The sequence below is a fragment of the Urocampus carinirostris genome, chromosome 4 (genome assembly GCF_059441175.1).
Source record: "Urocampus carinirostris isolate Australia breed hairy pipefish chromosome 4, RoL_Ucar_1.0, whole genome shotgun sequence".
Lineage (NCBI taxonomy): Eukaryota > Metazoa > Chordata > Actinopteri > Syngnathiformes > Syngnathidae > Urocampus > Urocampus carinirostris.
In genome coordinates this window covers 1,339,060-1,395,194 of record NC_142352.1, presented here as the reverse complement: position 1 = coordinate 1,395,194, position 56,135 = coordinate 1,339,060, and the positions used below count along the sequence as shown (strand labels likewise).

At 40.0% G+C, this 56,135-nt stretch overlaps 6 protein-coding genes across 6 annotated transcripts; 2 read left to right on the top strand and 4 right to left on the bottom strand.

Annotated features, from left to right (window-relative positions):
- Positions 1-2,424: 2,424 nt before the first annotated feature.
- LOC148366649 (uncharacterized) lies at positions 2,425-9,453 on the bottom strand. The gene is made up of 2 exons (XM_088333442.1): positions 9,228-9,453; positions 2,425-6,117 (listed from the first exon to the last, which is right to left on the bottom strand). Exons 1-2 carry the CDS (start codon positions 9,355-9,357, stop codon positions 4,940-4,942), a joined length of 1,308 nt encoding a protein of 435 aa, XP_088189568.1. The 5' UTR covers positions 9,358-9,453; the 3' UTR covers positions 2,425-4,939.
- A 7,041-nt stretch (positions 9,454-16,494) lies between these two features.
- Positions 16,495-19,356, top strand: LOC148366648 (uncharacterized; the record flags this gene model as incomplete). Its single annotated transcript, XM_088333452.1, has 1 exon — positions 16,495-19,356. A coding segment is annotated over one exon (1,062 nt), but the record flags the coding sequence as incomplete, so codon positions are not given.
- A 4,688-nt stretch (positions 19,357-24,044) lies between these two features.
- On the top strand, positions 24,045-26,655 carry LOC148366647 (uncharacterized). The gene is made up of 2 exons (XM_088333443.1): positions 24,045-24,273; positions 25,260-26,655. Exons 1-2 carry the CDS (start codon positions 24,150-24,152, stop codon positions 26,426-26,428), a joined length of 1,293 nt encoding a protein of 430 aa, XP_088189569.1. The 5' UTR covers positions 24,045-24,149; the 3' UTR covers positions 26,429-26,655.
- Positions 26,656-30,591: 3,936 nt separating this feature from the next.
- On the bottom strand, positions 30,592-35,090 carry LOC148366646 (uncharacterized). The gene is made up of 2 exons (XM_088333415.1): positions 34,874-35,090; positions 30,592-33,181 (listed from the first exon to the last, which is right to left on the bottom strand). The coding sequence occupies exons 1-2, from the start codon at positions 35,001-35,003 to the stop codon at positions 31,602-31,604; spliced, it is 1,710 nt and encodes a 569-aa protein (XP_088189541.1). The 5' UTR covers positions 35,004-35,090; the 3' UTR covers positions 30,592-31,601.
- Positions 35,091-37,088: 1,998 nt separating this feature from the next.
- LOC148366645 (uncharacterized) lies at positions 37,089-43,826 on the bottom strand. The gene is made up of 2 exons (XM_088333417.1): positions 43,601-43,826; positions 37,089-40,801 (listed from the first exon to the last, which is right to left on the bottom strand). Exons 1-2 carry the CDS (start codon positions 43,728-43,730, stop codon positions 39,309-39,311), a joined length of 1,623 nt encoding a protein of 540 aa, XP_088189543.1. The 5' UTR covers positions 43,731-43,826; the 3' UTR covers positions 37,089-39,308.
- Positions 43,827-46,244: 2,418 nt separating this feature from the next.
- LOC148366644 (uncharacterized) lies at positions 46,245-54,936 on the bottom strand. Its single transcript, XM_088333414.1, has 2 exons — positions 54,710-54,936; positions 46,245-49,285 (listed from the first exon to the last, which is right to left on the bottom strand). The coding sequence occupies exons 1-2, from the start codon at positions 54,837-54,839 to the stop codon at positions 47,706-47,708; spliced, it is 1,710 nt and encodes a 569-aa protein (XP_088189540.1). The 5' UTR covers positions 54,840-54,936; the 3' UTR covers positions 46,245-47,705.
- Positions 54,937-56,135: the final 1,199 nt, after the last annotated feature.

Genomic DNA, 56,135 nt, shown 5'->3' with positions numbered 1-56,135 from the left:
GCAGTCTACAGAGCGAGCTGCCAACGAGATCAAAGCCAGCAGAGAAGCTTACCACGTGTTGTGACTCATTCATTTGCAGCAACTGTAATAAAAACCTCATCATCCAGTCCAGCGTGAATGTGGATCTTTGGTGGGACAGGTACACCGCGGTTACACTCGGAAGAAACGTAAAAAAACAGCTGGCTGATACTTGCACAACTTTCTACCATTTATTCTCTGCATGCTTGTTCGCGTAGGCGTTGGAGGACTTCCAGACATTCAGGATTGGTTGTCAGCCTTTGGCAGGACACAGGGACAATCTGCATTCTCACCATTTGGACGAGTCTCCACTTTTAAAACATGGAAATCACCTTGGCAGCTTTTAAAAAAACAGCAAGTTCTACAGTGGTAAATGAAAAATGACCGATACGCGCTAGAGGGGTGGAAAATCATTAAGCTCGCATCAGCAGTTCATCTCTCATCTCATCTCATTAGCTGCACCGCTTATCCTCAGTAGGGTTGTGGGGGTGCTGGAGCCCATCCCAGCAATCATCGGGCAGTGGGCAGGGGACACTCTGAGCTGGTTGCCAGCCAATCGCAGGGCACACGGGGACAGACAACTCACTCGCTCATTCGCACCTAGGGACCATTTGGACCGGCCAATTGACCTGAAATGCATGTTTTTGGAATGTGGGAAGAAACCGGAGTGCCCGGAGGAAACCCACGCAAGCACGGGGAGAACATACAAACTCCGCACAGGAAGTCTGGAGCTGGATTTGAACCCACGCAGGAGGTTCCCAAGACATGAACTGTGCCGCACATGCGCTAACCACTGCGCCGCCGTGCTGCCCTGCATCAGCAGTTCAAACTGCAAAATTTTGAAAATACGAGAATTCAGAATTCAAATGAAAAAATTGCAGTGTAACATAACACAAACACAATACGGTGAAGGATTTTATACGATTGAATACAAGTTACATTTATTGAGTGCAATGAAGATTTTCAGAGTAGGCTATAGTTAAATGACAGGTCGCGCCATTCCGAATGCAGAATATTTTGTCTAGTTCTGTTGAAAACAGGACTCTGACGGAGGACAGCAGGCCCTAAAGACGTAGAAACGCTCGATGTTGTTTTGGTTAATTCCAGACATCGCGGCACTCTTATCCGAGGTGGTGGAGCTCGGGGGGCTTCATTGGCACGCCCAAGGGAGGAGTTGGCACACCATTTTGCGGAAAGGCGTGGGCCGAGAGAAAAAAAAATGGAAGATTTCAGAGAAGGCTTGCCAGAGACTCCGACAACACCAATTCAACTAATTCGGCCATTTTCGATGGAGTACACTTACCGTATTTTCCGCACTATAGGGCGCACCTAAAAGCCTTTATTTTTTTCAAAAGCTGACCATGCGCCTTATAATACAGTGCGCCTTATTTATGGATCAATATTAAGTCGCAAAGTCTTGCAACTAAAGCAAGCAGCCGCCGACTAGATTTTCCCCCGAAGGCGAAGTAGTCCGCGGTGTATGCTGGGATTGATATACCGGCGTTTCATTGGCTAACCAAAGATGTGTCAATCATCATTTGAATCAGTCACTATCGGCTAAAGTTATTCGGAGGTAAAGGGGGCGGATCCTTTTTATCATTTACAGGCTCGCATAGGCTAAAGGGGCAAAACAAAGTCTGCGATTGGCTGAAAAAGATGAATGTGAATCACATTTTGGGTTGCACTACGCCATAGAGAATACATTTTTTACTATTCTGTATTTGTAAATATTTTACTCTCCTAGATTTACAACACTCACGGTTGTAAGAAGACCATGGTTACGTATCATTAATGAACGTGAAGGCTGCAAGAGAACTTAGTTGAGCTATGCGGATTTATATTTTCCCGGTATCTTGCTTTGGAACAATCTTGATGTTTCTGTGATGAGTCTATTTTTAAACTCAATTCAATTCAAAGTGTTTATTGTCATATGCACAGTAAAGAACCCCGTTTCCCTGCACAATCAAATTCTTACTTTGCTGTCCACACAGTCGCCAGCAAAAAATCAAATGGAAACTAAGAAATGTTTGTTTGGTGACATCGTACGGACACCGACACGTATTTGCTTCTTTGCAAGCTTTGGGAATGTTAAGGGGGTAATAAGTCGGACTGAACTATCTGACTGTTTTGTCGACGTTCCCATTTTAGCGCCTTATAATGCGGTGCGCCTTATGTATGGAAAATATCGGACAAAAACAATTTTTTGGGGGTGCACCCTATAACCCGGTGCGCCTTATAGTGCGGAAAATACGGTAGTTAAAATATTAATGAAATTAAATCTGCCCCCTTGTGAAAATGTCGGCTATTCTTGTCCATCTTTTCCATCAAGAAATGAGCGCACATTGTTGGGTGAATGTAGGTTGTGTTAGCTTAATGGAGTCAGATAACTCATTTGAACAATTTGGTAAACGGTACTTTTTAATATTTAATTCCCAACAATGGTCACAAAAGCAACTATTTATTTGTATAAATCATTTGTTTTGATTTGCTGATGGGACAAAAACACAACGACACAAGTCTCTTGGAGTCCTCCTACGACAATCACACAATAGAGCTCATGCACGTTATTTACAAATTGCCGAGAAAATCGAAAAGAAAAATCAAAATTTCATGACATAAAGTTTCATAAAAGGACAAAGAGCTTTCATTTCAGGAATAAAGTTGTAGAGTCAAATCCACGAGATCATTGAAATGGGGAACCAAAAACAACTTAATCTTGTGTCCCCTTAACAACTTGGGCACTTTACACAAATCCTCAATTTTAAAAAGGAAATCGCTCACATAAACAAACTTAGGACATTTTGATTCTTACTCAAATCGAAATGTGTGAAATTGTTAACTCACATTGCATCAAATTTAAAAAAAAAAAATCAATCCTCAAAGAATTTTCAGTCACAAATTCAAAGACACAAGACAACGAAATCCACATAAAAGCTCATGCTTTGATTACAGGTACAAAAATACAGGGTTGGGTAGGGTTACTTTAACTTGATTACTTTCAATGACTTTTGGATTACTCCAATAGCAAATATGCTAATCAAAGACAAAAGAAACTAAATGTGAATAAAATGATGACTCACAACACGTGGTAAGCTTTCTCTCCTGGCTTTGATCTCTTTGATCCCGGCAAAAGTAACATCAAATGCGACAGAAACAAAATGAAAATAAAATCCAAACAGCTTGCCAACATCATTTTTGCCGTTCCATGTATTCCGTTACTCCTCAAGCCTGCACAAAATGGAGTCATTTGATTCATATTTAGTTTATTTTGTCTTTTATTAGCATATTTGGTATTGGAGTCATCCAAAAGTAATTATATAGTGTAGATTCGTAAAATCAAAATGCACGAATCGAGATAAGGGATTAAGTCGTGATATATTTATTATCTTGGTTGAATTTAGCCTCAAGTGGGTTGCATGAAAGCAAGTGAGTTAGCCTTGTTCAGTTACTATGGTGATTCATTCTCAACAGCTATCAGCCGGTGCGTGTTGTGGATTAAACGCAGGTCGGCTTGCTGAGAGAACCGAGTTTGAGAAAAAGAATTGTCGTCATCGAAAAATAACACTCGGCTTGATTGAAAACAGCTGGACGATTGCAAAATGGACAGAAAGTTGGCTGGGCCAAGATAAGTTCGGGAAAAGCACAACGTCATCGAAAAAAGGACACTGCCGGTTAGAGAAGAAAAAAACAACACGTGATGTTGTAAAAAAACTGATGTCTCTGAGACGGACTTGAGAACGCTGTTAACTCTGATGAATGTTAATAAACGTCTTCTCCCTCTCTGCCATATATATCTCTGCGTATATTTTGGGGCGACGCCCAACGACGTCCTCTCCAAAATGCACGAAAGACCTGCCGTTATACTTTTCCTAATAAAAGTGCTTGTGTGACCTATTTTTCCTTCAATTCCTTTGAAAGTTCATGAACCATTATCAGGAGCTGATATTCAGTAAAAGATCATGGGGACCCTTTCCCATTTTCCGATCCATGAGTCTGAGAAGGATCCGGGGGGTTTATTTGAGGAATCCGTGAAGGCACATATATTCCAAATATCTACAGCTGGCTTGACATAGCCGCGCCTTTTCATTCCTCCTTGGCAAACGTGCAACCCATTAAGCCAGACTAGATCAAGCTGAGCTTAATCAGTAAGCCTGGATTTCTTTATTCCAATTTCGTGCAAAATGCTAAGATGCCATCTTGATAAAGTCAAATGTAAAGGTTAAAACATTTATTTACATGTGTTGTTTGAAAAGTACTGTACTTAAAGGGACTAAATAAGACCTTTTTTTAAATTAGGCACATAATGCATAGTGTTCCATCTCACAATCATGCAGGGCGGCATTAGCTCAGGAGCGCTCGTCTTGGGATCAAGAGGTCGCAGGTTCGATTCCCGGCTCCTCGGTGTTATATGTGGAAGTGTCCTTGGGCAAGACACTGAATCCCTAATACCCCCAATGAGCAGGTCGGAGCCTTGCATGGCTGACCACATATTGGTGTGTGAGTGTGTGTGTGAATGGGTGAGTGTGAAGTACATTGTAAAGCGCTTTGGGAGGTCTTCATTGACTTGAAAATGAGACATTTACCAAAATAATAGAAGCGCTTAGGGACTCGAGAAATGTAGTCTAAAGGTTGACCTCATATCCCATAATGACGTCAAAACAAAGACTCAAACCAATGGCGGGTCCCCAAAAACATAGACTATTTTCTCAAATTTCTTGTTTTAGAATTTGGGGATTCTTTAAGAAAGGTCATCAGTGGAACATACTGAGGAGGTATCATAGTAATTATGGTTATTCATCATTTAGTTTCATATAATCAGTCAAAAAAAGGATGCACACAAAAACACTCGTGCATTTAAAAACAATATTTTCAAAACTGGAATAAAAATGAAAATAGTTATATATATAGTACACAAATGGCTTCATTCAGTTTGGGTCATTTTTTTACATGTAAATACAAAATGACTGCTATTCTCACCAGCACACTTGTGATCCTGAACATTGACTTGACTCGAGAATCTTTGACCACAACCTGAACAAGAAAAGAGTTTTTCACCAGTGTGAGTTCTTGTGTGGATTTCTAAGTCATCTTTCAGTCTGAATTTGTGATCGCAAAATGAGCAGGCGAAAGGTTTTGCACCACTGTGGGTTCTTGTGTGTACTCTTAAATTCGATTTCTTGTTGAATTTTTGACCACAAACTGAGCAGGCGAAAGGTTTTTCACCGGTGTGAGTTCTTGTGTGGTTTGTTAAACTTAGTTTACGGCTGAAATGTATGCCACAAACTGAGCATGAATAGGGTTTTTCACCAGTGTGAATTCTTGTATGGGTTTTTAAGCTTCCTTTCTGGGTGAATTTTTGACTGCAAACTGAGCAGGAAAACGGTTTTTGACCAGTGTGGACTCTTATGTGTCTTTTTAAGTTGCCCCTCTCTGTGAATTTTTGACCGCAGATTGAACAAGTAAAAGGTTTTTCACCAGTGTGGGTTCTTGTGTGGATTTTTAGTTTCCCACTTACTGTGAATTTTAAACCACACACTGAGCAGGCAAATGGTTTCTCACCGGTGTGTGTTCTTGTGTGAATTTTTAATGTACCTCTCTGACTGAATTTTTCACCGCAAACAGAGCAGGGAAAGGGTTTTTCACCGGTGTGGACAGTGATATGGCGTTGCAAATTGCGCTTGTTTGGAAAGGTTTTTCCACATTGCGAACATTTGTGACATCTGTTATCTTCCAATTGTTTGTCCCCATCGTTGTTTGCAGAGTCGGACGTGTTGTCATCATCTGCTGTCCCTGAGCTTCTGCTTGGAGAAACCTTCCCCTTGTTCTCTTCATATTGATCTCGGGAGGTTAAACGGGACCCAGTCACGGGATACTCTCTCAAATCTTCCTCCTCTTTGATGTTAACAGGCTCAAAGTCCTCCTCCTCCTCCTCCTCCTTTTTAACGTCAACTGTCTCTAAATACTCGTCTTCCTCCTTTTTAATGTGAACAGGTTCCAGATCGTCCTCCTTTTTGACAAAATCAGGCTCTGAATCCTCTTTTTTGATGCAAAGCAACTTTGTCTCCTGTTGCCAAGGAAGAAGATACTCTTCACTGATGTCTGCAAGACACAAGACACACATGGTTTAGAAAAATCTCTATTCACACACCCCCTAAAAATTCCCAGCATGCGAATCACTACAAAACAAATTTCAGCATTTCTACAAAAAAATGAAACAACATTACTTTTTATTGTGTAACTTTTTTTCCTTACTTTTTCCCTAAAATATTTTAATTTAGGGGCGGCAGTAGCTCAGGAGGTAGAGCGATCGTTTTAGGATTAAGGGATCCCAGTTCGAATCCCGGCTTGTCCGTGTTACATGCCGAAGTGTCCTTGGGTAAGACACTGAACCCCCAATACCCCCAATAAGCAGGTTAGCGCCTTACATGGCTGCAAGGCCGCTATTGGGAAATGTGAAGCACATTGTAAAGCGCTTTGGGAAGTCATTGACTTGAAAAGCACTATATAAATGCAGATCATTTTCATTAATCACATGTTTATTCTGGAGTATCATGCAGAAGTGTCTTGTCATGAACACTACGTTATTATCAATGACAATAAAGACAATTCAATAAAAAAAAAAACTCTCAATGTCTATGCATACAGAAAAGGCAAACGGGCATTACTGGAATAATGAAATGAGTGAAATGATCTGCATTTATATAGCGCTTTTCAAGTCAATGACTTCCCAAAGCGAACCTCCTGTGTGGGTTCAAATCCTGTGCGGAGTTTGTATCTTCTCCCCGTGCTTGCGTGGGTTTCCTCCGGGCACTCCGGTTTCCTCCCACATTCCAAAGACATGCATTTCAGGTGAATTGGCCGGTCCAAGTTGTCCCTAGGTGTGAATGAGCGAGCGAGTTCTCTGTCCCTGTGTGCCCTGCGACTGACTGGCAACCAGTTCAGGGTGTCCCCTGCCCACTGCCCAATGATTGCTGCGATGGGTTCCAGTACCCCCGCGACCCTACTGAGGATAAGCGTTGCAGCTAATGAGATGAGAGACTTCCCAAAGCGCTTTACAATGTGCTCCACATTTCCCAATAGCGGCCTTGTATTGCAGCCATGTAAGACGCTAACCTGCTTATTGGGGGTATTAGGGGTTCAGTGTCTTACCCAAGGACACTTCGACATGTAACACGGACGAGCCGGGATTCGAACTGGGATCCCTTGATCCAAAGACGAGCGCTCTACCTCCTGAGCTACTGCCGCTCTCCTTCATGAGCATCCATGTGGTCTTTCTTCGAACTCCCCAGTTTTGCTCTCCTTCCCCGCGCACTCATCCCAAGACGACTAGTACATGAGTGTAGCTGCACAACAGATAATAATTGTAGGGTGGGTGGCAATGAGAGGGGTTACTTTTGATGCTCCTATTTAGCTCTCTTTCTTGACTGATTTAATTATGCTGTTTTTATGGTAGCATGTCTGCACTTTTAATGTTCATATTGGGTTATTTATGGCTAGTGGGTTTTATCGAAATTTATTCTGTAGATCTTTGCATTTGTTGGTGATAGGAATGAGTGGAGAGGTGTTGTGAAATGATAGTGGGATGTGTGGACGTGTTCTAAGGGATGGGCAGGGCACCTGTATGATGCGACAGGGGTAAACCAGCGAAAGCTGTCGGGCCCTGCTGTTGAACAAAAGAGTGTGTTGTGTCACCCTGACCCGAGTGACCTGGCCGCTTTCTGGTGTCCCGTTTCATCTGGAGGGACGAAAGCATGACCAACTTAGGCGCCGAGTTGCTTAACTTGTTTGGGTTTTTGGTCATGTGGGTTGGCCATGGTCCAAAAATTTTATTTTTTTGTGTGTTTTTTGCTATTTTTTCCCCCTTTTTCATTTTCTCTGTTATTGCATGTGTTTGTCTTGCTGTCGGTCACCCCTCTTGAGGGATATGACCAAGGTAGATAGATAGATTTACCGTCTACTTGATTTAGTTTTGCTGGTACATTTCATTTGGAGAATGGTTTTAAGAGCCAGAAGATGAAATGCACAAAGGACTGAAAAACAATTCATCTGGGCAAGATTAAGACGCTGCTTTGTTAAATGCAATAACTATTTTGTGAATGTGGGACATCATTTGTCAAAAAGATAGATAGATAGGAAAGCAGCTTTCCCAGCAGCTCCATGTTACTTCGCTCTTTTTGTGATTTATTGTTTGAATTGTCTGCTTCTATCTTCGGTGTTTTTCGTTCCGTTTGAAAACTCCCCTTTGGATGACTTTCTATCCTATGGTTATGGGTTTTAACGTACAAATATGCGTTTTTTCCAGGAATCAACTCCTTGCCCTGAAGAATTCTCGTGCCGGCGTGATGAGGGGGCCCTATCGTGGATGCAGAGCCGGAGCTAAGGCTAAGCGGCTAGCGGCGTTATAAGTCTTTGGTACGAAATAAGACCGACAAACCAGCTGTCCTGGTGAAAAACATCAAAGCGTACAGGGAGTGCAGTTTGCTGTGTTTAACGGAAACGTGGCTCGCGTCAAGCATCCCTGACGCTAATGTGGAGCTGCCAAGAGCTACCCGGCTTCAGTGCTGTTAGACAGAGACACAAAATCCCGCGGGGAGAGGAGGCGGACTCGCTATCTAAGTGAACACGAGGTGGTGTAACCCTGGGCACAAAGATTTCCATCTGCTGCAGGGACGTCGAACTTTTGGACTAGCGTGTGACGTCATCCCCTTCGCTGTTGATAAACTACAACACAGCACCCCCAGGCCATCCTGTTAATCTGTTAATAAACAACAAAAGGATACTGCTGGAAGTGTGAATTTCCCTATGGGGATGGATAAAGTATCTATCCATCTATCTTATGATGCTTTGACCCAGTTCGATGAAAAGCCTCATTGCGCAAGGATCCTTCAGTTTACCATCACTAATAGCTACTACTTCCACCCCAGCAACCATTTCAATTTTTTATCCACACAAAAGACATTGCATACAGGAACACCAAGGTAATGTCTGATGCCAACAAAAACACCCATCTTTTATTTTACCCGTCGATTTTATTTCAGGGCAGCACGGCGGGGCAGTGGTTAACGCATATGCGGCACAGTTCTGGGGTCACGAGATCGAACATCCTGAGTGGAGTTTGCATGTTCTCCCAGAAAAGAAAAGTAACAACATATATAGTAAATTGACTTCAAAAGTCGAAAATAAGATGTTATGAAAAGAGAGAGACCCACCTGCTCCTTCGATCACGACTTGTGGCTGCCTGCTAATGCTAACTTGGTTTAGCCGTCGATGTTCTCCTTCGGTCTTTTCTTTTAACTCCTTTTTGAAATGTCCTTTCCCTCTGGAGTAATTTTTAGCCATATTTAAGACTCACAATTAACTCATTTAAGCAGATAAACGGAGGTTTTCTACACGGCGGGAGCGAAACGCCAAGTAGCCGAAAACAACCTCGGAATGACCCGGAAGGACAAAGAAGGTGGGCGGACCTTAAATAAATGAACTCTCGGTTTTCAAAGAAAGCTTTTATTTTTGTATTATTTTAGAATATTTTATGACAGTATACTATTTTTTTGACATGGAATTGAGAAAGGACTGCAAAACATATGCTAACCACCAACGTTTAGGTAGTCCGCCACCTTGTGGAGACTTTGCATAGCTTGTCACCAACAAAAATACAGTACTACTTTGTTTGTAGCTCCGTCCACCTTCTTTGTCCTTCCGGGTCACTCCCAGCTTGTTTTCGGCTAGGTGGCGTTCCGCTGCAGCTTTTTGATAAACTTCATTTATCAAATTAAAAGTCAAGCGATTCCCATAAACGCCACTAAAATGTACTCCAAAGGGAAAGGACATTTCAAAGAGGAGCTTCAAGAAGACACCGAGCGAGAGCACCGATGGCTAAACCAAGTTAGCTTTAGCAAGCGGCTACAAGTTGTGTTGAAAGGAGAAGGTTGGTCATTTTAGTTTGGATAACGTCTTCTTTTCCATTCTAGAAGTCAATTTACTATTTTGTTGTTGCTATTTGATATCGTTGATACGGCTGTCATGTCCATTTGTTTATTGGTTGTTGTAACTTCTAGCTATAGCTAGCGGAATTGAGGTAAATAGCTTTATATGGTAAACTAGCTAAGCAAATGTGTGGTTTATCGTGTAAGATAGCTAGCTATATACAGTGGGCAGGCAGTTAAGTAGACCTGTGTCTATTGTTTGAGGTGAAAACCGAACTGCTAGCTATATTTAGATTATTGCTATGTCGCTTCGTGACTTACTATACTAATCATCACTATTGAGCAGGGTTGGGTAGGGTTACTTTAACTTGATTACTTTCAATTACTTTTGGATTACTCCAATACCATATATGCTAATAAAAGACGAAAGAAACTTAATATGAATACAATTATGACTCACAACACGTGGTAAGCTTTCTTTCCTGGCTTTGATCTTCAGCAAAACTAACATAAAGTGCGACAGAAACAAAATGAAAATAAATCCAAACAGCTTGCCAACATCATTTTTGCCGTTCCATGTGTTCTGTTACTCCCCAAGCCTGCACAAAATGTAGTTATTTTATTCATATTTAGTTTCTTTTGTCTTTTATTAGCATATTTAGTATTGGAGTAATCCAAAAGTAATTGCTTGTAATCCAGTTAAAGTAACCCTACCCAACCCTGCAATTGAGCTATGCAGCTTTACATCAGGGATCTCAAAGCTTTTCAGATTTAGATTCAGAATATTTATGGTCATTGTCAAAGAGCAACGAAACTTCGTTTGGAGCGTCCTGTCACAGTTAAAAGAATATGCAAATGTAACCGCGGTGTACCCGTCCTACCAAAGATTCACATTCACGCTGGACTGGATGATGAGGTTTTTATAACAGTTGCTGCAAATGAATGAGTCACAACACATGGTAAGCTTCTCTGCTGGCTTTGATCTCGTTGACAGTGGGTTGTTAGACTGCCCAAAACATTTCAAAGAGCTTTCTTTTCAGTTTACATAAAATACATTTTAGAATATCACAATACATTTTTACATCCATTTTAACAAGATACTTTTAACAAGAGATCGTATAGTGGCTTTTTTAACGTTTACAATGAATTCAACATATTTTTCTTTAGTCTGAATTTCAACCAACATCATCCTTTTTATATATATGAGAAAATATAAATAATAACAATAACGAGTATAAAAACGGGTACAATTTACCTGCAAATGAATGAGTCACAACACGTGATAAGCTTTTCTGTTGGCTTTTATCTCTATAAGGGGAATTAGCATTTTAGCACAACATGCAACGTCCGGCAAAACTAACATAAAAGGCGACAGAACCAAAACGAAAATAAATCCAAACAGCTTGAGAGATTTGTCAGCTGTGGTTGAGACATTTTTGTGATTAAGGGCTATATAAATACATTTGACTTGACTTGACTTGACTTGGTTTTAATGTTTAAAATTAACTTTTTGCAACTGCCAACAAACACCGCCTTCCGGTCCCAAGTCAAAAGCCAAAACTAAACCTTACCCCATACCAGCAGGTGGCACTGTTGGACTCATCATTACAGGACACTTACACAAAAACTATACAACATATTTCAGCAGGAATTTCAACAAAACAAAAGTTATTATTACACCCGTTACACAAAGATCTATCTACCTTGGTCATATCCCTCAAGATGGGTGACCGACAAACACATACAATAACAAAGAAAATAAAAATAAAATAAAAAGGGAAAAAATAGCAAAAAACACACACCAAAATATTTAGACCATGGCCAACTCAATTGCCCAAACAAGTGAAGCACCTCGGCACCCAAGTTGGTCATGCTTTTGTCCCTCCAGATGAAACGGGACACAAGAAAGCGGCCATGTCACTGGGGTCAGGGTGACACAACACACTCTTTTGTTCAACAGCAGGGCCCGACTGCTTTCACTGGTTTACCCCTGCTGCATCATACAAGTGCCCTGCCTATCCCTTAGAACGCGTCCAAGCATCCCACTATCCTTTTACAACACCTCTGCACTCATTCCTATCACCAACAAATGCAAAGATCTACAGAATAAATTTCGATAAAACCCACTAGCCATAAATAACCCAATATGAACATTAAAAGTGCAGACATGCCACCATAAAAACAGCATAATGAAATCAGTCAAGAAAGGGAGCCTGTGGCTATAGACTGTTGGCCAGTCTAGATGTTCTGGCCTGTATTGACTGGTATCTCCTCCCCGAGGACAACAGGTGGAAGAGGTGGTGAGAAAAATGTTGCTGGTCTCGTAGCATGTTGTGGACTCTTCTCAGTTCTCAGTTAGCGAGTGGTTCAGGTGGTACTCATTTTCCATAATTCTCCTGGCAGGTTTTTACCATCAGCTGGTCAGCCTTAGTGCAGCTGGACAACCACACTAAGCATTTGTACCTCAGTGCGCTGCTGATGGCATAGTTGTAGAAGTTCAGCATCAGCTCTGGAAATGTGAGTGTTCTTCAGCTTCCTCAGATAGTAGAGGCGCTGTTGTGCTTTTCCCATTGTGAAACAATTTGGGCCTCCCGGGACAGGTCTTCAGTCACTGTTACCCCCAGGAATTGAAAACTTCTCACCCTCTGCACCTCCTCTTTGCCAATAGTGAGAGGCTGGTGTTTTATGTGCTTTTCCAAAAATCCACCATGATCTCCTTGGTCTTTTGGTTGTTTAGAACCAGGTTGTTGTTTTGAGAGCTTATTAGTGCAAAGGGAGCCAAGTTTGAAATGCATTTGTATAATAACGACTTATATGTTATTACTTTGTTGGTACAGTAGAACCTCGGTTCCTGACAATAATCCCTTCCACAACCCTGTTCGAAAACTGATTTGTTCGATCACCGAAATCATTTTCCCCATTAAAAATAATGTAAATCGTTTTAATCCGTTCCAATACCCTGAATGTTTACCTTGAATGTTTAACGTAAACATAAAGCTAACCCAGGCTAATCGTACGTTCGCGTTATCGTAAACTTCCGTACGAAAGATTACGCTAACATGAACGTGTAAAAATAAAAAAAATCAGGTCGTTTACAAGTCATTTAGCACCCGGCTCTCCACAACAAGTGGTGAGCGGTTCATTGGAAAGGGGGCTGCGTTCCAACACCCTGAATATTGGGCTCCGTTCCAACACCCTGAATGTTTACCTTGAATGTTTAACGTCAACATGAAGCTAACCCAGGCTAATCGTACGTTTGCGTTATCGTAATCTTCCGTACAAAAGATTACGCTAACATGAACATGTAAAAATATAAAAAAAAGGATAAAGAAAATAATTATGAATAGGATTTCTTACCTTTGTGGTGGTCAGCAGAAGGCGCAGGTGGGCGGTGGGGAGGCGATCAGACACTCGCACACCTCCTTCATATTTTGCTATTATTTCTATCTTAAATGCATTAGTTGTACGCACTACTTTTCTTTTTTCACCTGTAGCAACTTTGCCGTTTGCACTGACTTTCTTCGGAGGCATAATAAGGGGCTAAAACAGTCAGCATGGCACCCAAGCGTACGCACTCATGGATTACCGGCGTTCGAACTCCGATTTTTTGACTGAACAGCAAAGAAGGAATTTCTCGAAATTTTTGGTCGGACTCCGATTTGTTCGAACTGAGAGGCGTTCGAAAACCGAGGTTCCACTGTCCTATGTTATTAGCAGGTTAATTATTGCTCCTGTGGTGAGGGGCCCTCTCCCCCTGAGAGGCGAGAGAATTCTCCCACCGTGGTCCGCTGCGTGTCGTAAGAGGCGACTAAAGTGGAGGGAGCGAGGGGACTGGGGATCCTCTCCTCTCTCTCTCTATCTTTACTCCCTAAGAAACAGCAAGGCAAAGGAAGGGGAGCGCAAGAGAAAAACAAGCTGCAGGTTGAAATATGTCCACTTGATGTTGCCAAAGCCAGGTGCCTCTCACAAAGACACTGTACTAGTATTTATTTCCCTCCCTTTCTCTTACTATCTCTCTCTCTCTCTCTCCCTTTTCTCCCACTCTGCCTTTTTCACTCTCTTTGTCTCTCTTTTTCTCTTCCTTTGTTGCTCATTGTGTCTTTCTCTCTCTGTGTCTTTTAACCTCTTTTGCTCTCACTTCCTTTTTTCCTATTCTCTCTTTTCTCTTTCTCTCTTCATACCCCTCGCACTTTCTTATCTCTTGTCTCACCTGTTTTTTTATTTCTCTTTGGATGTATTTCTTCCTCTCCCTTTCTTTTCCCCCTCTCTTACGACTTTTTATCTCTTTTGTTTCTCACGCTCTCTCCCTCTCTTTTTCTTACTTTGTCCCGCCTTCTCTCCTTTTCCCTCCCCCTTTCTCTTATTTCTTTATCTCTTTTTATTTCTCTTTAATCTACTAGACAGAATGTTTGTTCTATCGTGTGGCCCCCGAGTTAGAAGGAGTTTTACACCCCTGGTTTAGAGGGAATATTGATATCGGACTGTTTTTTTTCTTCTTTTTTTTTTAACAATTAAAATTACACGGAAATATGAACTAACACACCAGAGGGGAAACAGACAAGTTACATACAAATAGCAAAATATTTCCTAATATGATTACAGTAATCCCTCGGTTATCGCGGTTAATGGGGACCAAGACCACCCGCGAAAACTGAAAATCCGCGAAGTAGCGGCGCCCCTTCAAAAATGCTTAAAAAAATGTATACAGGTATACAGTATACCCCCCCGCCATTAAACCGAAGTGATCGCTGGCATGATGGCAAGAAGTTATTAGGTGACTCATCCAGAACTCTTCACACTGGAACTGAATGTACCAAATCATGACCCACAAGTGTAGCCATGTCTTACATCATCAATTTACACGGAATAGGACTGCGGCGAAACCACTACGAACCATTCAGTATGATTGTATTAACCGCCCTCCACCACATGCAGCCATCGCAGTTTATTTGGCTCGTTAACACTACCGGTTACATATTGAAAATAAAAACAGTGAAAATGTGATATTTGATGAGTGTTTGTGAAGCGTTTTGGGGAAACAACAGTTCAAAAAATGGTCTGTGTTCATTTTAATGAAAGTGAAAGAGCTACCTTCGGACAATAACAACATACTTTAGCGAGCGGCATCGAACGGGTTTTACAACAAATACACGAAACCACACACAGTTAGCCGTGTTTAGGTAGTACAAACAACCGCTCGCTTTTGGTATAATAAGTCAAACTTGAGATGAAATGTGACAGAAGAGAATATACTGTACTTACGTCATGTCGCCGAGTTCTTCCATGATAAACAGCGCCACATAAGAAAGGGGTGAGGTGGGAGGAGTTGAAGGAGGGGGAGGGTTGAGCGAAGCAGTAACTCACCATGACTAAGCATTGTGTCAGGGCCTCCCCCTCCCCTTCACAATAAGAGTGTCCACACCGTGTCCTCAGTTGACATAAGCTCGCGCTTGCTCAAGTCAATAAATGCTTTTATTGAGAAGGTAAGGTCTATTTTTTAGACCCGCGAAGCTCTGAACCCGCAAAAGTGGAACCACGAACTAGCGAGGTTCCACTGTAGTCTGAATAGCTTTCAGCTCGTGGGGAAGCTTTGTGGACAAAATTATTGTTTAACTTCACATTGAAAATCATTCAAATATTTTTTCCTGTTTTGCACTTGTGAATGTAAAATAGAGCGATGAAGATAATAAAATGGACAGTAAAGATTTCTTTTGGCACAAAATAGTTTGAAGCCATTGTCTACCTGGACTCTTTATAGGAGTAAATATGAAATAAGTGGGAAACCATTGTAATATTGTTAAACAAAAAGGGATTTATGTTGAAATGGTATGTCCCGTTTGTTCCATATATAATATTTCTTTGGAGAGAAAGGATCTTTTTAAAAAGCAAGCTAAGAAGAATTATGGAACGGAACTATGTTCCATATACAATAGGGATTTTCCAGGCCAATTGATTTGAAATCAAATGGTAAATGGTCTGCATTTTATAGCGCTTTTCAAGTGAATGAAGACCTCTCAAAGCGCTTTACATTGTGCTTCACACTTACCCATTCACACACACACTCACAAACCAATAGGGAGTCAGCCTCCAAACGTTTTGAGGATAATCAAGATGCTAAATGGTAAATGGTCTGCATTTCTATAGCGCTTTTCAAGTCATTGAAGACCTCCCAAAGCACTTTACAATGTGCTTCACACTTACCCATTCACACACACACTCATACACCAATAACGCCCATGCAGTCATGCAAGGCAACTACCTGCTTATTGGGGGCATTAGGGATTCAATGTCTTGCCCAAGGACACTTCCACATATAACACAAAGGAGCAATTGGGATAAACATGGAATACAGGCTTTGAGGGGGAGATTGCTAAATTCCTGTAAAACAAGTGTTTTTATTCAACATTTTTTAAATGTATTTAATTATTTGTATAAATGCTAAAAATATTCTCTTCGGCCTTTTCTGTTAAAAAAAACAAACTTTTTTTGTCCGTGTAGTGATTTTCCCAAACTATTTGTCTTGTGTCCTGCAGACGTCAGTGAAGAGAATCTTCTTCCTTGGCAACAGGAGACAAAGTTGCCTGGCGTCAAAAAGGAGGAAGATGAGTTTTTAGCGAAGGTTGACTTCAAAAAGGAGGAAGACGATTTGGAGCCTGACCACGTGAAAGAGGAAACTGAGGATTTGGAACCTGTTAACGTCAAAGAGAAGGAAGAGTTGCGAGAGTTTCCAGTGACTGGGGCCCTTTTAACCTCCGAAGATCAACATGGAGAGAACAAAGTGAAGGTGTCTCCAAGCAGCAGCTCTGGGACAACAGATGACGACGACGCTTCCGACTCTGCACACAATGATGGCGACAAACAGTTACAGTGTTTACAGTGCGGAAAAACGTTTCCATACATGTGTACTTTGAAACGCCATATGATTGGCCACACTGGTGAAAAACCCTTTTCCTGCTCAGTTTGTGGTCAGGGATTTACCAGGAGAGCTACCTTAAATGTCCACTCAAGAACCCACACTGGTGAAAAACCGTTTGTCTGTTTACTTTGTGGTCAGAAATTCAGCCAAAGAGGACATTTGAGAAGCCACACAAGAAGACACACTGGTGAAAAACCTTTTACTTGCTCAGTTTGTGGTCAAAAAGTCACAACAAGAAGCAGTTTAAGAAGGCACATAGGAACCCACTCCGGTGAAAAACCTTTCACCTGCTCAGATTGTGGTAAAATATTCACTCACAAATCAGACCTAAAAAGGCACGCGAGAACCCACACAGGTGAAAAACCTTTTGTCTGCTCAGTTTGTGGTAAAACATTCACCAATCAATCAAACTTAAAAGTACACACAAGAACCCACACCGGTGAAAGGCGTTTTAGCTGCTCAATTTGTGGTCAAAAATTCTTAATAAAAGGAAATTTAAAAATCCATGCTAGAATTCATACTGGTGAAAAACCTTTCGCCTGCTTAGTTTGTGGTCAAAGTTTCATCCGGAGAGAACATTTGAAAAGCCACACAAGAGTCCACACCGGTGAAAAACCTTTTGCCTGCTCAGTTTGCGGTCATCAATTCAGCCATAAAGGAAGTTTAAAAACCCACACCAGGACCCACACTGACAAATAACTTTTTGTCTGCTATGCTTGTGGTTAAAAAAAAACCCATCCAGAATTCACATTTACAAAGCCACGCAAGAACCCACACTGATGAGAAACCATTTTATTGTTCAATTTGCGGTCAAAGATTCTCTTGTCAAGTCAAAGCTCAGGGTCACGTGTGCTGGTGAGAATAGCAGTCTTCTCTCTCCTTGATATGAGCTGATAGTTTGCATTTACATTGTAATGAGAATTGCTTTAAATGATATTTATTTGGTCTGGAATCCAATTCGGTTGTTAGCATGTAGACGTCAGGTGGTGCTCAAGATTCCCCATCAGAACACGGTCTCATTTTATTCTGAATAAATTGTATTTTAGCTCAAAATGATTGATTTTGGCAGGTCATTGATATTGATCATGATTGATCAAACCAAAGGAAAAATATAGACACAACAAAATGCAACGTGGTTTGATTCTACAAACTAAAATGTATTTTACAAGGCAAGAAAATCAATAAGCAAAGAAACATCAAAGTAAAGTAACGTGTGTCTTATTAACAAAAGAAAAGGCACCGTGTGTGAAAGAAGGGGAGGTGGAGGGAGTTCTTTAGCAATTAAAAGGACTGATCTAGAAGCTTGTTTTTAAGATAATCAACTCATTTCGATGATCAGGAATGACTTCGTAGCGTCTCAGAATGAAAGTTTTTAATGGACAGCACCAAATGGTTTGTCATGAAATGTTTTTCTCGTGTTACCTTTGGTTGGACAAAACATTACATGGGGGCAGGGTCCCACATGGACCCCTTGAAGAAAAAAAACATCTCTCTCCCCCATGCAGACTCCATTGGCTGCTGCTTTCAGCCGATGGAGAGGGAGGGAAAGAGCCAGGGGCAATCCAGGCCTCACCGGGGGACTAAGGCCTCTCGGTCCCCATTGTCTAAGGGAGAAAATGCCAGCCAGGGCCCCCTTTTGAGCCACTGTCCTGGAAAAAAGAGGAAGCGTAGGATTTCACGCCTTCCCTTTTAAATGCCGATGAGGTCATCGATCACCGAAGGCGTGTCCTGTGTTAGGCAGAAATTTCCTGTTGACGCTTTTCAAAATAAAGATCTCCAAATGACTGATCGATAAGTAGGCAAGTCTTATTCGGTTTTAGTCTCTGGCATGAATTATAAAAACATACGTAGGCACATAATGAATCTTTTGATTAAAAACGAACACCCTAGGGGTTCAAAACTTTATTATACAGCTGGAGAGTCTGGTCACTTCCTGTAAATGAGGGAAGTGTCTGCCGTAGGCCTTGGTGTGCATTTCAGGGTGGTTGGAAAATACGACATTTGAAAAAAACACAGCTACCACTGAATCAACTCGTTTTCACACTCTAGACGTCAATGACATGTCTAAACTCAGCCTATTTTTATTCTAATTATGAGAATATTTATTTCATGTGCTTGAGTGTTGCAGCCTGTATCTTTATTTGATTACATGAAATTGAATGAGGAATAACAGTAATTATTATATCTCATCAGTATTTTCTACTCTTGGCTTTTTTTCTGAAGTACCTATCAAGCATTTCTTGCGTGCACATGTAAATATAGTTTTTGCCTTGACTTCATCAAGATGACCTCTTTACAGGGGTGTATTGTGCAAATTTGAAATAAAGAAATCAAGGCAAATTGAATAAACGCAGCTTGATCTAGTCTGGCTTAATGGGTTGCACGTTTGCCGAGTGAGGATGAAAAGGCTCGGCTATGTCAAACCGGCTGTAGGTGTCACGTCCAGAACATAGGGTAGACCCAATCGCGTAACGTTTCTCACAAGTTTATTGAGATGGAGAGAGGAAGGGCAGCGCCCGGGATCCGGTGCTTGCTAAACGCGGGAAGCAAGTCGCTCTCGCACTCGGATTGTGATGCGAATGCGGAAGTGGATCTTCCGTAGCGAGCGATGGCGGTGTCAGGGACGGAAATACGGGTCGGTTGCCGGGACAGGGAGAGCTAAATCGCGGTCGGAAACGAGTCGTAAGGCAGGACAGGAGAGTAGACGTAGTCGGGATCAAAAATGGGTCGCACGCCGGGACGGGGACGCAGATGTGGTCCGGTTTAAAAACAGGTTGTAGCTGGAGACAAACCGGAGCAAAAACGGGACAGGCGAGAGTCAGGGTCAAAAAAGGCTTGCCTTGTATAAACAGAGGTTCGCGGACAGACTGACAACAGGGGACACATGACTGGGTTTAAATAGTGACAGGGAGCCAATCAGAATCCGCGGCGGTTGGCGCCAAATGAGCGGGCACAGGTGAGTCACATCAGTAATCATGACCGTAGGTAGTTGGAATAACTGAGCGTTTTGCAGAATATTCAAATATACTCTTGGATTCATTTTAGAATCATGGATCGGAAAAGGGAAAAGTGTCACCCATGATCTTTTACTGGTGGAGTTTTATGAACTTTTCAAAGAAATTTGAAGAAAAAAAATAATACTCAAGCACTACTATTAAGGAAAGGACAACCGGAGAGTCTTTTGCACACTGGTTCATTGAAACTTCATGATATTTGGATTGGGATTTTACGGGATTGTTAAGGGGTGAAGTAGTAAAACTGAAAACGAAAAGGCAGTCTGTTTAAGCGTTAAGATTTATACATGGTGTCACCAGTCTTAAAATGCCCTGTAGTGTTGGTGGTTTCTCCCACACTCCCAATACTGTAGTCCCTGAGGTTTGCCAACCTCTGATCTAGGCTTTTCGTCTGAAAAGGATTTAAACAATAAGATTATGACCATATAAAAGTCAAACCCGTAAAGCTCGACATATCCCAAATGTAACAAAGTGAGTTGAATCTGCTTTTATTTTTACTTTATTGATGTTAAAAGAAAGAACACAACAACAATTGGTATTTTCAACACTTCAAACAAAACTAGGGATATTGCCGGCACTCCATCCCATCTTGGTGTTGTTGTAGAATAACAAAGTCGGAGCTTATCGACATAATGAGGATACATTTGTTTAGACAGGATATTCCAGGCTTGTTTCTCCCGAGTTCAACTTGGCTGGGTCACGGCGACTTTTGATGAGAAACATGCGGACGATTGCAAAAACATTGTCAATTCTTGGAAGCATGCGGCCAGTAAGAGAAAAACAACACGTGATTTGGCTGAGGTGATGTTTTTGCTCCGGAGGGTATAAGAAAGCTGATTGTCTCTTAGACGAATGAGAACGCTGTTTTGAACGCTGACGGATATCAGTAAACGACGTCTCCCTCTCCGTCAAATTTCTCTGTGCTTTTGTGCATATTTCTGGGGCGAGGCGGATACACAGTCTGCTCCGAAAGTGTCGGCAGACTATCTTGTTTCGTATATAGCAAAATAGTTTATCAACAAAAAGAAAACCCACGTTATAAAAATGTTATAGATTTTTGTTGTTAAATTTTTAAATACGATAAACATTCCCAATGTGCAAATGACAATTTATATACTTTAGAATCTGCCCCTTCTGTTGAGTTAAACATTGTATCATTATTTTTCTGTTTTATTTGTCTGTATATCTGCAGCACTTTCTGTTCCCTTGAGAATGGTTAACTTTGTATTGTTTGACTGTTTTATGTGTTAAAAATGATGCAATATTTAATAAAAAAACAACAATTTGAATGAATAAAGTTTTTCTTTAAAGTGTTGCATTTTCTTTTGCTAACAGAGATCCAAAATCCATTCACTTGGACTACAATTTCTATTTCTATTCAGACAATAATAAACACGGAAATATGAGTTTTCTGTAAAATGTACAACAATTCTTCAATGTAATGCTGTTTAAACATAAGACTTAATTCATTGTTATATATCTACATGCATTATCTGCACTGCTTATTCACAGTAGGGTCTCAAGGGTGTTGGAGCCCATCCCAGCTATCTTCGGGCAGTGGGAAGGGGACACCCTGAACAGTTGCAGGGCATATGGAGACAGACAATCCACTCGCTCATTCACACCTAGGGACAATTTGGACCGGCCAATTAATCTGACATGCATGTTTTTGGGGTGTGGGAGGAAACCCACGCAAGCACAGGAAGGCTGGTAGCTGGATTTGATCCCATGACCTCAAAAATGTGCCGCGGACGCTCTAACCACTTAGCCAGTATCTAAAAAAATGCTTTCCATTAACACAAAGGCAGTTTGCTTGCAAAATAAAATTTTATTGCAAGAACACTGGATTTATGCACGAACGATGCATGAACTTTGCATAAACTTCTTAGAAATAATAAAGCTTTGAAGCTTTAAAGTCTGTATTAACGTATTCGCTTTGCTCTACACCAGGGGTCGGGAACCTTTTTGACTCAAAGAGCCATAAAAGCAAAAAATATTAATTTTATTTTGGGAAAGAGCCACACCATATATTATGAGACAAATTGACTAAATTGCTAAACCCGCGCCCCAGACAAAAGCTTAGTCTTCAGCACATTTATTTTTAATGATTTGAAAAAAATGATGAAAAGAGAATAATGCCAGAGCCCCTGTCCCAAAATCAACAAACATACCACTTTAAACTTGTCTCTTTCTTGCAATGACTCAAGATCGGTTAAACTCCTTTTGACCCTTTTTTATCATACATATTGGTTTCAAAACCAGATGCAAGCATTTATTTTGTAAAAACGTCACAACATTCTGAGAATAGGGAGCCTTATGTGCTTACCTTTGGCGAGAGATGGGAAGGAGTGCTTGTACTTTTTGCATAGCTCCACCCATCCCTCCCACTCACCCAATCAAATGACTAAGTTCTCTTCCGGTGTTTTGGCGTATTTACAGTTCTGTGGATTCATCATAAAGTATCTGAACACTGAACACAGATTATATAGTGAACTTTTAAATAAAGGATTCTTTAGCGTTGTACAGCCAAAACGAGTTTTTTTCCCCCCTTTTTTTTGTGTGACACCTTGACTGTAAATTGTAGTGAAAAACGTGCCCTATATATACTGCGAAGTAATCATTAGCCAGTAAGTTTCGGTTTGGCTTTGCGTGTAACTTAATAAGATAGACAAATCAAGTATTGGACAAGATGGAGACATTTTGCATGCAATCAAATCTGTCTCTGAGCCACAGATACTCGTAGAAAGAGCCATATAGGCCATAGGTTCCCGACCCCTGCTCTACACACTACGTGTACTCCGCTGCATGACCTCAGAACACGCGCTAACCACTTCCCTGCCGTGTATATATATATATATATATTACAGTATGTAACCGCGGTGTACCTGTTCCACCAAAGATCCACATTCACGCTGGACTGGATGATGAGGTTTTTATTACAGTTGCTGCAAATGAATGAGTCACAACCCGTGGTTAGCCTTCTCTGCTGGCTTTGATCTCTTTGATCGTTGGCAGCTCGTTGTAGACTGCCAAAAAAACATCAAAGAGCTTTCTTTTCAGTTTACATTAAATACATTTTAGAATACCAACCATCACAATACATTTTTACATCCATTTTAACAAGATACTTTTAACAAGAGATCGTATAGTGGCTTTTTTAACGTTTACAATGAATTCAACATATTTTTCTTTAGTCTGAATTTTAACCAACATCATCCTTTTTATTTATATGATAAAATACAAATAATAACAATAATGAGTATAAAAACGGGTACAATTTACCTGCAAATGAATGAGTCACAACACATGGTAAGCCTTCTCTGCTGGCTTTGATCTCTTAGATCTATAAGGGGAATTACCATTTTAGCACAACATGTAACGTCCAGCAAAACTAACATAAAAGGCGACAGAAACAAAACGAAAATAAATCTAAACAGTTTGACAACATCGATCACATTACTGTGCATGTTGAGAGATTTGTCAGCTGTGGTTTTAATGTTTAAAATTAACTTTTTGCGGAGCACCAAAAGATCGTGTCTTACCGTTGGCAGCTCGTTGTAGACTGCCAAAAAACCCCACCTTCCTGTCGCAAAGTCTAAAGCCAAACCAAACCTTAACGCATAGCAGCAGGTGGCACTGTTGAACTCATCATTGCAGGACACTTATACAGAAACTATACAACATATTTCAGCAGGAATTTCAATAAAACAAAAGTTATTATTACACCCGTTACATATATATATATATATATATATATATATATATATATATATATATATATATATATATATAATCTCATCTCATTAGCTGCACCGCTTATCCTCAGTAGGGTCGCAGGGGTGCTGGAGCCCATCCCAGCAATCATCGGGCAGTAGGCAGGGGACACCCTCAACTGGCTGCCAGCCAATTGCAGGGCACACAACAGGGACAGACAACTCTCTCGCTCATTCACACCTAGGGACAATTTGGACCGGCCAATCCACCTGAAATGCATGTCTTTGGCATATACATATGTATATATATTTATATATACTTGGAGAGAGATAAAATGCTTCATAAAATGCAGTACTGTTTACTTAATACCGCAAAACAATAAAAACAGCTTCGGCGAGCTATTTCGTGAACCGGAAGTTGTTGTCGTAGCTCCGCCCACTTTCTTTCTTCTTCCGTGTCTCTCCGAAGTTGTTGTTAGCGATGTGGCCTTCTGCTCCAGCCGTGTGGAAAAGATGAATTCGTCTTTGTTAGAAGAGCTGACGGAGATCTCTAAACACGGCGAAAATGTGCTCAAGAGGGAATGGAAATCCGGCAGAGGATCTTCGGGGAGAAAAGAACGAGCGAGAACATCGACGTCTAAACCAAGTTAGCATTAGCAAGCAGCTACGAGTTGTATTGAACAGAGCAGGTTTGTAAACCTTTATTTCGGGATCCTTATTTTGGGCTTCTCGAGTCCATGTCACGTTATTTGCATCGTCTTTATCCAATATTCATGATGGAGATCTTTAGAGGGGAGAATAAATTTCGTTTAGTCAGCATTAGTTATCTCATCATTTCCCTGTCTACACTCTCGAGTGAACGAAATGAACAAACGGTGGCTGGGGTGGAAGTAGTTACTATGACACACATTTCTTGTTCCAAAAATCAGTAGATTTCTTTGAAACCTAAATAATATAGTATTAAAACCCAGGTTAATCTTTGTGATTGGATTACCTCAATCGGCCTTCGACCCAGTCTGGAATACGTAAATAGAAATTAAAAAAAAACTGCAGAACAAAACATACAAATGTGAAATAAAAACTAAATTATGTTACCATAAAGGCATAAAAGTTAAAAAAATGAAATCGATCAATTAAAAGCCATATTAAAAAGGCGGGTCTTAAGCCTCCGCTTGAAAATATCAAGGATCCCATTGGAGCCGATGTCGTCCAGCAGACAGTTCCATAGGTGAGGACAAAAGTAGCTGAATGCTGCCTTACCATTGGTCAGCTTTGGTCCTCGCCCTAGGAAAAGTCAAAAAAACCCTGCCCGAGGACTTCAATGACTGCAAAATCTAATTTAACAAAAAAAAAAAAAAAGATAAGATGGCCCTAGACTATTTCAAGCACTTCAAATCGATCCTGTAATGCATATTTCATTGAATTGTCTTTATTGTCATTGTTAACAACATAGTGTACATGACATCACGATTTCACGTGGCACTCCAGGACAAACTTTTAACAATATGTTTTTCCAAAAAAGATACAAAAAGATTCATATTCCTGTAAAACATTTATATTTTTTAAGATGTACTTAATTTGATTCATGCCAAATGCAGAATCGATTTTTTAGTGATGCATTTGCTGTATAAAAAAACAGGGTTTTTCCCCCAAATGTGTGTCTTGTGTCCTACAGACGTCAATGAAAAGTATCTTCTTCCCTGGGAACAGAAGACAAAGTTGCTAGGCGTCAAAAAAGATGAAGATGGTTCGGAGCCTGCACAAATTAAAGAGGAGGGAGATTCGAGAGAGTTTCCCGTAACTGGGGCCCGTTTAACCTCCGAAGATCAACATGAAGAGAACAAGGAGAAGGTGTCTCCAAGAAAAAGCTCCCGGACAATAGATGACTATGACATGTCCGACACAAATTACAAATGTTCGCAGTGTGGGAAAACATTTCCCTACAGGTGTTATTTGAAATCACACATGATAGTCCACACTGGTGAAAAACCCTTTGCCTGCTCAGTTTGTGGTCTACAATTCAGCAATAAATCCAACTTAAATAAACACACCAGAACCCACACTGGTGAGAAACCTTTTACCTGCTCTGTTTGCGGTAAAAAATTCACAGCGAGTGGGACGTTAAAAAAACACAGAAGAACCCATACTGGTGAAAAACCTTTTTCCTGCTCAGTTTGTGGTCACAAATTCAATCAGAAAGATAATTTGAAAAGACACACCGTAACCCACACTGGTGAAAAACCTTTCGTCTGCGCAATTTGTGGACAAAAATTCACTCAGAAAGGTACCTTAAAAATCCACACAAGAACCCATACCGGCGAAAAACCATATTCCTGCGCAGTTTGCAGTCAAATATTCACCGGGAAAGGAAGTTTAAAAATCCATGTAAGAATTCACACCGGTGAAAGACCTTTTGCCTGCTCAGTTTGCGGTCAAATATTCACCCGAAAATCACACTTAAAAAAACACACAAGAACCCACACTGGTGAAAAACCTTTCGCCTGCTTCGTTTGTGGTCTAAAATTCATCCACAAAGAGAATTTGAAAAACCACACAAGAACCCACACAGGTGAAAAACCTTTCGCCTGCTCAGTGTGCGGTCAAAAATTCGGCCACAAAGGAAATTTGAAAAACCACACAAGAATCCACACTGGTGAAAAACCTTTCGCCTGCTCCGTTTGCGGTAAAACATTTACAGAGAGGGTGAACTTAAAAAGACACTCAATAATCCACTCTGATGAGAAACCATTTTCTTGTTCAGCTTGCGGCAAGAGATTCTCTTGTCAAATCAAAGTCCAGAGTCACAGGTGTGCTGGTCAGAATAGAATTCATCGCTCTGCTTGAAATGAGCTCAGTTGATTTACATGTACAAAGGATACATTTGATATTCTCCCATCAGCCCCTTGGTTTGTGTTTCATCTTTTAGTTTCTTTCTTTACTTGACTGCCACCTTATTTCTGAAATGAAAACAAATTGCCCAGATCATATTAAGATAAGCCGTATGTGCTAAAGTTGCCTGTTTTTCCATTCCCTGTTTTTAAATCAAGAATACTTCAAACAACAAAACTGTCTTACGTCCAGATGTATGTCAACAAAAAGTGATAATGGATAAAATGGTAAAAAATGATTTAATTATTTGAAGAATGGATGCTATTTGTTTATTTCTTGTTTATTATCAAGTAATAGAAAAGTACAGGGTGGCCATTTTCAACCTCAGATAGCTTTCAGTCAGTCGTGTCAACGGAACTGGACTACAAAATAACTACTTAATCTGGGGGATCTAAAAAAACTGAAGAAGGGGCTTAGGTCATGCTTTTTTCTTTTTGCTCGTCGTATTTTTGTTACTCTAATGTGCTCATATGGTCTCAAAAACAAAAATGCACAAAAACAGACAAAATAAACCCATGCTCTTCCGCAATGTGTAAATAATGTCCATGGTCTGCGCTGTGTGGTTGTCGTGGAAGTACTCAAAGAAACTTGTGTCATTGTGTCGCCGTCTTATCATCAAAACCATTTCTTGACTTTTATTTGCAATAAATAGTTGACTTTGAGACTGTTTGAAATGCTTATGCGGGTTTAATAATTTGAAACCCTTACAGTATATATATATCATTTATTACCACTGCGCAATTTTCGCTTCAAAATATACTATGCGCCATGATCTCGGGGAATTAATTTTCAAAGTTCTAGTATGACAATAAAGTAGATCTGAATCTGAAGTAGACGGTTTGATCATGCTCATTCCCGCTTGGAGTAATTGGAACTTTGCTTACCATGTCGCTGGGGGACTTCTGACTGTTGTGTCTGAGTTAATCATCAAAGGGTAGGTTTACCTGCCGTCGTGTACAGCGTGCGTTCCTTTTTGACTTCGTCTTATTTTAGGTATTTGATTGTGACTTTTCCTCACCTGTTATCCACAGCTTGTCTTTGCAATTAATATATTGTCTAGATACTTCCCTGTTGGCGTGCAGGCTCCTGAAAACTTCAATTTTTTGGGTCTATGTTACCCGTTAGCTGGCCATCCTGGCGTGTGCATTGCTTTTTCTCCCGGCTGGGTTCAAGTTTGTTGCTGCCGTAGCTCACGATTATTCTGGCTTACTGCATGTTTTTGGTCAGCCACCCTCCCGTTTTTTTCCGCCGGTCCCGGTTCCTCCTTTGTAGCAGCCGGCTAGCCTGTTGTGTCCCGGCTTGTTTAGCCCATAGCGCTCTCTGTGTGTTGTTTTTGGCAGTTTGCCCCATTTTGGCTGTTAGCCATATGTTGTACCGTTGCTCCACCCACCTGCAACTCAATGCCTAGGTATTCTCCACAAAAACTACAAAAACTTGGCTTATACTGTAACACTCAAACCTTTTCCACTAGTTAACATGTAAACTAATAGGTAGCCTGGCTTGTTAGGTTGCTTCCCATGATGTCAGAGTTTAGGAAGTCAAAGAAAGACTGTCTTCAAAATCCATTCTAGAAAAATAATTGGAATATACCAATGACACACACACACAAACGCAGATATATATATATATATATATATATATATATATATATATATATATATTGTATATTTATATACACTGTGTATATATTTATATACACTGTGTATATATATTAAAGGATTTTATACGATTGACTACAAGTTACATGTATTCAGCTTAATGGAATAAAGATATTCACTGACTGTGCTTTAGTTCAATGTACAATAACAGGTCTGGGCAGGCTGTGAAATGCATAAGTTGTGTCAGTTGTTGTTTACAGGACGAGACGTACTTCTGATAACAACGTCTGAGTGTGCTGACGCAGAACGACCAGGCGCTGCTGTGGGAAAACCAGACATCAAGGCACTTGTGTATGAGATTGTGAAGCCCAGGGGGCTTCCTTGGCACACCCATGGGAGGAGCCGGCACGCCATCATGCAGGGAGAAGATGGCCAATGGGGGAATAGTGGGATGTCTTTGATTTGTCTATTGAAATGTATAAATGATCCGGAGCAACTTGGACGGAGACGTCTCCTGTTGGTACACTTAGTTCTGCTGTTAGGAATGATAAACATCCGCCCCGTGTGGAAATGTCGCCCTTCCTGCTCATTTTTCTCTCAAGAAACGAGCGCGCATAATTGTTGGATGAATGTGGGTCGTGTTTGGTTAATGGAGTCAGATAACTAATTCGAACAATTTGGTAAACGATACATTTTGATAGTTAAATCCAATAATATGTATGTATGTTGTTGGGAATTAAACTATTAAAAATGTAGCGTTAACCAAATTATTCGAATTAGTTATCCGACTCCATTAACCAAACATAACCTTCATTCACCCAACAAGGCATGCTCTTTTCTTTTCGGGAAAATATGGGCAAGAGACCAGCATTTCCACACGGGGGCAGATTTAACTTCTTAAAGTATTTAACTAAGTGAATTCCATCAAATTAGCCGAATTATTGTCGAATTAGTCTTCGTCGAGCCTCCCTCTCGATTGTCCCTCGCGATCGATCTCCTTCTCCTGAAGTTCTGTCTTCTGAAGTTCTTTTCACAAGCTGGGGTGTCGACTCCTCCCATGGGGCGGGCCAGAGACTCCCCACGTGGACTCCACCTCGTTGCCACGATGTCTGAAGAAACTCAAAACAACCGAGCTTATCAGAACAACTTCTCCAAACAATGTCTCATTTCCCTCGTCACAGAGGCTCCTCCGGCGTTCGTCCTTGTCCCAGTTCCTGCTGTTTTCTGTAACCATCATTCCACTAGATTACATTGACCTCGCCCCACAGCTCAGCCAGTGAATATCTTTTGCATTTAAATGGAATTTGTATTTGATCGTAAAAAATCCCTTATAGTCAAATACATAAAATAAAAAATCCTTCAATGTATGTATATATATATATATATATATATATATATATATATATATACATACATACATTGAAGGATATATATAAAGGGAAAAATACGTATTATTTTCTCACACTTTGTATATTTTAGAATTTGGGAATTATTTAAGCCCTCAGCACAAGGGGTGAGTTGCTGTGCCATGCAACCCTTCATTAGCAGATTCGACAGCATACACTGGTTTACCCCCTCCGCATCATATGCGTTGATATCATTCTTAACTATTCTTGGCCATTCACCTCTATCCCTAGCACACACTCTTACATCCGTTAAATTAAACGACCGCACATCCAGTGCACGTTTATCCCCATCTATTTTCATAAACCCTCTCAGCAAGCTCTCTAAAGGAATCAGACTTGGGACGCTTTGAAAACAATTCAAAATAAATGACTAAAGGACAGTTTAATACAAAAACAAGACAGTCAAAAAAAAACAACTAGGAATTGTAAATGAAAGTAAATAAATAGTTTTGATTTTTTTGAGACTGCGAAACAATGACACAAGTCTCTTCCAGTACTTCCATGACAATCACACATTGCAGAGAAATAATAATAATTGAAACAAAAATGACATAATCACTCTTAAATATGGGAACAAGGACAGTTCATTTAAGGAATAAGGTTGCAGTCAAATGGAGACATAAAAGGATGATGAGATCGCCGAATCCTAAAACCCCAAAACAATTTCATCCTGTGTCATTTTGACAACTTTGCACAAATGGTCAATTTTAAACAGAAAAGAAAATCACTCAAACAAATATATTCATGACATTTAAATTTCAAGTCAAATCTAAATGGATCCAAGATAATGAAATCCACCACAGAAAAGTCATGCCTTGAATACAGGGAGTAAGATTTCCAGTAGTACAGTGGAACGCCTCTCAGTTCGGACAAATCGGTGTTCGACCGAAAATTTGGAGAAATTCTTGCTTCGCTGTTCGGTCAAAAAATCGGAGTTCGCTGAGCGGCGTACGGGTGTTTTAGCCCCTAATTATGCCTCCGAAGAAGGTCGGTGCAAGCAGGACAGGTGAAAAAAGACAAGTTGTTCGTAAAACTATTGCCTTTAAGAAAGACATAAAATCTAAATATGAAAGAGGTGTACGAATTTCCGATCTTGCTAGTGAATACAGCATGGTTGAATCTACTATCAATACGATCGTAAAGAATAAGGAGGCTGTGAAATCGAGTGATGCGGCTAAGGAAGTTAGCGCTATAAGCAAGCAACTGCCGCAAGTTTTGAAAGAGGTTGAAAAACTTTTGATGATTTTTCTCTCCCCACCGTCCACCACAAAGGTAAGAAATCCTATTCATAATCCTTTTTTTTATTTTTACACGTTCATGTTAGCTAACGCGAACGTACGATTAGCCTGGGTTAGCTTCATGTTTACGTTCATGGTAAACATTCAGGGTGTTGGAACGGATTAAAACGATTTGACATTACTTTTAATGGGAAAAACGATTTCGGTGATTGAACAAATCGGTTCAGAACAGGGTTCTGGAACGGATTATGGTCGAGATCCGAGGTTCCACTGTATGTTTAAGGCTTGTATAAGTAACCTGTATTGTTTTGTACTAAAAAAATAAACATCTCATTAAGTAATATGCACTACAAAAATAAATAAAATAAAGTGTAAGTTACTTTTGGAAGATGAACTTAAAAAAAAGCGATCCAACCCTTTTCTCAACCGCATCAAGCTTTCTTGTGTCTACAAGAGACATTCGAAATTTCTCCAGAAGAGTCAAAATTGAAACATACTGAGGATATATCATAGTATTTACTGTTATTGATTATGTGATTTCATATAATTAATCAAAATAGGATATAAGCTGCAACACTCAGCATTTAAAAAAACGTTTTCACAACTAGAAGCACAATAATAATAGGCTAAGTTAAGACATATTACTGACGTCAAGAGTACACAAATGAGTTAGTTCAGTGGTAGCTGTATTTTTTAAAATGTGAATACAAAATCTGAGTTTGCATCAAGCAGAGTGATGACTGCTATTCTCTCCAGCACACTTGTGACAATAAACCTTGACGTGACAAGAGACTCTTTGGCTGCAAAACAGAACGAGATAATTATTTTACATCAGTGTGGGTTTTTTGTAAGTCTCGTTTTTCAAGCTTCTTTTGTGGCTGAATTTTTAACACAGTGTGGGTTCTTGTGTGTTTTCTAAAACATCGTTTCTGGGGGAATTTTGACCACAAACTGAGTGGGCAAAAGGTTTTTCACCAGTGTGGGTTCTTGTGTGTGCTTTTAAGCCTTTTTTCCAGTTAAACCTTTGACCGCAAATAGAGCAAGCAAAAGGTTTTTCACCAGAGTGGGTTCCTCTGTGTACTTTGAAGCTTTCTTCCCAACGGAAACTTTGACCGCAAACTGAGCAAGCAAAAGGCTTTTCAGCAGTGTGCGTTCTTGAGTGTTTATTTAGACTTCCTTTACAGGTGAATTTTTGACCGCAGACAGAGCAGGCAAAAGGTTTTTCACCAGTGTGGATTCTTGTGTGTACTTTTAAGCTTCCTTTCCACTTGAATGTTTGACCACAAACTGAGCAGGCAAACGGGTTTTCACCTGTGTGGGTTCTTTCATGGCTTTTTAAGTGTGATTTCCAGGTGAATTTTTGACCGCAGACAGAGCAGACAAAAGGTTTTTCACCAGTGTGGGATCTTGTGTGTACTTCTAAGCTTCCTTTCCAGTGGAATTTTTGACCACAGACAGAGCAGGCGAAAGGTTTTTCACCAGTGTGGGTTCTTGTGTGTACTTTTAAGTCCGATTTCCGGGCAAATTTTTTATCACACACTGAGCAGGCAAAAGGTTTTTCACCAGTATGGGTTCTTGTGTGTCGCTTTAAGCTTTCTTTCCAGTTGAATCTTCGATCGCAAACTGAGCAGGCATAAGGTTCTTCACCTGTGTGGGTTCTTGCGTGCCTTTTTATGTCTGATTTCCGGGTGAATTTTTGACCACAAACTGAGCAGGCAAAATGTTTTTCACCGTTATGGGTTATTCTGTGTGTTTTTAAGTGTGATTTCTCTGTGAACTTTAAACCACAAACTGAGCAAGCAAATGTTTTTTCACCAGTGTGGGTTGTTGCGTGTCGCTTTAAGCATTTCTTCCAGTTGAATCTTTGATCGCAAACTGAGCAGGCAAAAGGTTTTTCACCTGTGTGACGTCTTGCATGGCTTTTTAAGTGTGATTTCCGGGTGAATTTTTGACCACAAACTGAGCAGGTAAAAGGTTTTTCCCCTGTATGGACAATGATATGCCGTTGCAAATCACGCTTGTGTCTAAAACTTTTACCACACTGCGAACATTTGTGACATCTGTTATCTTCCGATTGTTTGTCGCCATCGTTGTTTGCAGAGTCGGACGTGTCGTCATCATCCGTTGTTACGGGGCTTCTGCTTGGAGACACCTTCTCCTGGTTCTCTTCATGTTGATCTTCGGAGGTTAAAATGACCGGAATCACCGGAAACTCTTTAAAATCTTCCTCTTTTTTAACGTTAATTGTCTCTAAATATTTATCCTCCTCCTTTTTGATGTCATCAGGCTCCAAATCCTCCTTCTTTTTAACATCAACCGTCCCTAAATACTCATTCTCCTCCTTTTTGACGTGAACATTCTCCAAAACCTCCTCCTTTTTAATGTGACCAGGCTCCGAATCCTCTGTTTTAAAGCCAGGCAACTTTGTCTCCTGTTGCCAGGGAAGAAGATACTTTTCATTGACGTCTGTTGGACAAAACACACATGGATGTGTCAAATCACAGTTTCCTTTTAAACCGTATTAAAACCGTATTAAATTCCAGGTAAATAAAGCAAGATTTCTTTATGGTTCTGCAAGCAATCGTTCATTTCAGGTATGAAAATGTGTGAGGGCTTAAAAGGGTGAGAATAAAAAATTAAGATGTACAAGCCAACAAAAAAATACAGTTTTTCACACTGTGTTTCGGTGATCTGCAGGAGCTCATACACTTTGGGGATATTGTAAATGGTAAATGGTCTGCATTTCTATAGCGCTTTTCAAGTCACTTGAAGACCTCCCAAAGCGCTTTACAATGTGCTTCACACTTACCCATTCCCACACACACTCACACACCAATAGGTGGTCAGCCATGCAAGGCGCCGACCTGCTTATTGGGGGCATTAGGGATTCAGTGTCTTGCCCAAGGACACTTCGACATATAACAAGGAGGAGCCGGGAATCGAACCTGCGATCTCTTGATCCCAAGACGAGCGCTCTACCTCCTGAGCTAATTGCACAAAACCAAGATATGGGACTAAATCTGAAAAGGTTTGTTTATATGGGCTGAAAATTAAGTTAAAAGTTAAAGGCTAATTTCCTTTATAGCTGTTGAGAAGCAGCGGAGGTGCTAACCACATGGTGTGTGTATGTTGTGTCGCTCATTGCAGGTCAATTGTTCCAGTTTTTTTTATACTCGATATTGTAATTATTTCTGTTTTCACAAATAAATAAAAAGGTTATGAAATGAAATGATCTGCATTTCTATAGCGCTTTTCAAGTCAATAACTTCACGAAGCGCTTTTACAGTGTGCTTCACATTTCCCAATAGCGGCCTTGTATTGCAGCCATGTAAGACGCTAACCTGCTTATTGGGGGTATTAGGGGTTCAGTGTCTTACCCAAGGATACTTCGACATGTAACACGGACAAGCCGGGATTTGAACAGGGATCCCTTGATCCCAAGACGAGCGCTCTACGTCCTGAGCTACTGCTTCAGATTGAAAAATTGTTGAGTTGAATTCATGATAAAAGTTAAAACCACTATACAATCACTTGTTAAAAGAGTCTTGTTAAAATGGATGTAAAATCGAATTGTCATGGTGGATTTTCTGAACTTGTATTGTATCTCAACTGTAAAGAAAACTATTTGATATGCTTTGGGCAGTCTCCAGCACGCTGCTAATGATGTTAAGAACCAGCGGAGGTGCTAACCACATGGTGTGTGTATATGTTGTGTCACTCATTGCGGCAACTGTAATGAAAGCCTCATCATCCAGTCCAGCCTGAATGTGGATCCTTGGTGGGACGGCTACACCGCAGTTATATACATTCAATCCGGGTTTGATTAAGGTATAAATTGCCTTTTGAATAATCTACATGTGTTTAAACAAGAAATTACAGTAGTGGCAACTTATTCCAGCCCAGCAAGCATTCTTTTGTCTCTTCTGCACGAGACTGCATTCGGGGAACCCGATCAAAATACTCATCTTTTTAATTTACCATTTAATTGTATTAAACTTGATGGGCAAATCCTATTTTGGTCGCCTGAGCGTATATCCGATTCTCCAATCTAAGCAGCTTCATCAAAAATATTGAATAGAGATGAGGCATAAATCGTGAATGGACTCGAAGAACCCAAAATAAGAAAATAAAAATATTGTAGAAATAAAAGTGACTAACCTGCTTTGTTCAACACAACAAGTAGCTGCTTGCTAATGCTAACTTGATTTAGCCGTCGATCTTCTCGCTCGTTCTCTTCATGCGCTTCCTGAAGCTCATCTTTCAAATTTCCTTCCCCTCTTTTGGACATTTTAGCCGCGTTTTAAGCTTAAGAACAATTCATTTTTACCAAGTTAAATGGAGCATTTTCACACGGCTAGAACGGAATGCCATGTAGCCAAAAACAAACTCAGGGTTAGGCAAAAGGGGGAATGAAATAGGCGGTGTTCCAAACAAACCACTTCCGGTTCACGACGGTGCTCACCGAAGCTGTTTCTTTTTCCTTTTTTGTCGTAGTAGTTCTGTTTATTTTACAAAAGATAGAGATTTTTGTAGCACTTTTTTTTACATGGAATTTAGAAACGACCGCAATATGCTAACCATTTGTCAGAGCGCTATAGCATCCCGCTAACTAGCGTGCCTACGCGACGGCCACATTGGTCCGGTCAACGTCCCCGTTATGAAAAAGTATATACTTTGAAAATAAATCATAACGTCATTTTACAACCGATTTTCATGCAGGAGAGTTTTTGTCAACGTGTGCTGTTATGAAGGAAAATTAATCCAAAAATATATAAACAAAAAGGGCATTTAAAAGTAAAACACGAACAATTATGCTAGTTACATACAACTGTGTTGACGTTTTACTTTGTATGAAAATGTAGTTAAAAGTAATGGTCACTTAAGTGCAAACGTGTGAATTAGAAGTTTCTCTCAAAAAAGAAGTGCTGGTGCCAGCCATTTTGACTCATTCTTGGTCATGCAGAAAATTGAACCCTGCTTACATCTTGATGGGATTGAGTGCCAGCAGTCTAATGACTGTTCTTTACTTAGCACCGATGTTCCCTGTAATTTTCCTTACGAGTCTGAGCGTTCACACAAAGTCAGTGAGCAACGCTTGAAACAACAGTGAGCAACAGCAATCCCAAGTGTGGCAAGATAATTCATTATCAAACATGTCCAAAACCTGACATCAAGTTACATTTTGCTGAGTTTCCGGCAATGCAAAAATTATTTTTCTCTTTTGAATGAATTAACTCATGTACTATTTATTGCAAAGGTTGTACGGCCGACAAACGTCGTTTGTTCTTACAATTCTTCCACAAGATATCCATTTCTTTTTATTTCCTGATATATTTTGTCACATAATAATAACATTTTGGGGGGCTTATTCACTCGGTTGTAAGATACACAACTGTACTTAATCACGTTTTTTAGTGGAAGTACAATGTTGGCAACAAGATTCACTTGATATAATTGGAAATTATTTGAATGCAACACAAACTTTTTATACTTTTTTTCCGTGGTTTTTTCCACTTTTTAAAAAATTCCTTTTAAAAAAATCTCATTGTGTTTATTTTTTCTGAGCTGTTACTTTTTTCTTTTTGTTCTCTATTTAATTTTTTCCTACATTTCTTTCTTCTTTTTTGCTGGCTTTTTTCTAAATTTTTCCTTCTTTTTTTCACTTCTTTTTGTTTCTTTTTTTTTTCTCAGCTTTTCACTGCTTTTTCATTTTGGTATTTTTTTTGTATTCCCCCTTCCTTTAAGTCATTTTGTAGATAATGTTACATAATATTTGGTTATGTTGGAATTAAAGAAGCAAAAACAACCTGAAGAGCTGTTTCGGACCCGAAAGAGCCAATTCCTTTTAGTGAGCCAAGCCGAAGAAGCCGGTTCTCGACAAACTCTACTAGCTTTACTCAACTTCGTTATACTTCAACTCGACTTCAAAATACCGCATTTAGGACGCAACGTCAGGGGAACCCGTGTATTTTTACCTTCATGCACTTTTACTTTGACTTAAGTCGCTTCTTAATTAGTAATTTTGAGCCCTCATTTTTGTGCGCTGGCTAGATTTACTAGAAAAAGTGATGGATGGATGGAATTTCTTAAGGACCTGAACACGTCAATCCATTTCTCGGCGTTTCGTCTGATATTACATATGGATTTTTTAGAATAACGAAACATAAATGCCATCTACAGGCCTAATCCATATAGTGTGACAATTGTCAGGCGGTAAATAATAAATGCCAGCTGTATGCTAGAGATTGCAAATCATTAAACTCACATAAGCCGTTTAAAGAGAATTAAAATGACATAATAGCAGTTTAATAAAACAACAAAGACCGTTATGAAAAAAAAGCGATTTATTGTAAATAAAATTAAGAGATGGTTTTGCTTTGCTGATGAGACAGCGACACAAGTCTCTTTGAGGAGTTTCACGACAATCACACAGCAGAGCACGTTATTTATACATTGCAGAGGGGGGGGGGAAATAAAAATTTTGAGACATACTCACAGTTTAATATAAGAACAAAGACATTTCATTTCAGGAATAAGGTTGCAGTCAAATCAAGACATAAAAGGATCTGCCGAATCCTAAAACCCCAAAACAATTTCATCCTGTGTCACTTTGACAACTTTGCACAAATGGTCAATTTTAAACAGAAAAGAAAATCACTCCAACAAATATATTCATGACATTTAAATTTCAAATCAAATCTAAATGGATTCAAGATAATGAAATCCACCACAAAAAAGTCATGCCTTGAATACAGGGAGTAAGGTTTATCTAAGTATGTTTAAGACTTTAAGTAACCTGTATTGTTTTGTACAAAAATTAAACATTTCATCAAATAAATTGCTCTTTAAAAATCCATAATGTAATTTGTAAGTTACTTTTGGAAGATAAACCTCAAGAGGTAGAGAGTGGATGAAAAAAAGCGATCCAACCATTTTCTCAACCGCATCAAGCTTTAAGCTTTACACCAACCCTATTGAATGGATGCACGAAATATTAGGCAATAAAAATGTCAAAGTTCTTGGGGCGCTAGAGATACAGTGCAATGTGTTTACAAACGGACTAGAAAGTAGAAACCGGATTTCTTCTTCGGGGTGGATGCTTGGTGACCTCCTCACAGCGCCACACGCTGGTAGTGGAGGAAAGAAGCACTACATTCATGTCCTCTACTCGGAAAAAGTTGCACAAAATACAAACTTACAGCAATGTCCGAATATGTTTCGACATCTCCAAAAAAATTGTTCGTATCTACCGTTTTTCGTAAGTCGACTGGTCGTAAGTAGGGGAGCGTCTGTACTGTATATATTCAGATTTTTCAAAAATCCCGGTTTGGGGCTATTCCACGAAACCAAGATAAGGGATAAATCCGGGACAATTTATTATCTTAATTGAATTTAGTCTCTTCTGGGTGACATGAAAGCAAATTAACATTAGCCTGCTCAGTTACTATGGTGACTCGAATAGAATGCTGTTTCAATGAACCGGTGCACAAAAGTACCTTGGATTATCCACGAGCGGCTGCCTTTTCCAGCAGCTGCCCTGTTATCTCTCACTTTTTGTGATTTATTGTTTTATTGTCTGCTCCTGTCTTCGGTGTTTTCTTCCCGTTTTGACAACTACACTATGGATTACTTCTATCCTATGGACATGGGTTTTAGCGCACAAAAATGCGTCTATTCAAGGAATCAACTCCTTGCCCTGAAGAATTCTCGTGCCGGCGTGATGAAGGGGCCTATCGTGGAAGAAGAGCCGGAGCTAGCGAAGCGGCTAGCGGCGTTATAAGTCTTCGGTACCATCCGTAATCATGGTAAATGCGAACTCACGACCAAATAAGATCATCGAGTGCTGGTGGAAAACATCGAAGCGCACAGGGAGCGCAGTTGCTGTGTTTTGCGGAAACGTGGCTCACGTTTAGCATTCCGGACGCTAACGTGTAGCCACCCGGAGCTATCCGGCTTCAACGCCGCTATAGAGAGACACGAAAGCCGGGGGGAATCGGAGAGGAGGCGGACTTGATAACACGAGGTGGTGTATCCCTGGATTTTTACAAAGAAAAGATTTCCATCTGCCGCAGGGATGTCGAACTTTTGGACTGGCGTGACGTCATCCACTCCGCTACAAGCACCCCTAGGGCATCATGTTAATCTGTTAATAAACAACGGGGTAGACTGCTGGAAGTGTGAATTTCCCTACGGGGATGAATAAAGTACTTATCTATCCATCTTTCCTTATCAACAGTGCTCAGGTAACCATTTTTTCTACTTTTTTTCAGATCTTCATTAAACTCCCCTGTTCAGCATCTGTCAAAGATTATGGACGACACTTCTCCATTTTCTGATCACTGATTCTGATATGGATACTTGGGGTCTAATTGAGGATAGTCTAGATTTCTTTATTCCAATTTCAAGCAAGTCAGAAATGAAACAACGTTAAGACATATCACTGACGTCAAGAGTACACAAATGAGTTAGTTTAGTGGTAGCTGTATTTTTTTAAATGTAAATACAAAACCTGAGTTTGCATCAAGCAGAATGATGACTGCTATTCTCTCCAGCACACTTGTGACAATAAAAACCTTGACGTGACGTAATTATTTTACATCAGTGTGGGTTTTTGTAAGTCTTGTTTTTCAAGCTTCTTTTGTGGCTGAATCTTTAACACTAACTGAACAGTCGGAAGGTTTTTCACCAGTATGGGTTCTTGTGTGTTTTCTAAAACATCATTTCTGGGGGAATTTTGACCACAAACTGAGTGGGCAAAAGGTTTTTCACCAGCGTGGGTTCTTGTGTGTGCTTTTAAGCTTTTTTTCCAATTAAACCTTTGACCGCAAATGGAGCAAGCATGAGGTTTTACACCAGTGTGGGTTCCCATGTGTACTTTGAAGCTGTCTTCCCAACGGAAACTTTGACCGCAAACTGAGCAAGCAAAAGGCTTTTCAGCAGTGTGCGTTCTTGAGTGTTTATTTAGACTTCCTGTACAGGCGAATTTTTGACCGCAGACAGAGCAGGCAAAAGGTTTTTCACCAGTGTGGGTTCTTGTGTGTACTTTTAAGCTTCCTTTCCACTTGAATGTTTGACCACAAACAGAGCAGGCAAACGGGTTTTCACCTGTGTGGGTTCTTGCATGGCTTTTTAACTGTGATTTCCAGATGAATTTTTGACCGCAGACAGAGCAGAGAAAAGGTTTTTCACCAGTGTGGGATCTTGTGTGTACATCTAAGGTTTTTTTCTGGTGGAATTTTTGATCGCAGACAGAACAGGCAAAAGGTTTTTCACCTGTGTGGGTTCTTGCGTGTCGCATTAACCTTTCTTTCCATTGGAATGTTTGACCGCAAACTGAACAGGCAAAAGGTTTTTCACCAGTGTGGGATCTTGCGTGTCGCTTTAATCTTTCTTTCCGGTGGAATTTTTGCCCGCAAACTGAACAGGCAAAAGGTTTTTCACCAGTGTGGGTTCTTGTGTGTCGCTTTAAGCTTCCTTTCCAGTTGAATCTTTGATCGCAAACTGTGCAGGCATAAGGTTCTTCACTTGTGTGGATTCTTGCATGCCTTTTTAAGCTTCCTTTCTGGGTGAATTTTTGACAACAAACTGAGCAGGTAAAAGGTTTTTCCCCTGTATGGCCAATGATATGGCGTTGCAAATAACACTTGTGTCTAAATCTTTTGCCACAATGCGAACATTTGTGACATCTGTTATCTTCCGATTGTTTGTCGCCATCGTTGTTTGAAGAGTCGGACGTGTCGTCATCATCCGTTGTTACGGGGCTTCTGCTTGGAGACACCTTCTCCTGGTTCTCTTCATGTTCTGAGGTTAAAATGGCCGGAATCACCGGAAACTCTTTAAAATCTTCCTCTTTTTTAACGTTAACCGTCTCAAAATATTTATCCTCCTCCTTTTTGATGTCATCAGGCTCCAAATCCTCCTTCTTTTTAACATCAACCGTCCCTAAATACTCATTCTCCTCCTTTTTGACGTGAACACACTCCAAAACCTCTTCCTTCTTAATGTGACCAGGCTCCGAATCCTCTGTTTTAAAGCCAGGCAACTTTGTCTCCTGTTGCCAGGGAAGAAGATACTTTTCATTGACGTCTGTTGGACAAAACACACATGGATGTGTCAAATCACAGTTTCCTTCTAAACCGTATTAAAATCCAATAAGACCAGGTAAATAAAGGAAGATTTCTTTATGGTTCTGCAAGCAATCGTTCATTTCAGGTATGAAAATGTGTGAGGGCTTAAAAGGGTGAGAATAAAAAATTAAGATGTACAAGCCAACAAAAAATTACAGTTTGTCACACTGTGTTTCGGTGATCTGCAGGAGCTCATACACTTTGGGGATATTGTAAATGGTAAATGGTCTGCATTTCTATAGCGCTTTTCAAGTCACTTGAAGACCTCCCAAAGCGCTTTACAATGTGCTTCACACTTACCCATTCCCACACACACTCACACACCAATAGGTGGTCAGCCATGCAAGGCGCCGACCTGCTTATTGGGGGCATTAGGGATTCAGTGTCTTGCCCAAGGACACTTCGACATATAACAAGGAGGAGCCGGGAATCGAACCTGCGATCTCTTGATCCCAAGACGAGCGCTCTACCTCCTGAGCTAATTGCACAAAACCAAGATATGGGACTAAATCTGAAAAGGTTTGTTTGTATTGGCTGAAAATTAAGTTAAAAGTGAAAGGCTGATTTCCTTTATAGATGTTGAGAACCAGCGGAGGTGCTAACCACATGGTGTGTGTGTATGTTGTGTCGCTCATTGCAGGTCAATTGTTCCAGTATTTTTTATACTCGATAATGTAATTATTTCTGTTTTCACAAATAAATAAAAAGGTTATGAAATGAAATGATCTGCATTTATATAGCGCTTTTCAAGTCAATGACTTCCCGAAGCGCTTTTACAGTGTGCTTCACATTTCCCAATAGCGGCCTTGAATTCAGGGATCAGAATGGAGATTTTCATTTTCAGCTGAAATAGCCAGGGTCCAGGGGAACAGGCCCCGGCCAGGTCCAGGGCGGAGCCCGGTGGGGGGCTCAGGGGGACGAAGGCCCACTGAAGCCAACAGCATTTATCTTATTTGCTATGTGAAAATTGCACTAGAATGAATTAAATCCAACAAAACAGAAACCATGTATTTTTTTCAGTTTTAAGATGTTTAAAACAATTGGGGGATTACAATGTTACAACCATCACCATTGTTGTTGTGTTTTGATGATGAAGATGGACCTTGTATTTAGCTACTTATCAACAATATATATGAAAATATATACATTAATAACCATTCATCATTAATTTGAAAATAGAATGCACAAACTCAACATGCTTAAAGAAAATACATGTCATAAATTTTGTTTATCCTGTTCTAAATATTGTATAAACACAAAAGATAAAATCATTTCATAAATAGATTTATAAATACCTCAGATTGGGATTTTCTGTCACACAGGGGAACCAGTGGTTGGCTGCTGCTAGTATTTGAAGTGGAAGGATTTGGAACGGCCAATAATGTTGAACCGGTGGTGTTACTGTTAGTTTCACTGCCGATTTGAAATGCGGATCCGAGTGCATCATTTGATCGCCGGCAAGCTATTTTTGCTTTGTGCTTGTTCATTTTAGCATGATCGATCAGTGCCACACAACCTCGCGTAGCATAATCGATCAGATCGACACAGTATAGACACTTTGCTTTCCCTGGAACATCACACTTTGCGATGAACTGGCTCAAAGTTTCTGTAACTTCAAGATCTTGTTTTAGGCAATTTACTTGTCCAAAACCATGCTTATATTTATCATTTAAGTAACATTTTTAGAAGATTAAAATAATTTGCCCACATAACTGATTGTTTTGTAAATACTGCAAGATAAGTTCAAATGCAGTTCAGTCCCTGCAGCTTGTGCAACAATGCGGCCAATTTTTCTAACGGCCGCCAGGGTGCGCCAGAGCAATAAAGGTAAGAGTGAGACCGTCGGATTTTGAATTTGTTTGCAACGCAAGAAGTGAAAGTGAAAAAGTCGGAATGCCTTTGGGGTTCAAAAACAGCGGAAATCCGCGGATCCGCGGAAAATTCTGATCCCTGTGTATTGCAGCCATGTAAGATGCTAACCTTAACCAAGGACACTTCGACATGTAACACGGACAAGCCGGGATTTGAACAGGGATCCCTTGATCCCAAGACGAGCGCTCTACCTCCTGAGCTACTGCTTCAGATTGAAAAATTGTTGAGTTGAATTCATGATAAAAGTTAAAACCACTATACAATCACTTGTTAAAAGAGTCTTGTTAAAATGGATGTAAAATCGAATTGTCATGGTGGATTTTCTGAAATTGTATCTCAACTGTAAAGAAAACTATTTGATATGCTTTGGGCAGTCTCCAGCACGCTGCTAATGATGTTAAGAACCAGCGGAGGTGCTAACCACATGGTGTGTGTATATGTTGTGTCACTCATTGCGGCAACTGTAATGAAAGCCTCATCATCCAGTCCAGCCTGAATGTGGATCCTTGGTGGGACGGCTACACCGCAGTTAGATACATTGAATCCGGGTTTGATTACCATATAAATTGCGTTTTGAATAATCTACATGTGTTTAAACAAGAAATTACAGTCGTGGCAACTTTTTCCAGCCCAGCAAGCATTCGTACTCTTCTGCACGAGACTGCATTCGGGGAAACCGGTCAAAATACTCATCTTTTTAATTTATCATTTGATTGTATTAAACTTGATGGGCAAATCCTATTTTCGTCGCCTGAGCGTATATTCGATTCTCCCATCTAAGCAGCTTCATCAAAAATATTGAATAGAGATGAGGCATAAATCGTGAATGGACTCGAAGAACCCAAAATAAGAAAATAAAAATATTGTAAAAATAAAAGTGACTAACCTGCTTTGTTCAACACAACAAGTAGCGGCTTGCTAATGCTAGCTTCGTGCAGTCGTCGATGTTGTGGCTCGTTCTCTTCTTCCACTTCCTGAAGCTCCACTTTCAAATTCCCTTCCACTCTTTTGGACATTTTAGACGCGTTTTAAGCTCACAAATGATTTATTTTTACCAAGTTGAATGGAGTATTTTCACCCAGCTAGAGAGGAATGCTATGTAGCCAAATACACACTCAGGGTTTACCCAAAAGGGGGAATGCAATGGGCGGTGCTCCAAACAAACCACTTCCGGTTCACGATGGTCCTCACCGAAGCTGTTTCTTTTTCTTATTCTGTTTATTTTACATAACATAGAGGATTCCTATGTTTGCACAAGTTTTTTTTACATAGAACCGAGAAAGTACTGCAATATGCTAACCATTTGTCAGTGCGCTATGGCATCCCGCTAACTAGCGTGCCTACGCGACGGCCACATTGGTCCGGTCAACGTCCCTGTTATGAAAAAGTATATAAATTGAAAATAAATCATAACGTCATTTTAAAACAGATATTCATGCAGGTAACTTTTTGTCAACGTCAATGCATGCTTTTATTACGGAAAATTAATAGAACGAATTATAAACGAAAAAGGGCATTTAAAAGTAAAAAAACGAACAATCATGCAAGTTACAAACAACAGTGTTGACGTTTTACTTTGTATGAAAATTAAATTAAAACAAATGGCCCCTTGATTAGACGTTTCTCTCGAAAAAAGAAGTGCTGGTGCCAGCCATTTTGACTCTTTCTTAGTCATGCAGAAAATTGAGCCCTGCTTACTTCGAAACGAACGTTAAAGAACGGAGTAAAAAGAAAGTTATCCTGAAAGATATAAATAAATGCAAAAAAGCAAGACGAGGTAAATTATCAGATGATTAATCGGACAATGAAGGACATGAAATACACTGTGTTTCTTATTTCGGTATTCTGTTCAGAATTCACGATTTTAATCATGTTTTTCGTTTCTCACTTAAAACATTTAGTCATCTCATCAGCTGCACCGCTTATCCTCAGTAGGGTCGGGATTACTTATCCTACTGAGGATAAGTAATCGCAGCAATCATCGGGCAGTGGGCAGGGGACACCCTGGACTGGTTGCCAGCCAATCGCAGGGCACAGAGGGACAGACAACTCACTCGCTCAGTCACACCTAGGGACAATTTGGACCGGCCAATTCACCTGAAATGCATGTTTTTGGAATGTGGGAGGAAACTGGAGTGCCCGGAGGAAACCCACGCAAGCACGGGGAGAACATACAAACTCCGCAGAGTAAGGCTAGGAGCTGGATTTGAACCCACTCACACTCAGGAAGTTCCCACGGCCTCAGAACTGTGCCGCACACGCGCTAACCACTGCGCCGCCGTGCTGTCATTTTATGCTGATTTTAAATGAAAAATAAGGGGTGCATGGCGGCATTACCTCAGAAGGTAGAGCGCTCGTCTTGGGATCAAGAGGTTGCAGGTTCGATTCCCGGATCCTTTGTATTATATGTTGAAGTGCTATTGGGCAAGACACTAAGTGCCTAATGCCCCCGATTGTAGATAGTTGAATGGCTGACACTGCTATCGGTTAGTTAGTGTGTAAAATGGAAAAGTGTGAAGCACATTGTAAAGCGCTTTGGGAGGTCTTCATTGACTTGAAAAGCGCTATAGAAATGCAACCATTTACATCTCTGTGGGATTGAGTGCCGGCAGTCTTTTCGTTTTGTCCGACGCAATGAAGATAATGACTGTTCTTTACTTAGCACACTCTCTAACTATGTTGTTTGGTAAATTCCAGATTTCCCCTCTCCAGCTCCCCCACAAACCCAGTAAGGATGAGCAGCGAAAAAAAGGGATGGATGGAATTCCTTTAGGACCTGGACACGTCAATCTATTTCTCGGCGTTTCATCTGAAATTACATATGAATTTTTTAGAATAACAATACATAAATGCCATCTAGGGCAGCACAGCGGCGCAGTGGTTAGCGCGTGTGCAGACACAGTTCTAAGGTCCTAGGAACGTCCTGTGTGGGTTCAAATCCAGTTACCGGACTTCCTGTGCGGAGTTTGTATGTTCTCCCCGTGCTTGCGTGGGTTTCCTCCCACATTCCAAAGACATGCATTTCAGGTGGATTAGCCGGTCCAAATTGTCCCTAGGTGTGACTGAGCGAGTGAGTTGTCTGTCCCCGTGTGCCCTGCGATTGGCTGGCAACCAGTTCAAGGTGTCCCCTGCCCACTGTCCGATGATTGCTGGGATGGGCTCCAGCACTCCCGCGACCCTACTGAGGATAAGCGGTGCAGCGAATGATAGAGAGGGAGAAATGCCATCTACAGGCCTAAACTATATAGTGTGACAATTGTCCGGTGATAAATAATAAATGACAGCTGTATTCTAGAGAGATTTCAAATTATTAAACTCACATCAGCCGTTTAAACAAAATTAAAATGACATACAACAACACCGACCACAAACAACAAAGACCGTTATGAAAAAAAAAACAATTTATTGTAAATAAAATTAAGAGATGGTTTTGCTTTGCTGATGATACAGCGACACAAGGACACAAGTCTCTTTAAGTACTTCCACGACATTCACACAGCAGAGCACGTTATTTATACATTGCAGGGGGGGGATCAAAATTTTGAGACATACTCACAGTTTGATATAAGAACAAAGACATTTCATTTCAGGAATAAGCTTGCAGTCAAATCAAGACATAAAAGCATGATGAGATCGCCGAATCCTAAAACCCCAAAAACAATTTCATCCTGTGTCACTTTGACAACTTTGCACAAATGGTCAATTTTAAACAGAAAAGAAAATCACTCCAACAAATATATTCATGACATTTAAATTTCAAATCAAATCTAAATGGATTCAAAATAATGAAATCCACCACAAAAAAGTCATGCCTTGAATACAGGGAGTAAGGTTTATCTAAGTATGTTTAAGACTTTAAGTAATTGTTTTGTACTAAAAAAATAAACATTTCCTCAAATAAACTGCTCTTTAAAAATCCATAATGTAAATTGTAAGTTACTTTTGGAAGATAAACCTTAAGAGGTAGAGAGTGGATTAAAAAAAAGTGATCCAACCCTTTTCTCAACCGCATCAAGCTTTCTTATTCCACTTTCGTTTCAAAAGAAACGGCTTGCCTCTTCTTTAAGCTTTACACCAGCCCTATTGAATGGATGCACGAAATATTAGGCAATAAAAATGTAAAAGTTCTTGGGGCGCTAGAGATACAGAGCAATGTGTTTACAAACAAACTAGGAAGTAGAAACCGGATTTCTTCTTCGGGGTGGATGCTGGGGGACCTTCTCACAGCGCCACACACCGGTAGTGGAGGAAAGAAGCACTACATTCATGTCCTCTACTCGGAAAAAGTTGCACAAAATACAAACTTACAGCAATATCCGAATATGTTTCGACATCTCCAAAAAAATTGTTCGTATCTACCGTTTTTCGTAAGTCGACTGGTCGTAAGTAGGGGAGCGTCTGTACTGTATATATTCAGATTTTTCAAAAATCCCGGTTTGGGGCTATTCCACGAAACCAAGATAAGGGATAAATCCGGGACAATTTATTATCTTGATTGAATTTAGCCTCTTCTGGGTTGCACGAAAGCAAATTAACATTAGCCTGCTCAGTTACTATGGTGACTCGAATAGAATGCTGTTTCAATGAACCGGTGCACAAAAGTACCCTGGATTATACTTTCCTTATCAACAGTGCTCAGGTAACCATTATTTTTACTTTTATTTAGATCTTCATTAAACTCTGCTGTTCAGCAGCTGTCAAAGATTATGGACGACACTTCTCCATTTTCTGATCACTGATTCTGATATGGATACTTGGGGTCTAATTGAGGATAGTCTAGATTTCTTTATTCCAATTTCAAGCAAGTCAGAAATGAAACAAAGTTAAGACATATCACTGACGTCAAGAGTACACAAATGAGTTAGTTCAGTGGTAGCTGTATTTTTTTTTAAATGTGAATACAAAACCTGAGTTTGCATCAAGCAGAATGATGACTGCTATTCTCTCCAGCACACTTGTGACAATAAAAACCTTAACGTGACGTAATTATTTTACATCAGTGTGGGTTTTTGTAAGTCTTCTTCGTCAAGCTTCTTTTGTGGCTGAATTGTTAACACTAACTGAACAGGCGAAAGGTTTTTCACCAGTGTGGGTTCTTGTGTGTTTTCTAAAACATCATTTCTGGGGGAATTTTGACCACAAACTGAGTGGGCAAAAGGTTTTTCACCAGAGTGGGTTCTTGTGTGTGCTTTTAAGCTTTTTTTCCAGTTAAACCTTTGACCGCAAATGGAGCAAGCATAAGGTTTTTCACCAGTGTGGGTTCCAATGTGTACTTTGAAGCTTTTTTCCCAACGGAAACTTTGACCGCAAACTGAGCAAGCAAAAGGCTTTTCACCAGTGTGCGTTCTTGTGTGTTTATTTAGACTTCCTGTACAGGTGAATTTTTGACCGCAGACAGAGCAGGCAAAAGGTTTTTCACCAGTGTGGGTTCTTGTGTGTACTTTTAAGCTTCCTTTCCACTTGAATGTTTGACCACAAACTGAGCAGGCAAACGGGTTTTCACCTGTGTGGGTTCTTGCATGGCTTTTTAACTGTGATTTCCAGATGAACTTTTGACCGCAAACAGAGCAGAGAAAAGGTTTTTCACCAGTGTGGGATCTGGTGTGTACATCTAAGGTTCCTTTCTGGTGGAATTTTTGATCGCAGACAGAACAGGAAAAAGGTTTTTCACCTGTGTGGGTTCTTGTGTGTCGCTTTAAGCTTTCTTTGCCGTTGAATCTTTGATCGCAAACTGAACAGGCAAAAGGTTTTTCACCAGTGTGGGATCTTGCGTGTCGCTTTAACCTTTCTTTCCGGTGGAATGTTTGACCGCAAACTGAACAGGCAAAAGGTTTTTCACCAGTGTGGGATCTTGTGTGTCGCTTTAATCTTTCTTTCCGGTGGAATTTTTGACCACAAACTGAGCAGGCAAAAGGTTTTTCATCAGTGTGGGTTCTTGTGTGTCGCTTTAAGCTTCCTTTCCAGTTGAATCTTTGATCGCAAACTGAACAGGCATAAGGTTCTTCACCTGTGTGGGTTCTTGCGTGCCTTTTTAAGTTTGATTTCCGGGTGAATTTTTGACCACAAACTGAGCAGGCAAAAGGTTTTTCCCCTGTATGTACAATGATATGGCGTTGCAAATCACGCTTGTGTCTAAAACTTTTGCCACACTGCGAACATTTGTGACATCTGTTATCTTCCGATTGTTTGTCGCCATCGTTGTTTGAAGAGTCGGACGTGTCGTCATCATCCGTTGTTACGGGGCTTCTGCTTGGAGACACCTTCTCCTTGTTCTCTTCATGTTGATCTTCGGAGGTTAAAATGACCGGAATCACCGGAAACTCTTTAAAATCTTCCTCTTTTTTAACGTTAACCGTCTCTATATATTTATCCTCCTCCTTTTTGATGTCATCAGGCTCCAAGTCCTCCTTTTTAACATCAACCGTCCCTAAATACTCATTCTCCCCTTCCTTGACGTGAACACACTCCAAAACCTCTTCCTTCTTAATGTGACCAGGCTCCGAATCCTCTGTTTTAAAGCCAGGCAACTTTGTCTCCTGTTGCCAGGGAAGAAGATACTTTTCATTGACGTCTGTTGGACAAAAACACACATGAATGTGTCAAACCAGTTTCCTTTTCGACTATCAAATCGCTGAACTCAACGCAATCAACAATGCATATCGAGACTTCATTTTCCGTGGACATTATTTTTCAATAACTTTCAAACAAAAACGCAGATTGTTTTAAATCATCCTCAAGCTCATTCTATAAATTCACTCCACTTACAACTAGGGTGTCAAAGTCAAAAGAATGGAGCGCCAAATGAAACATTTGCATACTTGTCGCGCTCCAGGGCTCCATGCCTTTACCAACTGTCGTATTTCTCCTTACGAAATATAAAATAATCTTACACCATATTTTTTTTCAAACGTGTTTGTTTATGTAGTTTAACATGTTATATTGTACATGTGTTTCGTTATGTCATATATATTTTTAATGAACATTTTGTTGCTCGACATGAATGAGGTTTATTAGATATAGATAGATAGATAGATAGATAGATAGATAGATAGATAGATAGATAGATAGATAGATAGATAGATAGATAGATAGATAGATAGATAGATAGATAGATAGATAGATAGATAGATAGATAGATAGATAGATAGATAGATAGATAGATAGATAGATAGATAGATAGATAGATAGATAGATAGATAGATAGATAGATAGATAGATAGATAGATAGATACTTTATTCATCCCCGAAGGGAAATTCACATTTCCAGCAGCATCCCTGAGCTGAGAACATTCGAAAATAACACGGGAGCTGCTGGAGTTAAAAAAAGTTCAAAAATGAAGTTGCTTGAACGTTCACTGTAGAAGGAAAAAATACATGCAAATAGAATTAAGTAAAATAATACATTTTCTTATTTTCTGCATTAAATTATTGTTGGTAATATACTGATTAAAGGGATATCCACAAACCTGTCTTTGTTCATTTTCTCCTTTTATACTTCCTTTTATTTCTTAACTTCTTTATACAAAATCATTATCGTAATATCATGCATCAAAGCAAGTGAGCCGTTCGAGAGCCAGCTTTCTTGAATGAGTTGAGCCGATAAAGCCGGTTCTCTAAAAAGAGACGGAATTCCTTTCACTACACAACTCTCACAGAATGATGCATGATGGGAAATCCCCTGACGGCAGACTCATGCGCACAGTAGCATCAAACCGCTCGCTTTGTTTGCAAAGAAAAAAAACGATACCGAGATAGAGGCTACCGCGGCGAACTCGTTTGACTTGATTGATTTGCCGTTTGGTGATCGTCGGTGTATACCGGACTGTACCCATCATTGGCAAATTTGCGTTTTTCCGTACAGATTTTCTTTTACGTCGTGCACGTCTTAAAATGCATCATAAACGTACTTTGTATGGCAAAAACGTACAGCTTGACAGGTATGGATTTGGCCCAGACTGATCAAATGTTGAACATTCTGAAAATGGTGCCTATAGTTTAGTGAACCTCATTGAACCGTATTAAAACTTAACATAGAAAAAACAATAAGACCAGGTAAAGAAAGCAAGCAAGATTTCCTTATGGTTCTGCAAGCAATCGTTCATTTCAGGTATGAAAATGTGTGAGGGCTTAAAAGGGTGAGAATAAAAAAATTAAGATGTACAAGCCGACAAAACATTAAAGTTTGTCACACTGTGTTTCGGTGCTCTGCAGGAGCTCATACACTTTGGGGATATTGCACAAAACCAAGATATGGAAAAAAAAAAGTCTTAAAAGGTTTGTTATATTGGCTGTAAATTAAATTAAAAGTGTACATATAGGCTATACTGGACTTACACTAAACTTTGTAGAATGTATAGTTGAAAACGGTTCTGAGGTTCTACAAAGTGACTAAAAACACTTGCAAACTTGGTATCAAAGGGGGATAAATTCGAAAGGGTAGAAACAATTAGAATGAACACATTACCAAGACTATTATTTCTGTTTCAGTCTCTTCCTATTCTGCATCCACATTCAATGTGTTCAATAAATTGGTATCAAGATTCCTTTGGCAAAATAAGAAACCTAGAATAAAATACAAAACCCTTTTAGCTTATAAAGAAAAAGGGGGCCTAGACCTACCCAATATTAGATATTATTGGGCAGCTCAAATGAAAGCTCTTATTTTGTAGATTACTACAGATAATATGGGTGAACATGGTGAAGCGATCTTGTCTAAATATGCCTGCGGAATCGTTACCATACATATCAGCCGTGATGTGGAAGAAGTTAAAAATCCAGAATGAATGGATTGAAATGAAATGCATTTATATAGCACTTCTCAAGTCAAGACTTCCCAGTGTGCTTCACATTTCCCAATAGCGGCCGAGCAGCCATGTAAGGCGCTAACCTGCTTATTGCGGGTATTAGGGGTTCAGTGTCTTACCCAAGGACACTTCGACATGTAACACGGAGGAGCCGGGATTCGAACTGCGATCTCTTGATCCCAAGACGAGCGCTCTACCTCCTGAGCCACTGCCGCCCCGATTAAAGGAATTATTAAAACATGGTCAACAATACAAAAAATATCAAGGTCTGTGAAAACGGCTACAAAAATAGCGAAAAAAAAAAAAAAAAACTTCAAACCTGGGGTTATGGAGGTAGGATTTTAAAAATGGGCCCAAAAAGGATTGATGTTGATTACCCAAGTGTTAGAAGGACAGGTAATGAAATCTTTCGAACAACTTGAACAAGAATTTGACCTACCTGGAAAGGACTTTTACAAATATTGGCAAATAAGGCATTACCTCCAGAAACATGATGAATGGGGGGAAATATGTAAGGAGCCAACTAAAGTTGAGGTATTATTGATGATATACTCAAAAGGACAATTAATAAATGGGGTTATCTCAAAAGTGTATAAAGCTCTGCAAATGGATCTCAGTAATGAAGAGATAGTTGTTAAGGAAAAATGGGAACAAGAAGCTAATGTGGTGATAAAAATGCGACAAATGGGAGAAAACTTTGAAAAAGGGACAGAAAATAACCAGCAGCCTGACAGGGAGGGAGTTTGAATTGAAAGTACAATTGCGAGACCTTTATACAACCTCTATCACTTCAAACTATAAAAATACATCCAATGTATGTTGGAATAACTGTGGGAGGGTCAGATATTTCACGCATATTTTCTGGAATTGCCCTGTGATATTAAATTTCTGGAGAAGTATTTAAACAGAGATAACATTAATTATTGGTTGGGAGTTGCGGTTGGACCCAGTGACCTACGTGTTAGGAATTGTTCCAGAAGAATTATTGACTGGTCAACATAAATGCATACTAAGGGTTATGCTTCTGGTAGCATAGAAGATGATCGGGTATGTCAATTGTATATATTTTTTGTTTGTGTTGCTGTATGATGGAGGAATCAAACCTCTGTCAAAATGTGTGTGAGAAATAAAAAGTTATTTAAAAAAATGATCACAACTTCCTGGCTAAACCACAAACTCCTGACATAAAACAATGGAGAGACAAATTAAAGCAACTGTACATTATGGAAAAAATCACTGCAAAATGTCATTTGAAACTAGATAAATTCGAGAAAAGATGGAAGCCTATCACACCATTTTTACTTGATGTCTTAACACCTCATATTTTATTTTATTTCTTTCATTAACATTTTTTTGTTATTTATGGGAATGCCAATTGTACATATTTTTGGTTTTGTGTTGCTGTATGACGGGTGACCCAACCCTCTGTCAAATTGTATGTGAGAAATTAAAAGTTATAAAAAAACCACATTAGACTTTTATAAATCTAAGATTCATTACACACGAGTGAAATAATTCAAGCCTTTATTTTTTTAATATTGAGGATTTTGGCAAAAATAGTAAGGAAAAACCCAAATTCCCTATCTCAAATACTTTGCATATTTCATTCGACCAATAAAAAAGGTGTTTTTCTTTTTTTTTTTTTTAAGTCAACCATCAAAATAATAATGTTCAGTTATCAGGAATCCTTTTGCAGAAATGACTGTTTCAATGTGGCGTGGCATGAAGGCAATGAATGTGGCGTGGTATGAAGGCACTGTTGAGGTGTTATGGAGGCCCAGGATGCTTCCATAGCGGCATTCAGCTCATCCACAGGGTTGGGTCTGGTGTCTCTCAACTTCCTCTAACCCACAGATTCTCGATGGGGTTCAGGTCAGGGGAGTTGGCAGGCCAATTGAGCATCGTAACACTCTGCTCAGTAAACCATTTACGAGTGGTTTTGGCAGGTGCCAAGTCGTGCTGAAAGATACAATCTTTATCTTCATAAAGCTTTTAAGCAGATGGAGGCATGAAGTGCTCCAAAATCCCCCAAAAGCATGGCTGCATTGACCCAGCTTTTGAAAGAAGTAGAGTGTAACTGTAACTAATTACTTTCTTTAAAGTCATGTGGAACAGCGTGGCAGGTAAGCCAGTTGTTGTTTGCAGATGACACAGCGCTTGTGGCTGATTCTGAGGAAACATTGAGAAGGTTGGTCATGGAGTTTGGAAGAGTATGTGAAAGGCGTAAGTTATGTGTGAATGTTGACGAGAGTAAGGCGATGAAGTGTTCACTTGATGGAGTGGGCGTGGCGTTAGAAATAAGGTTGCATGGACAGGTGCTGGAAGAAGTTGAAGGCTCTAGGTGCTTGGGTTGTGATGTGGCTGCAGTTGTTGGAATGGGGTGCGAGGTATTGCACAGAGTAAATCAAGGAAGCAAGGTTTTGGGCGCTCTGAGGAGAATAATAAGCAACAAGAGTATGAGTATGGATGTTGAGAGGACTGTATGAGAGTGTGATTGTGCCGACTGTGTTGTATGGTACAGATACTCGGGGCCTGAATGCAGATTTGAGAAGGAAATGAAATGTTTTTTAGATGAAGGGTTTGAGGAGTATGTTAAGAGTGACAAGATTGGATAGATTGAGAAATGAAATTGTGAGAGACAGCACTGGAGTAGTAGTAGAACTGAGCAAGCGTGTTGATAAGAGAGTACTGGGTTGGTTTGGACACATGGAGAGGATGAATGAGGAGCAAATGTTGAAGAAGATCTACAGAGCAGAAGTCAATGGAAGAAGACCAAGAGGAAGCCCACGATTGACGTGGATGGATGGTGATATGACTGCACTGCAGGGAATAGGTCTAAATCTAGTGGAAGCAAGAGCTCTTGTTGGTTATAGGAATCTACATGTGTTTAAACACGAAATTACATTAATGGCAACTTATTCCAACACCTTGCTAGCAACCATTCTTTTGTCTCTTCTGCACGATTGTGCATTCGGGGAAAGCAACCAAAACACTCATCTTTTTAAAATTACCATTCAATTGTATAAAACTTCACGGGTAAATCCTGTTTTGGCCGATTGGGTGTAGATACGATTCTCCCATCTAAGCAGCTTCATCAAAAATATTGAATAGAGATGAGGCATGAATCGTGAACGGACTCGAAGAATCCAAAATAAGAAAATACAAATGTTGTAGAAATAAAAGTGACTAACCTGCTCTGTTCAACACAACATGTAGCTGCTTGCTAATGCTAGCTTCGTGCAGTCGTCGATGTTGTGGCTCGTTCTCTTCTTCCACTTCCTGAAGCTCCACTTTCAAATTCCCTTCCCCTCTTTTGGACATTTTAGCCGCGTTTTAAGCTCACAAATAATTTATTTTACCAAGTTGAATGGAGTATTTTCACCCGGCTAGAGAGGAATGCTATGTAGCCAAAACAAACTCAGGGTTACCCAAAAGGGGGAATGATATGGGCGGTGCTCCCAACAAATAACTTCCGGTTCACGATGGTGCTCGCCGAAGCGGTTTCTTTTTCCTTTTCTGTTGTAGTAGTTCTGTTTATTTTACAAAATAGAGAGGATCCTGATTTTTGCAGAAGTTTTTTTACATAGAATTTAGAAAGGACCGCAATATGCTAACCATTCGTTAGCGCGATCCAGCAGGTGTTTCTGAGGTGGTATTCATCAAATTAGGCCTGAGCAATAAAACGATAATGATAATTATTGTCATATGATATTTGCCAAGATAAATAATAATAAACTTACAATGAAAGTTGATCATTTTAACTGTAATTACACCACCCAAACGCCGAAAAATATGGCTCATAGAGTAAATGAGAAAGGACTACAACACGGTCAATTTTTTTTTTTGCATAATTTATAGTATGTTCCACTCATTTTTGATACTATCACTACTCTAAAGTACTCCAGACAGAGACGCAAAAGCCTGCGGGAAGCGGACAGGAGGTGGACTCGCTGACAGGAGGTGGTGTAACCCTGGGCACAAAGATTTCCATCTGCCGCTTGGACGTCAAATTTTTGGCCTAGTGTGTAACGACAACACAGCACCCCGAGGCCATCCTGTTCATCTGTTAATAAACAACAAAAGGATACTGCTGGAAGTGTGAATTTCCCTACGGGGATGAATAAAGTATACATCTATCTATCTATTCAGTTCTTTTCTGTATTTTTTCATATGTACTTCATACTACTTTGAAATATGTTGCAGTATTTTAAAGTCCTTTTTTTTATTTACTTCAGTACTTTTCAGAAATGTAGTTATATTTTCGGTACTTTTTCACAATTGTCAGTAGTTTTGCATACTTTATAGTACTTTCTACTACATTTTAATGCTATTTTCAATACCTATCTGTTTATTTTCCTATTTACCCGTACTTTCCACCACCTTTCAACATGTTTCAGTATTTTTAAGTATTTCTATTTTCTTCAGTTCTTTCCATTATTGTCTGTACTTTTCAGTTTTCTTCTCAGTACTTGTTATTTTTCCCATTTCTTTGCATATGTTGTAGTTTTTTCTACATGATACTTTCAAGTACATTTCGGTGCTTTTAATCATTTTCAGCACTTTTCACTACTTTTTCATATGTTTGATTACTTTTTCATTCTTTTCAGAGCTTTTCTG

Bases quoted from the DNA above. Each gene is read 5' to 3' on its own strand.
- LOC148366649 (XM_088333442.1), bottom strand. From the start codon at position 9,357: ATGGCTAAAAATTACTCCAGAGGGAAAGGACATTTCAAAAAGGAGTTA. The intron at 6,118-9,227 runs GTGGGTCTCTCT...TGTGTCTTGCAG, and splicing joins AGTCGTGATCGAAGGAGCAG to ACATCAGTGAAGAGTATCTT.
- LOC148366647 (XM_088333443.1), top strand. From the start codon at position 24,150: ATGTGCTCAAGAGGGAATGGAAATCCGGCAGAGGATCTTCGGGGAGAA. The intron at 24,274-25,259 runs GTTTGTAAACCT...TGTGTCCTACAG, and splicing joins AGTTGTATTGAACAGAGCAG to ACGTCAATGAAAAGTATCTT.
- LOC148366646 (XM_088333415.1), bottom strand. From the start codon at position 35,003: ATGTCCAAAAGAGGGGAAGGAAATTTGAAAGATGAGCTTCAGGAAGCG. The intron at 33,182-34,873 runs GTTAGTCACTTT...TTTGTCCAACAG, and splicing joins TGTTGTGTTGAACAAAGCAG to ACGTCAATGAAAAGTATCTT.
- LOC148366645 (XM_088333417.1), bottom strand. From the start codon at position 43,730: ATGTCCAAAAGAGTGGAAGGGAATTTGAAAGTGGAGCTTCAGGAAGTG. The intron at 40,802-43,600 runs GTTAGTCACTTT...TTTGTCCAACAG, and splicing joins TGTTGTGTTGAACAAAGCAG to ACGTCAATGAAAAGTATCTT.
- LOC148366644 (XM_088333414.1), bottom strand. From the start codon at position 54,839: ATGTCCAAAAGAGGGGAAGGGAATTTGAAAGTGGAGCTTCAGGAAGTG. The intron at 49,286-54,709 runs GTTAGTCACTTT...TTTGTCCAACAG, and splicing joins TGTTGTGTTGAACAGAGCAG to ACGTCAATGAAAAGTATCTT.